Source organism: Ruditapes philippinarum, unplaced genomic scaffold (genome assembly GCF_026571515.1).
Source record: "Ruditapes philippinarum isolate M1 unplaced genomic scaffold, ASM2657151v2 ctg2155_1_1_1_1, whole genome shotgun sequence".
Lineage (NCBI taxonomy): Eukaryota > Metazoa > Mollusca > Bivalvia > Venerida > Veneridae > Ruditapes > Ruditapes philippinarum.
In genome coordinates this window covers 1-57,103 of record NW_026861489.1, presented here as the reverse complement: position 1 = coordinate 57,103, position 57,103 = coordinate 1, and the positions used below count along the sequence as shown (strand labels likewise).

Sequence of the window (57,103 nt, the reverse complement as noted above, 5' to 3'; positions counted from 1 at the left end):
TTTATTATTAAGATCGGTTCGATTAGGACAACCTGAGTGCAAATTGCTGACTTTATTATGCATGTAAAGAAGCAAGTTAATAGTGAAAATGTTATGTATATTTAACACAAATATGCATATATTATTGTTACCATTTAATACATACTCTTTGAGATAGTGCTTACGGAGAGAGTTTCTAAAAATAAATCAAGCTTCCTTATCAATCCGTGCAATTTAATATTTGTCAATTATCATGTTATGAAATGTTTATAAATAAAATGATAAATAAAATATTGTTATAACTAAAGAATTTGAGTAAATACATTGGAAGAGTAAGGAATCGAAGCCGAGACTTCTAGACTGAAACGGCGGACTTGGAAATTCTGGCATCGCTTGTCGAGGCGCCATGTTTCCTTGAGCAAGAATCTTTAATTGTCGTGGTTAAAGTTATTTATAAGTTTTATAATAGTCTATCAATAACTGGAACTAACAGGAGAAATACAAGCATGACGACACAAATATGTAATGAATACAGTACGAGTTTTACTTCAAAATTTTCTTCTTACAGACATAAGAAGACAATTTTGAAGAAAATACGAGTAACTGTATCTGACTTACGTTTAATTGTAAAGAACCGATCAATTAATAAACACATTTAATTATAAATAGATCTATGTATGTTCACGTTGAAAATATAAAACTATAGAAAATATTTGCAAGGCCTTTAAGCTTTGGGCAGTGAAAGGTGTATGTAAATTGTATTCGCACGGAACTCTCGTGCACTTAGTCAATAATTAGACATAATTCACTTTCATTTATGATAAACAATGTTTAAATGGCTGTCATCAATTAACATAATCAGGGGTGTGGAAATATGAAATTTTGCCACTTGCCCACGGACAAGTTTTCCAGAAATTTTTACTTGTCCGCAGCTTAATGTACTTGCCCATATAAAACTACAAAACATTGGCCATGTGTTAAAACAAAAGTTAATTGGCGGTAACAGTGTCCTTTCATATAGTAAGGTGTGAACGGATTTGCTGAGTATAGACCAGACATCATTTCTGTAGTTTGAGGAATAATCTACAACTTTTATAAATGATGTCCAAACAATTATCCTTTTGAAAATTTTTTAACCAAAACAACTTTACAATTTTTACCAAATGTGCATTTTTAAATTTACTTTACATAGTGGTTGCCTCCATATGGCCTGCATGTATCAAGGAGCCTGCTTTCCTACAAGAGTTCTTCCATGGGTTGGAATGATTGATATAGAAAAGTGTATTTCCTCATAGTTAACCAAGAATCATTACTTTACTTACTACAATAAATGTTCCCCATTGATAAGCGACAAAAATACAGTATTTTGTTTTTCCTACTGGCTCAGATTTTCACTTGTCCACGGACAAGTTCTACGGAAAAATCTACTTGTCCGCAGGCATAAAGTCCCGAGTCGGACAAGTCGGGCATGGGAATTCCACACCCCTGATAATGTCAAATTTACTAAAATCGATTGTCAGTCAACATTGAAATCGTCTCAATCTTATTTATGATCAATGGTGTATGGATTACGTTTTGTAAGTTCCTTATTCACATGCTTACCTTAACGCAATGTTCAGCCGTTTATGGCAGTTGATTTTTTGTGTGTGGGCCGACAGGTATAGTAAATGTCACGTTAATGTTGTTTTTTATAGAATGTCAGACGATATACAAAAAAACTAAGTGTTGTACCATCTTCCAACGAACAACTGTTAGTTTTGTCAATGCTAAAATCAACAGTTACTGTGATTGGTCCTGGAAATGGCCATCCAATTTCTAGATAATGAGATGCGCACTACTTTCCATCGGTTTCTACAGTGTTCTGTTTGAGGCAGCTAAATATCGCTAGTTAAGATTGACTAAATCTCTTGTTCGACATATTCAATGTTGAATGGCGCGAAAAGTATTTTGTGAGAATATAAAATCTTGCTACTTTATCTATAGAAATACAGAAACGCGGACAAAACTTTACGAAAAAATCTAGCAAGTCAATAGCAGTCCCTCAATTGTCCCTAGATATATTTCAACTGCACTAAATCCATGTGGAAAATATTTAAAAGTGTCTTCTTACTATTGTGGCTGATTTGGAACACTTTTTTGCGTCGTGTTGGCGCTAGCCAAACGGCGCTTGTCAGATTTTCATCTTGTCCTGTCGTTAACAATGTACGCCAAACGGCGCGTTGTCGTGCGGCGTGTTGTCGCGATGTCATATTGTCGCTCGGTTCAAATCGAAGTACATGTATTGGCTTAATATAAGCCAAGGGACAGGGTGACATCGCGACAACACGCCGCATGACACGCTGCATGACAACGCGCCGTGTGGCTTGCATCGTTAGCGACAGGACAAGACGAAAATCCGACAACGCGCCGTTTGGCTAACGCTTCGCTAGAGACAGGACGCAAGACAAGAGCGCGACAACGCGCCATTTGGGGCTTTGTAGTGTTGTTGCTAGCAACAAGACGAAAAGGTGCTATCGTCAACGCAACGGGTAATGTACCAAATCAGCCACCATATCTTACAGACGTAAGAATACACTTTTTGAATAGCTCAGCTGGTGGGGGGATTATAGTCGTATAATTATAAAGGGAGAATAAATCCAGCACTTTATGGTGACTGATTTGGTACACTTTTGCGCTCTTGTTGGCGCTAGCGACAACACGGCAAAGCGCCAGCCAAACGGCGCGTTGTCCTACTTTTGTCTTGTCGTCCTGTCGCTAGCGACAACACTACAAAAAGCCAAACGGCGCGCTGTCGTCTTGTGGTCCTGTCTCTAGCACGGCAAGCCAAACTGTGCGTTGTCGTGCGGCGCGATGTCGCCCTGTCGCTGGCTTATAAGCCAATCCTTCAATTTGAACCGAGCGACAATGTGATATTGCGACAATACGCCGCACGACAACGCGCCGTTTGGCGTACCGCCCTAGAGACAAGACAACAAGACGACAGCGCGACAACGCACGTTTGGTGCTTTGTCGTATTGTCGCTAGCGACAAGACCAAAAGGTGATAACGATATAGGTTGCATCGTCGCTATCGACAACGCAACGCGCCATGTACCAAATCAGCCACTATACATAGTTGCCACCTTAACATGCATAAGTTACGTGCCCAGTCACATTATAAAAAGAAATACAATTTTAGAAATATGAGCTTTGACTTGCTTGTGTGTTGTATTCACAAATTCGAGAGTAAATTTCAATTACCAAAAACCTCAAATATTATGCAATTTCCTAGTCCAAGAAAAGTTCAACTTCACAACAGACATAAAATGCAACTGCTACGAAAGCATAGATTTTTAACAAGAAATTATTGTCTTTAAAAAAAACTATAGCAGTCCAGATTGCTTCAAGGCCCAGGTAATCCACTGCTCCGCTTACCCTAACCGGTAACCAACATTTACCTTTTCTTGTAAATCCTACATTAAAAAATAACAACAGTACCCCACCCACCCAAAAAACAAAACAAAACAAAAACGGTTAAACACATTTTAAAGTACATGTATGCAGTATTACCGCACAAAAAGAAGCGGTGCCATGGTTCTTCATGATGCGGTACCATGTTTATCAAAGTTTTCTTGATTTTACAACATTATTTTGCATTATTTGTATAAAGTTGGTATGTTATCAGCTCGGGTCAGTGCTTTTTGTGAGCATTTGACATATGATACTTCTTCCGACAGCTTTACTTTCGGAAAAGGATGAAAAATGTTCGCATAAAGAACACAATTGTTTCACATGTATAAAAGTGTTTTCATTAGTTTCAGGTTATAATAAACAAATATTGTTGCAAAATGTTTTGAACACATAGATGAATCATTTAAAACTTCCGTGATGTATGCAAACTCTCTAAATAAAATCAATGTTAGTAAGAAATTTTGGCATTTTTGAATTGACCTCTTGCACTTTTCAGAAGATTACGTAAGAATGATACGGTGTTGCGCGCAGGATGATAAATTATCGGCGGTACGCGGAAAAATGATGCGTATACCCTTGACACCGTGTGTCAGTGCTAGCCATTCTCTCCTTGTTCATACATATTGCGTAGTGTGTTTGGTTCCAGGAAAAGATTTTACTAGAATGTGTTTATAAGCTTACAACAATAAAGTCTGAATAACTTAATAATGTAAGTTAGATCTACTTATACTTCAGATGTGATAGATTAAGAAAACAAAACAAATACTGATAGCACTTCAAGTTTTGTGGAGATCTGCTTTATATCATTAGATTTTAATTTTATTGGCATTTCAGTGTTAAAGAATTGTTGTTTGGAAATAATAATATTGATGAATGGTATATTAATGGTTCTTTTTTGAAGGGACCCCATTGTAGTTTTTCACATTTGAAATGAAAATATTAATAAATATTTGAACGTTTGAAATGAATTGAATGTATATAATTTCAGATAAAAAAAATTTAGGTTATGTAAAATAATAATCATAAACTGAACAGAAGATTAGTGCTTGTTATGTCTACTGCTAGATTACAGCCTCAAGTGATGAGTCTGTGCCTGTTGGTGGTATTAATAGAAGTGATACTAAGTGAAACAGGCTCCACTGTTACTATGACATTTTCTATGCTGCTCAGTGACAGCTTTACACTGTTTTGCTAACCCATATCATGCTTAATATTTTAAATAAACTTAGCCATTGTTCAATCTTACAGACAGTGTATGTATAGTTACTGTCGAAGGTAGTCAGTGCATACCATGATATTGGTGTGGACTGGTCGCATGGGCTATACCCATTTGATGTGAGGAGCTTCAGGCCAAGGTGTAATCAATTCAATTATTTAAAAAGTGACTTTTGTTTAGGTTCTCAAATTGCTGACCTAACTTCAAATCAGGTTTTGATTATAAATTAGGTAGTTGTTGACTTGTATGCCTTAGTTTCACTTTGTTATTGCATTATGCAAGATATTAACAAATAAAATATATTCATAAAATAAGTAAAAACAATTAAGTCATTGAACATATCTCTGGTTGTTTATGTTTGAAAACCAGTGCAGGTATTGGAATAATGAATTTGATTTATTATAGCACCAATAACCTATTTAGTTACTTATTTTGGTGAAAATGTGAGGAGTATTTTGCCATTTTTCAAAGTTTTTCAAGTAGAAAAATTATAATTCAATGCAAGCATTTTCTGAAGAAGAATATCATTATCAATATGTAATTACTACTATATCTTTGAAAATTATTTATTTCGTACATGTAGCTCAATAATGAAAAGTTGTACCAGAAAATAATGAATCATAAATGAACTAGAGAAGCACAAGGCTTCATGCACCTGGTTCATTATGAACAAGATGAAAAATCAGAGCATTTTTGTTCATTCAGTTCAGGGCTTAACAAATGATAAAATTAATTAGTTCTTTCCAGGGTCCAAATGATAACAAAAAAACAAAACAAGAACAACAGATTGTTCATCTGTTCTAGATTCTCTTATGTTCTGGCTCATCTTTTTCTTTTTAAACTGTCACTTGACCTTTTCTGAAAATATGGAAATCTTTTTTTCTCTAAGTCCCCTCCTCCCTACCTAAATATACCATGAATATTGTACTATGACAATCACATTCACATATTGAAATTTTTCTAAGATTTTTACAAAAACTGTGGTATTATTTATGTAATAAAGTTTGTTGTGAACAATATGCATGTAATACAGAAATCTCTGCAGCAATCTTCTGCGATCATAACAGAACTGGACAACTTTTCACATTGTATGCAATTAAACAACATCTGGTTTGCATGTTGAATATGGGAATTATTTTATGTTCTGTTTTTATATGTTTGTTTAAAACTTGAAGTGTTTAATTTGTTGGGCCAGATTTCTCACTTGTCACACCATTAGATCAACTTTCCGAAGTCAATATCTGCTTGTAATTCACATTTAGACAGGTGGCACTGTCAAGCCCTGCAGTGGCTTCTTGCATCAACTAATCCCAGTTTATGTTAAAGAATTGACTGGGTAACTGGTATCTGTATCATTTTGAATTGACTGAGTATGTATGAAATTATTAACATTTGTTCTTTTTCAAAGGTCAAAAATTGTTTGTTTATTCCTTACCTCCATTGACCCTAACACAGGGGCATATTCACCCTATCACCAGGGGTTAATATAAGTCTATGTTCCCAATTCAAAATAACATTTTTTCCCCATTTTCAAAAAAATATTCCCAACTGCTCGTAAATAAACCAAATTTTTTGAACTTTTGAGAACAATTGAACAGTACAGATATATATTTCTTCAAAGTCATGGCCGGTTATTATGATCATACATACATGTATATGAATGAATATAAAAGCCATGAATAAGATGGTTTTTCAACATTTTTAAATTTCTAAGATTTACCAAAATTCTGCATAATTTTTCCCTATATATATTTCCCCCTAGAGCCTTCCAAAGGCCTCTTTTTTAACACTTGATGGTTACTTCCCCTCAGAGTTAAAAAAAAGTTATCTGGAACTTTTTGTAATGGGCTTCACATGATAAAATCAAACTGTTTGGATCAGCTCAAATTAGTTTAGAAATTAGAGGTTACAGTTACATAATAAAATATATTTGTAAGTTGTTGACAATATTTTAATACTTACTTTGTAACTAGGTAAACATAGTATTTTCATTAGCTGTTTGTGAAAAATGCAGATTTTTGAATAAAAATAATGATGAACTGTTACAGAAAAGTGAACTCCCTATTCCAAATAATGGGGCTTTGATCTTCTTGATACACACTTGAGCCATTTGCTACTCAACTTTGTGGCTTAGATTAAGCTGTACTCGGTTATTCTGCAATATAAATTTAAATTATCCACTTACAGTGGCTCTAAAAGTTTCAAGTCTTTGTGACTGTTGTAAGAGTGGACATGAGTAGTTTGCAAGTGTCATAATATCTTATTAAACTACCCATAAAATGACAGTGTCTGTTTAAATTAACTGTTGTTGTATGTAATGAATGTGATTCTTAATTAAAAATGTTATGATGCATTAGGGCTATAATAATATAGTAAAAAGGATCTTTATTGATGCAATAAAGATGTGGCATATTAATTTTGGGTACTTTGTTGATTATTGAAGTGGTCATTCTTGACCTTCCTGAGTTTTGTTTGAACTGTTGCGTTACATTACAGTGTTCACTATTGGATGATTAGACATTGGAAAGTATATTCTTAAATTGGTAGTGCTACATTTGTTTGCATCACCGCATTAAGTGCAAAATGTTGTGATTTCTATATTTTCGAGGGACTCCTTTTACCTTTAAAGCATTATAAAGCAACTGCCACACAGCATTCTTTACTTTCGTTTTATCCGATCACAGAAATACTGTTTTACCGAAACCTTTTAACTCTTTTATTTTCCAAAACATTGTTATTCTTATCATCACACCATTTTATTACAGGCTTTTTGACTTTCAGTCTGCTTTTTCATATGTGCATCAGACTTGTTCTCAGCACTTATTTATGAAGAAAACCAAATTAAACTTTTAAAATAAACCATCAGGGCTCATCCGGAACAAAGGGGTACGGCTCATTGAATGTTCACAAAATATGTATTTGATGGTAGAAAACATTTATCCTAAGTCAGAAATGAATTCTAAGTCCATTCCCATTATAGACTATATACTAATATATAGTCTATATATTAGTATATAGTATAATGGGAATGGACTTAGAATTCATTTCTGACTTAGGATAAATGTTTTCTACCATCAAATACATATTTTGTGAACATTCAATGAGCCGTACCCCTTTGATCCGGAAGGGCGATTCAGGCGAAAACTTCGCCGTGTATATTCCAATTTCGCTCTTCCGATTGATCAAAGAGAAGTCAACATCGCCGATAAAATCTTAATTCCAAATAGTAATTACTTAGCGATGTAAAGAGCAGAGATTGTATCCGCCCATATGACGACCGCTAATTATCATTATCCAATCAGAGCGTCGCTTTATACTACCCTTCTACCTGTAAGCGAAGAGATAGACCGCCTACTCTAAACAGTAAATAATGAGAGCATCGGCCCGAAACGGTATAATTGTGTGATAGTTTGCGAGTTTAATACGGGATTTGGCGATAATTATACATTGTTTTTTCCCCGATTATCTAAACACGTGCAATCTTCCCTAATTGATATACACGATGCACTTCGATGGTGGGTTTGTTATGCGAAAATATAATATGATTAAGTATTGGAATAAGCTAATAACTCTAGACAATGATAGTATCGTAAAGAAAGTATATAATAATTTGAAACTAGATGATCAAAATAATTTAACATATAAAAACAGAAATTGGGTATCTCAAATAAAACAAATTTTGAATGAACATGGTTTTGGATACGTTTGGCTGTCACAAAAACTTGATAATACAACACTCCAATTGATAAAACAAAGAATATTTGATAACTATTACCAAAAATGGTATTCTGAAATAAACAACTCGAGCAAATTAAAAACATATGCAATTTTTAAACATGAATTCAAAAGAGAAAAATATCTAGATACTATTAAAGAAAATTACTTAAAAACAGCTTTAGCTAAATTCAGAGTCTCAGCACACCAATTAGCCATAGAAACGGGAAGATACACTAACATACCCCAAATTGAGCGTCTTTGTAAGTCTTGTAACATGCAATCTATTGAAACGGAATACCACTTTTTACTAGTTTGTCCAAAATATAGAACCATTAGAAGTAAATTTTTTAAAAGTTATTATTGTCACTGGCCTTCTTTAAACAAATTTGAAAATATCATGTGTTCATCATCAAAAAATACTTTATATAACTTAGCAAAATTCATTTTTTCTGCAAATAAAATTCGCATTGTTTAAGGCATCATATTTTGATAATATTGTATTGAACATCTTCTCTTTGTCTGTTTGTTAAGCTCTTGTTAATTGTTTACCTCATGTCTTATCCATTGAACATGTATATATGTTTATGTTGTTTATATGCTATAAACATTGTATAATGTTTCAGGCAATAAAATTTGAAATTGGAAAATTGGGTTTTTAACCCGAGTAAAGGCGATGTGCAATGGATTTTTCACGGCTATCACAAAACTGTTAGTCAATTAAAACTGGGATGTACTATAACGGTATCGTATGTTCCAGATTAAAAATAATCAATTTCATTAATGATCAGCGACCGGATTAAAAACTTAATTATAGTTTTGAATGATTTGAGTCTGTTAACATCAAATTTTTACTGTAAAATTGTTATGTCGCTCACGTCATGGCTACAGGGCGAAATGCCCAAACCTAGCAGTAAAACTAAAAGAAAGTTACTGATTCTGATACACAAATGCGAAAATTTAAGAAAACCATTTCGCAAAAATCTTGCGATTGGTATGTTGTAGACAGTGGGGGTGTTTGGCATTGTTCTGTTTTTAGAAATGCCAAATTTGACACAGTTTACGCACATGGGCAAGACATCCCCGCTAAACTACATATCGGTCGTATATCATGTAACGTATATAACAACAAAATTTGTCAAGAAGAGGAGTTCTTATTGTTTCAATATACATATTTGTTTTAATGTCGTAAATATAACGCTCAGATTAAGATTTATCAATTTTGTAAATTTTAAAAAGCATTATTTATAAAGATATTACCGAATTTAACATTTCATGAAAATAAAGGGAGGTAATTAGAAATTAATTTTCTACAATTTCTCAGCCAAATTTTTCAATAAGAAATGAATGTATGTAATTTTAGTGATCAAATATAATGTGCACAAATGTTTGCAGTACATATTTTACATATTCTTTGATGTTTGAAAATTGTTTTATAAGCATAATTATATGCATATAAATCTGACATTACAACATTCTGGACGTTCAAAGAAATTTCTGTTACCAGAACAGATTTTATTAAATTAATAAAATAATTAATCAATATCCAAGGTGACTTCATCTTCTAATAAAAGTGAGGAAAGAAAAAATATGAAATTGATTTTATCATCACATCTTTTCTTACACATCATTATCAACAAATGTACATGAAAATATATAAACACATATTTTGAGAAAGCTTTATAAATAGCTGATCAATAGATATCAAAAATAATTTTTTATATTCATATTTGCAGCTCAAAAACATTTAGATGCTATTGCCAGATCTACTACTAATTAATCTACTTTTAATTAATACTACTATTAATTAATCTACTATTAATTAATTAACTGGAGAAATATTATAAGTGATGTCAATTGTGTTTATATTATATTTAAAGGATGTATAGCCATGCATGTTAATGCATACACATTGGGTTGTCTCCCTTCTCCCTAATTTTCGCAAGGAAGTCACTTCTCCCTAAAATTTCCCCCCAGGATGAGCCCTGACCATTACTATTAAATTTGAACCATAGTGCAATATTTATTTTCTTTGAACTGCAATATATATTTGTATTGTCTGGTAAACTGTTGCTGCCTTATGATGCGTCACAAACTCACAGTACTTACTGTAGATAGTCATACACATCCCTTTGATTTTATACATGCACTGTATTTGTATTTTGTCTTTATTAAAAATTTTCAGAACAGGAATAAGGCTTCTTGAATGTTCAAAATAAAGAAATGATGGTTGAGGGTCCCAAAATAATCTGAGATCTGGACTTTGTTACTGTTCATGATCATATTAAAATATTTCTCATTCTTTAAAAATGTTCACAGTTTATAAACTTTAATTTTTCCCCCCGTACCCCACCCCAAAAAATAAATAAAAATGAAATTTAAAGATTATGACATAAGGTGAACTGCTTTTAATCAAAATACTTATCTTGCCATTCTTTAAAAGAAGCAATGAAAAAATCAAGAAAAATTTAAGTGCTATTTAAAAAGCCGTGCCTCACATGGGGGTATACTACATGTGTATGGTCTCCAGTTATCAATACAAATATGCTTTAATTCGAGGAAGTCTTTCATTAAATCTGACGAGTCAAATGCAAATTTTATACATTCCTTACTTGGGCAAGCTTTGAAAGCTATAATCATTTCCAAGATTTGGAGTGATGAGACACTCTTAAGATAGTGTTTCATAATTTTCTTCCATTCCATAAAAGGAATAAAATATCATGTAAAAATCTATTTGCGTTAGATCTGTGCAAGATTGAGATTACGCAAAATAGTCCTACAGAACCCTATAAATTCTTTCACTTCCTTGACAATATCCGTTCCTTAGTTTCAAGTTTTCCATTTTTGGCATTTCCCAATGGTGAATTATAGAGGAAACGCATGATGTTTTATTAGCCGCACTATTCTAATTTCCATAATAATAGAAAGTGAATAACAGAATTACATGGTTTGGAAAATGTCTTCTTGTATTTTTACGAGTTTATTATCGATTGACTCATTGTTTTTGACAGCTCTATTCCAGTGTAGCTAATGAAAGGCAATTACTTTAGTGAATCAAGTTTAATCTAAGATAAAGCAAAAATAATGGTGGAGGAATCTGGTATCAGCATGCTCCCATCAGAAAAGGTAATTGCTTCAAAGAGTAATTTGTTTAAAGAAGAAAGATCTTAAACTCCCAGGAAAAGAAACAAAATATTATATTTGAAGAATTTTATGAAAGACACACAATATTTTCTTCTACTTTTCTGTCTGGTTTAGATGTATTTAGTGTAGACAAAAGTAAAATAAATTGCCATGTCCATGTTCTTTGCCTTTCTGGTAAAAGCTTGTCTAAATAGGTTATATTGTGCCCTCCATATTATGTTGTGAACATTTAACATTTATGATAAATTTCAGTAGTCCTATTACAGGCTGCTTTCCCATAGTAAATTTTTCTTCCATGCCTTTTCGAAGAAAAATTGTTGAGCTATTGCCATTCGGCCTCTTGTTGGAATGGACATCAGCTTTGCTGTTGGTATCTTCATTAGTTAATTTTTCTGTTAAGTTCCATTTTATTTCAGACTCTCAAAGAATTTCATTGATCAAAATGTGACACAGTATGTAAAGGGCAGATAATCCTAAATTTACTTTTTTTCAAATTTATGCCCTTTTTACTTAAATGTTTTTTGTTTTTTTTGCCCTGGTTAACTCCAACTGTCAACGGCATTCAATGCTACTTACCAACTATCATACAGGGATATACATCACTCAACTTTCAGGGGTCCAATGAATGCAGGCTCTAGTAAGAAAAGGGGTCCAAACAGTGGGCCCAATTAATGATTCATGGTGTCCCAACAACTTATTTCAGGAGTCCAACTCCTTATTTCTAAACTTTAAAGAAGTGTTAAGTTGATTTGACTTTAATATATGGATAACAAACATTTGATTACTGGAAAAGTTTTGAACTTCTTATGTTACACAAGATTTATGAAGCCAGTGTTATATTTTATGCATCTATTTGGATACAAGAGCTTGAGAATTGTGCATTCAAGAAGGCTATTGAGGGGTAAATGTATATATTGTTGCAGGATCATGTGCCCAGTAAATCCATTATCATATTTTGAAAGTATAAATTTCAAAGATGAGCGTAAAATTCATTTTGCACAAGTTTTGCCCCTTTTCCCTGGCAACTGTGAATTTCTGGGTTATTCTAAACTTTTTTGAAAATGTTTATTTCGCAAAATGAAGCCTGGTCAAAATGTCCATTCAGTGCTCTATTATCCACAAAATCACTGCCACTAATCTTGAAGATTTTTATTGCTAAACAAAATTATTATTTAATATGGAAGGGAGAATCACATCTTTATATTTCTCATGTAAATAATTTCTCATATAAAAAATTTCTCATATAAATATACAAACCAGGCATGTTCATTCAGTTCTCTGAACAGATGCTAACCGTTCACAATAATAATTTCGTTTATGAAATCCATTGTAATTCAGGTATATAAATAATATGTTCAATAAAAAGATTCACTTAAAAAAAAGTATGTAGTCTACTGACATTGGAGGGAAAACAAAACATTTTGAGATGTACTGTAACATTAATTTGTATATTTGATTTAATTTGATTAATTTGTTTATTTTCTAACTTGCATAAAATATGTCCAACAAAATGTAGGGAAGGGGGGATGGTTGAGATTGGTTCTCCGTGATACATGGTTTTCCGATTTTCTAACTGCTGCAGAAATTACGAATGCCAATTTTCACATTTGTTTTCCTCGCTGTTAGCAAAGTGTGATCCAATTAATGCTTGTACGATATAGGGAAGGTGTCAGATTTCCGCCTATTAGTGTGTGGAACAATACAACGGCACATGTTAACTATATCATGAGATGTAGTAATCTTATAGATTATTACCATTTTGGAGATTGTCTGAAATCCGTCTAATAATATTCGCCCAAAGAGTGTTCTTGTATTTGGAGAAAACATAAATATTTGAAATTATAACCGAAAGATATTTAGGATAGAAAGGTAAATACGACTTTATTTGTATAATTATTATGGTGAAAGGAATAATTTTAATTGGATGTTTACTTTGTACTGTCTGCATAGGATGATCCAATTTCTTACTTGAATAATTGTTGGATTGTAATGTTTTTATAGACACATTCTCCCTTCTGGTTAGTTTAAAGTTATTCTATGCTTATTTAATTTGTCTAGAAATTTTTATGATGCTGATTAATATTAATTCCTATTGTTAATAATAACTTGTAGATAGTACTTGGCATTTTCATATATCCCAGGGAAATTTATATTCCTACAATGCGGTAAATACCTAGATAGGTTGGGAGAGAGGACATATTTAATCATTATATGAAACTGTGATGATGCATGGCCATCCCCAATAAAATTATAAATGAAAACCAGTTTTTTGTTTGCAGGTGTATTACACTTAGTATTGATACTGCATGACAGTTACAATTTTAATACAATGTACAAGTACATTATGTGTGCACTTACAAACGCAATCTCGGCTTCGTAACATTCTGGATCACTTTTGTAAATGGTAGTTGTACATTTGACATGTAAAATGTTTCAAATGTTGCTGTGATAACTCTGACATTTGAATTTCGTTAAAATAATTGAGTCATATTTTTTTGTTAAAGATGACAATTTTTTGCGTGTAAGGGTTATTATATTATTGGTCAGATAATGTGTTGGGAGTCACGATGGCTCAAACTTTGTAAATGCATTATCGGGAGGTTAAAAAAAATTACAGAATTTAATTTAGCATAAAAAAATATTTAACAAACTTCCCAGTACTGGATTATACAAGCTAAAAGGAAAACTTGTTATAAATATAACATTGTAGATGTCAACTTTTTGTCAATTATGGCTGGCTGAACTTTACTAATTGATTATGCAATGACATTAAGTTGAATGATTCTCATATTTTTATTATTAAATTTTTTTTTTATTAATTGCCCAAGTCATTCTATAGGCTGGACGGAAAAGTGAAAATTTTCAGGAATTTACTTAATAAAACTTGACGCGGACAAGTTAAGAAATGCTTCAGATAGAAATGGAATCAGATTTTGCCGGCCCTCTTATTTGTAGATTAAGATTTTATTAGCAAATAATGATAAAAATCCCAATATGGATCCAAAGCACATTTTTACCAGATTAAGGTAACTATTGCCCGTGGGTCAAAGTCATTAGGCAGAAATGCTTTAAGAAGTGACAAAAATAATCGATAAATAAAGATGTTTTCTTATCATTATGAATTAATTATCAATTTTGATCAGAGAGCATCGTGTGAGAAAATACTGGCCTGGTGAAAGCTTGAAGCCTAGAGAGGCCCCAAGGCTGTATAGATAGTGACAAGATAATAGAAGTATTTTGACTGAAATCACTTTAATTATAGTTACTTAATCAGTAATAGTAATACTTCACTGTAAACATAATGTCCTATTAGTGATAGTTTCATGTGGCTGTCACCCAGGGGCTTTCTTCAAAAAGATCAGAAAAGAGTGTTAGGTAATAAGATGTCATCGCATTCACAGCATGTCATCAAACAAGTTTTGTGAAAGTTGAAGATGTTTTTTAGATTTTTTTGCAGAATATGAAGCCTTGTTATTTCTCAATAAAAGATTTACCTGAACTAATGCTCCATATAGCAGTGTCTATTCTAGGATTTGAAAAACGGGGGATTTTTTTTTTTTGAAAAAGTGAGAATTTATTACATTTGTTGATTTTTCCCTTCTTTCTCTTTGTAAAATTTCCCCCCTGACATTGAAAAAATAGCGGGGGGGGGGCGAAATTCTCAAAAATAGGAGTGAATTCCCCCATCCCCCCTCGTAGAATAGACATTGTATAATAATTTTTTAAAAATATATTACTTTGCAGCTAAAATAATAATCCCCTCCTAGAATAGACACTGTATAGTGTATAGTATATTACTTTGCAGCTTATAGGGATATATCTTAATATAATCTAGTATTAAAGGTTACAAACTTCACTGATTATTTTGATATTTGTAGTTATTCTTGTTGTGTTCCTTAATATGACAGGTTGTAAATATTATAAAGTATGATTGTAAATTTGTTGTTTCATTCCTTTGCAGTGTACATGAATACATTTATTTCAAGCACTTGTTGCATAAATAATTATCTGTATAAGAGAAAATTCATCAGATTCTGTAGAACTTTGTTAGAATGCTTTCATAATATTTATTATCCTAGGATAATCTTTAACTCATCACAATGTTCAGAGTCAAAAGTGAAATTTGAATGCTTTCACATATACAAGGGACTAAGTCACTTTCGAGTTTTTGGCCCTAGCTTAGACAGTCATTCTTGCGTTACATTTTCAACGCCCTCTTAAAACTGTTTGTTTTTGTTTCCTTTATTTAACCAGAGTACCACACTGGTAAATTTGCACTTTAACATATTTACTGATAACCATCTACCAATAAAGACAGAGAAAAAAAAACAATAGACTTTATGGGTAAATGATTGTAATATAGCCCTGAGGTTATTTAGTGCTTTATATTATATCAATATTTACCCCTCTCTCTCATTCATCAGTCACTACAATACACCTAATGTAGATATATCAAAATACTGTTTTAGAAATTTTATATTAGGATTGAAACAATTATCAAAATAATTATTTTATGACTGTGCTAGTACAGGATTTAAAGTATTCCTGAATGACTGGATGTTATAAGCCTAACTGCCAATCCCCAAGTGATATTTCATTATGCACTTGTAAATGTATATTTAGTTCGCATTTTACATTTACAATATATATAAATTAACTTTGCAACATTGATGGAAATAGATTTTGGACTTTTAAGATAAAAGTAAGTTGTGTTTCTTTTTTCAGTGATTTAAATACCAGTTTTTAGCAATGGAGTTCGGAATATTTTATTAGAAAATTGTTATATATCTGAATATTATACACCTGGCAAAAGATGAATTTGTGGATATTTATCATATTGATATATAATCATGGATAATTTTTCTCTATTTTTTCTCTTGAGTGGGGTGAAGAAATGATAAATGTTCAGCTGTTTTATGAAAAATCTTAACAAAGTCTGATCAGCTCATATCGGGGTAAAAAATGCTGATAAGCTGCAGATGATAAGGCATGCTTGTTTGTATGCATTGGTGAAATTCAAATTTAAAATTTCATGTACATTTTACTTCATACTTCATTTGTATGTGTTGGATGTTATATAAAATGTAAGGGTCAGATTATTTAATGCTTTACATTTCTTAAAGTTACCATCGCAAACAGTTGTTAGATACATTCTATTTATTAATTTATAATGTTTAAGCTTCAGTCTTGTTATAAAGTTATACAGTTTTAGATATTTTTAATACTTTTTAATTTTTCTTGAATCAGTAATTGATGGCTTCGTTTAGAAAAGTTAATCTACTTTTGCCTTGAGTTTTATAGTAAGTCACATGTTACCTTAAAGTTTCTAACTTTAAAGTGTTTTTGCTTAGTATTGAAGAAATGGTATAAATTTAGTTTTAGTATTCTTCATGGAATTCATTAGCAAAAAAAAAAAATAAATAAATAAAAAAAAAATCGCACTGTGATTTATTTCCTTTTATTTGTAATTAGTTATTAATTAGCTATTTTGTACCAATTTCATAAAGAATTACATATTGTCATTCACAAGTCATTTTCTTCAGGAGGCAGTTTAAAACTTGGTCAAACAGCATGGTAGACTGGCTTTAGTGACCTATGTAGCTCTTTACAGGTGGCTCACAGACTTTATCAGTATTGTTACTAGCATTTAAAATAATTACCTAGTTTTACATTGCAAAAATTTTAATGTACACATGTTTTAAAAGATGGTTATAAAACATCCTAAAAAGATTTCACGAAAAGCTATAAATTCTATTTTGTTTTAATGTACACTATCTTCTTAATCTTGTAAGATAGAAAACGGCAAATAGGCCAGTTTTTAATCTGCTTCACTTCATATAGACATCAAAACGTTTTAATTGCTACTTTTTGCTAGTGACATGCATGTCAAAAGTTATAAATGTTTCACTTCAAACAGAACTGGGTAGACATCCACTGGAGACTTAAGGGTTGTAAAACTCCCTTTGAAATCTGCAAGAAAGGTAGTTTTAAAGGGTAGTTTCAAACATGTAATTAATCATCCAGTTAATTTAGACTGTCGTTCAAAAAATTTATATTTTCTCATCTAAAGTATATGCCGGTATACCTGTCCTATCTAAGAGGAAAATTAGTTGTTTGAACTGAAATGATTGTTTTTTGGTCAGGCAACTACATGTAGGATAATCATGCTAGGTCACCCGCTCACATTATTACTGGTGGCCTTAACATGCTGGAACTGAAAATGATTTTAGACTTTGCCACCAGTATATATTGTTCTGATACTAAGACAAATCCATTTGATACACAAATTCAGGTTGAAGGGTCTACCGTCTACCTTGAATCTGCTGCATTTGACTTGATTTTGGAACAGGCCATTTAAAGTTGAAGGGATTTCAATATCAAAGTACAACAATTGAGATTTCACATATTTTGCAGGCAGTCCTGAGAGGTTCTATTCTGATGGCAAAGGCTAATTTCTCTCCGTTCCAGCTGCTTAAATGTCAGTTAACCTGCTGCAATTGTCTGATTAACCTGTGTTAGGTGTACAAATATTAAATGTGAGAAACTAACTAAATCATACCACTTTTTTTGTGGGTTCCATAGAATTCTCATTATGCCTATTTTCATTGAATTTCATCAAAGTTTTGATTTAATTTTTTTGTTGTAATTTGTTTGAAATTTGTAAATGTACATGCACATAATTATATACAACAATAGTAACACTAAATGTTGGTAAGAATCCAAATGTGCATTAAATGAAGTGTAAATAAAAGAAAGTAATATATTTATGTTGTAGTTTGTGTTATACAATAAGTCGAGACCGAAATAGGTTGCAATCAATATGAGCATCTCTTTGAAAATCCAATGCACAAGTCAGTTTTAACTGCAGCCCACTCATCACAAGAAAAGGGCTTGGCACATGGATTTTTTTACCTTCTGTCTGTCCATGTACTGAAGGGTTATATTTCAAAGCCAAAATAGCAAGATATGTATAACTTACAGAATGGGGGAATTAAGTGCATATTTTACTACCTTGAGGGCCCCATATGGCCGGATTTTTACCTACTGTTTAATAACCCAACAGTCAGAAGTCCCCACTATTCCCTGCAAGATCGGGTAGCGCCAGCGTTATGATTGACTAATGCTTTAATGAATTGAATTATCTTATAACAAGTCTGAACAATGAGTTCCAACTTTATCATATCCATTGACTGTCACAGCAGTGTTTTGTTGCACTTGCAATAACTTTTCTTTTACTTTAAAGCTCCACTCTTCCAGATGAGCCAAAATATTTCAAGAAAATCAATATTGAGAAAAATGTTAGGAAAGGTAAAATTATTCAAAATCCAAGTTATATTTTACATGGTATGTGCGGTTTACGACTGATTTTGCAGTATTTTATCACCATATTTCTACTGTGTAACTAACAGGCTGTTTTTGCATAATTATGTTGACCACTTTTTGGTAATTTTCTTTAATTTTAAGTGCCGATTGCAATATGTAAATAACTTAATTTGTCCACCTCACAATATTTTATGTTAAATACATTTACAAAATTTTCGTGTAAATTAATTAACATGAATCTGGAGGCGTGCTGCTTTAATTCATGCAAAGAATTTTCAAGGGTTGTATCAAATCCAAGAACTATGATTTAATTTAAAGAAAAGTTTGAGCGGTGCATTATAATGTTTGAATTTAGATGTTGTAAAAAATAATGTAAGAAAACTAGCTGGCTATAAAAACAAAGATAAAAGTAACATTAGTTAAAGTAAACTTGAAACATTAGTTTGAAGTTGATAGCAAGATAAATTGTTTGAAATATTAAAACCATGTTTTATCTTATGTAGGTGTAACAAAATATAAAATCTGAAAAGATTTTTTTGGAAGATGTTAAGATGCTGTGTGTTTATTAACACATGTTCCATGTAAGAAAAGTACAATGTTAGGTATTGAATTTCTGCAATTAGCTATCACCTGATATGTACGCAGTCTGAATTTTCGGCAATAAAACACAGATGGCGATAATTTGAAAACTTACAAATTGCTCATAAATACAGACCATGAAATGTTAAATAATTGGTATAAAATAACATTGTCAGATTTTTTTCCTTGGCAGATTTACAATGTAGTAATATACATTTTTTCCATGAAAAACTGGGTACAGATGCATTGTTGAGCTGTTATTGGGTGCATAAATTCTGTATGCTGTTGAGGGTTGTTTTTTTGCCTTTATGGTAATCAAATAGTATGATTAAATTCATAAGCATGAAAATATAATGTATAGCATTTTTAGGTGCAAATTTAATTTATCTGAGCATTTTTGGTAAGGTGCTATTCGTACAGCTATGTATTTATGAATTCATAACTTGTAACTACTGAAATATTTGCATAACAGGCTTAATGCTTACTTTCACTTTGGAATCATGCAGTGTTGATTTTAGAAATGTACTTTTTTGTATTTAAGCAGTTGATATTTGAGCTGCGCCATGACAAAACCAACATAATTCATTTGTGACCAGCATGGATTCAGACCAGCCTGCGTATCCGCGCAGTCTGATCAGGATCCACGCTGTTCGTTATCAGTTTCTCTACATGTAATTTAGGGTTTGTAAGTGAACAGCATGGATCCTGATCAGACTGCACGAATGCGCAGGCTGGTCTGGATCCATGCTGGTCGCAAACCCATTATGTTGGTTTTATCATGGCACAGCTCATTTTATAATAAAGAATAAATTGAAGGTCTGGTCATTGGTCAGATTACGCCATTCTTTTCCTTCGTCATTGGCATACCTGGTATTTATACCATGGTGTCTGCTGCTTTACATTGTAATGGATTCTTTTTCCTACATTTTGTCATAGACATTTGGTAAAGTTAACACAAGGGGATTGCAATGGGCTAATTGGATAAAAATCTTATTTGAGACATTACAGTCAAACCTCATGTGATGATCATCACCATCTGATTAAAATACCATTATACAGAAGACCAGTCCTAAGAGGCCAAGATTTTTAATTTCTGGTTGTAAAATTATCTTTATTCCAAAAAAAAAGAGCACACAATTTGCCAATGAAAGCTAGACCACATATGGCATTGACAGGTCTCTATAGAAAAGTTTAACTAAGTTTGGATTAAATAGTTCTTTGATCGTCAGTCATTCCATTATTCTCTGAAGAAGAAAAAATTAGTTTCCCTTTAACCTTCTGGATGTAACAGCTTTTCTGGAAAGCACAAATAAAAAATGTGTGATTGTTAAGAGACTGAATGTCTGTAAGCATGTGACAAGTTGATAAAATAGATTCTGGAACTTGTAAAAAATAATCATTGTGAAGTTTCAGATAACATAATAAACTGGTACTCAGTCTTGTAAAATTCAGCTGGTTTTGGTGTGAGAATAATGAAATGTTGTAAACCCTTCTGAAATGTGTTTTAATAGTTAATGATAAAAAAGAAAACTTTTATTGTTTCTTTCACACTGTCTTTGTGTAAATTTGGTAATATTGATAGTCTTATGACTTAAAATTATGTAATTTTCCACAAGTATTATCTGTTCTCGCACGTATGTTATGATATGTGAGAGCTTTCATTAATTCTAGAATCAGTTACAGAGTAAATATAGAAATTAATCTTCTAGTAGAACTGATCAGAGAAAAGTCTATTATTTTGTAGCTGGTTTCTTTTGTCGATATGGCCAGTTATGTGTTGACGTGCCATAAAAATCCAAACAAACAAACAATTATGTAACATATTTAAAGGATTACAAACCCAAATGAATTGGTTAAGACCAAGATTGGAATGATGGCACATCAACTCTGCGTTATCATGGCTATGCACTGTTTGCTATTCTATCGGTGCATATTTTAAAACTTGCTTCAAAAAATGACAAATGGTTTTGTCCAGATTGAAAAGAATCTTAAGATGGATAAGTCTATTTAAGATAATTCTCAAGTCTTATGGTAAGGGCTAATAATAAAGAACCCTTGTAACAATGGAAAGACTATATACATGTATGAGATTCCTATGACCATATTGTAAGTTTGTAACAAACTGCTGTATGGCTCAACAGATAACATGCGTTGCCCACTTCACATAAGTGCCGCTTCTCAAAATACTTACATAATTATTCACACGCATACAATAAATCGGTACGTATACAAGGAAAGTAGTTAGGAATAATGATTGTTAATACACGTTGCAATACAAACACTTCATCTGTCAGAGAAAATGTTTGTGGCCAGATGTTTACTGAATAACGACACCTGCATTTTTAGTTTTTTTTCTGCATATTTATATGAACAGCTACTGGTTAATGCATGATAATATAGTTACCAAAATTCATATATGATAGATACAGGATATAATAATATGTGTATGCATGTTGCAGCAAGAGAGATAGATATTTGCTAAAATGCCGGAAGAATAAAGATTTATCAAGATTCAGGAACACTAATCTGATTTGAATATAAGAATACGTATTTTATATCAAAAATTTGTTCATGATGGATTTTAATCAATTTTTTTTACCAGCAGAACATATGTATAATGAAGATTAGATATTTAAATCAGTTCATGTGTGTTTTTTTATTAAATGATAAAATTTATATATGATACTTTGTGTTGGTTTGGAATATGTCAATTTTTGTCAACAAAAAATGAACTTCTATTTCAGTAGCATAGTTCATGTCTATAAAGTAAAGATTTTTGTTCGACTTGAAAAATTGTGAGACGTAAAACTAGATACATTAAATGTGACTGTTTTACCCGTCTTTTGTGCAAGGGGACGCAACCCTTCTTTATTGATTAGTACATTGTAAAGGTACCTTGCCTGGTTATCTACTTTCTGGAAGTATTTGAAGTTAATGATTGTCCACAGTCAGTTTTATCAAGGAAAAGAAACTAGATTTTAATAGTTTTTCTCACAGTGCCTTCATGTTATGACCTATTTCATTTTTATGCCACCGCAGCATCTGCGATGCTGTGGCATATAGCGATTCACCTGTGTTTGTGTGTGTGTGTGTATGTTTGTGTGTGTGTTCTATAGATTATATAGTGAACTTAACTTTTGTGGGTTCAAATCCAGTCAGGAGCAAGCCATTGTTTCTGTGAGCAAGGAACTTTACAATCATTGCTTAGTACTGGTTGGTTCCAGGAAAAGATTCAAGAATGTTTTGATAAGCTTTTAGCTTCCAACACAATCAAACTTAAATAAATTAGTATAAACTTAAAGGTATTTTTATAACTACAACAATGTTAGCAACTCTGTGTAGAATTGCGTTGTTAATATTTGTGCCGAAATACAGTGACTTCAATGTGGATAGTGGACTTGGTCTGATTTGAATTTGCTTTTGTCAGTTGTATATAAAAAGGATTTTACTATTTAACAACCAAGCAACCAATTGTATAAAGTTTTTTAAGACTATACCTGTACATAGGTTTGTCTGTTTCTATGTTGTTAAAATAAATATGCAAGTCATTGTTCAGTAAGTTAAAATGATTGTTAACCTTGAAATAATATTTTTGCATGAGATGGGAGATTTTTTAAGTCCTGGATTGGATTACAGAAAATGACACATGACTGTATGAAGTGTCATGATTGTGTCAGGGTTCATGTGATGAAAATACATATCATCTTGACATTCAGCATGCAAGTTATTTATGGTATGAAGTGCACAGTTTGAAACTTCAAATATATAATTGAAGTCAATGGATATTTAGCTTGATTTGACATGTATTTATTCAGATTTACTTCCTAGTGCAGTACAATGTAGTTTTATTAAAGCAATGTTTGAGTTTTAACTTAATAATTACAATTTAGCTTGTTCTACTGAGAATTATAAAGTAACATATTAGTGTATATTCTTCAAATGACCCTTTATATGCTTCTTTCATCATAGACAGACCATGGTTGCCATACTTGCCATATTGATTTTAGCCACATATTATTACTAGAACTCGATTTACTAAAATGTTGTTTTATATTTTTCCAGATAGAGGGATGTCCTCCACTATATCAAGTTTAAACAGCCTGTTCTCCTTCACAAGTCCTGCTGTTAAACGTCTTCTAGGATGGAAACAGGGTGACGAGGAGGAAAAATGGGCAGAGAAGGCTGTTGACTCACTTGTGAAAAAACTTAAAAAGAAGAAAGGGGCTTTAGAAGATCTCGAGAAAGCTTTAAGCTGTCCGGGACAGCAAAGCAAATGTGTAACAATTCCTAGGTCTCTGGATGGTAGGTTGCAGGTATCTCATAGGAAAGGTTTGCCTCATGTAATCTACTGTCGTGTGTGGCGTTGGCCAGATTTACAAAGTCACCATGAACTTAAAGCCCTTGATTGTTGCGAGTTTCCATTTAATGCAAAACACAAAGAAGTGTGTATAAATCCGTATCACTACAAAAGAGTTGAAAGTCCAGGTAAGATATTCTTTACGTATATATTTATTTTTAGCTTGATGTTTGAAACTGAATAAAATTGAATTTTTCCCAAATTTTCAAGACTTACCTTACCAATATTTAGTCAATATTTTTTCGTTATTGTACACAACCTATCAATACTTAAAAATTATTTCATTATTGTGGCTTATTCTTTCATGAAGTGAACTACAACTTAAAGCACTTAAATGATTGTAGCTTTCACAAGAAATATAGTGCTATTGTAGTAGCAGGACTTCTGTATGCTATTAAATATAAAGATTTTCTAATTGGTAATATGATCAGGATTTGATAGTTTTGCCAGTATGCAAAGGTTATATAGCAGACAACTGTTAAAAAATGCAGAGCCATATTATCCTGTCAAAAGTATTTCTAACAATAAAAAACATTTCTTTCTTTAATATGAATGAAAGTAATTCTAGAATTAGCAGCAGCCATAAATATAGATTATCTAATGAAAATAAATGCAGTATCAACACAGCTTTTGTCTATATATGTATGTTTCTTGAACAAAAAAATAAGGAAAATACTTGGTATTATTTCAGTACTGCCCCCAGTTCTAGTCCCACGATACAGCGAGTTTCCAGCAGGTCACAACCCATCGATGCCCCCATTTCAGGCAGTACCAGAACCATCAATGCCACACAATGTCACATACCCAAACAACTTCCATACTGGCCCAACATCCCCGGCCAGTTCTGGACCTGGCAGCCCATATGGAGGTGTACCGGGTAAGTTAATTATATCCAAGATTACTATTTACAAAATGTATTAACAAAATTGAGGACTGTTGAAAGTAACTTTGCATGAATTAAATGTTACTCAGAAGTGTCTTTTATGATGAATATATAGAAAAATATCAAATTTAAATTGACTTTGATAAGTCATTTTTAAAAACATCTGATGTTTTACATTTACAAATGTTTATAGTTCATATTTAATCTCTTAGTTATGTTTATCATTGATTGAAAATTTTGTATCGATATATCAAGCTAAATATCAACAATATATCAATTTCAATAGCCTGTAGGCTGTACAGTGGAAACTATTCAAATATGTGTAATAAATTTTCCTTACAAACACAACGTACTGAAAGAAAGAACCCTTTTCTGGTTTGTATTTTACAGACCTCTGAAAATTTAATCCTGTGTTCAGACTAGGGAAGAAAAGTGACATTTTCCCTGTACACATGTTTCAGTAAACATGAAGAAATGGTTTTTAAATTGTTTAAATATTCTAAATTGTGAATCAATATTGTATCGATTGTTGAATATTGATGATGTATCGATATTGCCATATTCAATGACAGCCCTACTTTTAGTATTTAATTAGCATGTTTGGATTTTCTAATTAGGGAATATGCTGGTCTGAAAAGTTGGTCTGAAGTGCTAGTAAAAATACCCTTGAAATAGAAAGGGTATGTAGAAACAGTTCCTCTGTTGCCAGATGGTTAAAGTTGCTGGTTTAGAACTACTTGCTACTCACTGCTGGTGGTCAAAATCCAGGGGTCGGGTCTTCGAATTCTGTCATATCAGGCGGCTGTTGAACTAGCATAAAGAAGGATAAAGAGTTTATCCTGGAAAATCCCCACCCTGAGTTTATCACCATATGATCTGTACAAAGTTGAGATAAAAATCCAACCAAAGCAAAGAAGAGGGGATGTCTCTCTCAATAAAGAGACCAGAATGAGTCAAAATATAATGCAATATTGAGTGCATTATTGCCCTGTTCAAAAAAATGATCGAAATGGAATAATGTAAAAAAACATGATCTTGTTCTTGAAATCCCAATGGGCCTTTTCATGACATCTGCTTTAAGTATGATTGAATAGAATAATATGAAAAGACATGTTTGTATAATGTGTATCGCCTGAACAAAAAGTTATATGAATTATTGATGAGAGATCCCTGTTTTAAATGAATCCTCTTACATATGTTGATGAGACTTTTGAACAACTTACCACATAATTCAGATAAAGAAATTTAATCCTTTGGTAAAAGCATATTTAAATGAGCATTGAATGGTTTTGTTTATTTCAGTTGATAGAAAGTTAATTGAATATTTAAAATAATTTGTTTTTGTTTGATTTTGCAGCGGATACACCGCCTCCGGCTTACCAAGTTCACGATGACAACAGCCCACCAAGCAGCCAGAGCCGGGGTCAACAGCCCATGGATACAAGCATGCCCCCTCCACCAGTTCCCCCACCTACAGTCAATATACCAATGAGTGATAAATATCCAGCTCGTAAGTTCATTCTCTTAAGCTACAGAAACAATTTGGGGCATTTCTTACAGTTTTCTGTAATTATCGATGCTTGTGTGCTAGTCAGAATGGCAGCAACCTCTGGAAAAGAGGCATATTGAACAAAATTAAAACAACAACACAGGGAACACTTGGAATATTTTATCCTTTTTTTTTTATAAGCTTTCTTTCAACAGAGCATCTCAGTTTAAAAAAAAAAGTTAGCAATAGAGTTATTGTTCTTATAAAGGTATTCATTACATTTATCCAATAAGTTTGTTAAATGTATAATGACTCGCCATTTCCGGCCTCCAGTAGGAATGATAGCTCCTATATTTGTGTTGTCATGTTTAAGTAGTGTAACTATGCCATCATAATTCCTAGAAAAGTTTATATTTGCATACAGTTGGTCCTGGTCTGCACGAATCTTGGTGAAATTTTCAGATTTCAGTTCTATTCAAAACTTTTATTGTAAATTTACTACACTTAACGTTTTTCCTTTTTCACCATATGTGGTGTTTGTATGTTACAAAGTTTGTATGTTACAAACATATTTAAATGTTTGCCTTAAGAGTTATCAAATTAGCTTGAATGCTTTCCACTTCAATAAAGTGCATTTAGTTAATACAAATTGAAAGATTTCATGACAGAATTATTCTCCTATGCAAATTTGATGTTTCTCAATTTTCGGAGTGATAAATGAAAGGCGAATTGCATTACAATGAAATTGGTAGACAATAATCCATGATCGTTGTAGCGATGAATGCTTGAATGTTTTATCTTAGCTGTAAATGTTAAAAGCATTAAGATACATTTACCAATAAAACTAAAAGGGAACATCTCTTGAGACTGCCTTATTTCAAATGTAAATTAACTTCACATTACTCAGAAATGGGAAAAAATGCTAATATTTGTCAATATGTGGTTTTAGAATAAATGATGAGATTTGACATTTCCTGCTGTCAAAGCAGCACCAGTAGCAGATGGATTCAAACAAATCTTGTTTTAATTTCAACTTTCTGTTAGTTTGTTTATGCGGGGTTGTTTTTGTGCAACAAGTGGCAGTTACGATAGAGTGAAGGGAATGCATATTCAAATGAAATTGATTTTTCTTCAGGACCCACACCACTCACATGTTTCCAAGCACTATGTACTATGATTAAAATGTTGTAGTTTTCATTATCATGTCAGTTTCAACCACACAACATATACATGTAATATGCAATTGTAGGTCCGAAATTAAATAGCCAATATTATAAGGCATATTCAAACTACTTGGCCTTGTTCTATAATGAAGGCAATACAAATTATTCTTTAATGGAGGAAAAGGCAGTACAAAAAGGTTTTATGATTAGGGAGGCATGGGCATTGCATTATGTTCAATTATAGAGAAATTAAAATCAAACACAATGTCATTATTATTTCGTATAAACTATGTAATCTTCAAAATATATCTGTTTTTCACAGATATGCAACCAGTGACCTATCAAGAGCCACAATACTGGTGTTCTATTGTATACTACGAATTAAACAACAGGGTAGGAGAGGCTTTCCATGCCTCACAAACGAGTATAGTTGTTGATGGTTTCACAGACCCCTCCAATAATGCAGACAGGTTCTGTCTTGGTCTATTGTCCAATGTAAACAGAAACTCTACTATAGAAAACACAAGAAGACATATAAGCAAAGGTATGAAATTATCTATTAAAATTTTAAAACTTTTGTAACATTTTCTTTGACAAGTTTAAATAAATTTTATATTACATGACAACAAATATAAAGCTTTTTAGTTATTTTATAACTAAACACTACATTGAAATTGATGAGAATAAACTTATTCTAAACACTGATATTTTAAATCTTGTCCTGTATGAAATGTATAGGCGAAAATGATTATTCAACATGTTATAGGGGCGTCCGTGGCTGAGTGGTTAAGGTCGTTGACTTCAAACCACTTGCCCCTCACCGCTGTGGGTTCGAATCCCGACAGGGACTTTGGATTCTTTCATGTGAGGAAGCTATCCAGCTAGCTTACGGAACGTCGGTGGTTCTACTCGGGTGCCCGTTCGTGGCTGAAATAATGCACAGAAGGGCACATGAGGTCTTCCTCCACCAGTAAAGCTGGAACGTCGCGATATGACCTATACTGTGTCGATGTGACGTAAAACCAAAAAAAAAACAAAAAAACAACATGTTATATTACATATTTGTAATACAAAGGAATATTTCAATGTTATATAAAATGGAAAACAAGCAACATAATATGATTACGTTACATATGATCAGTGAATGAGTGACATTCCAAACAGTAAGACTCCTTACTTATGGAACCGAACAAAAGATAGGTGGCTATTTAAATATTATGCAAAGTAATTTGAGTTAGTTTTTGTCAAAAGTGTTGCTATATTATAATAATTAATTATATTGTAGGTGTTCATCTATATTATGTTGGTGGTGAAGTGTTTGCCGAATGTCTCAGTGACAGCTCTATATTTGTACAGAGCAGGAACTGTAATTATCACCATGGTTTTCATCCCACCACAGTGTGTAAGATTCCACCAGGCTGCAGTCTGAAGATCTTTAATAATCAGGAATTCGCGGCACTTCTCAGTCAAAGCGTGAATCATGGATTTGAGGCTGTGTACGAACTTACAAAGATGTGCACTATTCGTATGAGTTTCGTTAAAGGCTGGGGAGCAGAATATCATCGCCAGGATGTAACCAGCACACCATGTTGGATAGAGATACATCTGAATGGTCCGTTACAGTGGTTAGATAAAGTTCTCACTCAGATGGGCTCACCCCATAATGCAATATCATCTGTATCATGATTCTTTCTATTCACATAAGTTAAACATTCAGATCAAACTATGACATACAATCAAAACCAGGATATAGCTGCTATATGTATGCTAAAAAAAAGAGAAATAATTCTGGATGTACAGATAAAATGTTTTTATCTTTTCTCCTTGAAAATGAGTATATGAACATTTTATATGTTGAACCTTTCATTCAAGAGTTATTTTAGAAATCTGAATGCAAAAAGATCTGTTTTAATTCATTTTCATCAGATATATATATACAAGTGTCATTAATTTTAAGAGAAAATATGCCACCCAAAACAAAATATAGTGAAACAGGGTTTGGTTTTGATGTATACAAAGAAAATTCTTTGTGTATTTTCAAACCAGTGTTTGATCTATGACAAAGCTTCTTTTTTTTTAAAAATGTTGTAATGTTTACCTGTGAGGAATGGGTGCTTTATGTATTACCAATTCAATATTCATATTGTTGAAAAAAATCCATGATATCATTGTCTACATTGTATGTCCTACATGGTTTTGTATGTGTATAGTCTGAAAAAAAACTGTCATTTTATGCTTGCATTAGGTTCCTGCAACATTAAAGCTGGGAAGATGGGTTGAATTTTTGTTTGTTCACAAATAATTAGCTTTAATTGTATTTAAAGAAGACATTTAGTAATTTTGAAACTAACGCATGAGTTGTCTCTTTAAATTAGACAGGTTTAATTTTTAATCTGCTGAAATTGCTGTACAGGATAAGCCCTGCTTTGAATTTGGAACAGTCAATTCATAGTTTGAGGTTTTTGAATTTCAAAATACAAAAAGCAAGCTAGCAACTGTATAGAGCCTAGACAGACTGCAAGGAAATTTTGCTTAACTGAGCTTATATGATTTCAAAAGCTTGCTATTTCATTTTCTAAAAGATTGAAATTACATCAATTTTCAGCCAGATTCTTATTCATCTTGACAAAAGCACTTTACTGAAAAGAGTGAAAAAATCACCTTTTTTTTTAAGTGCTATTGCTTTCTTTAAAACTCTTTGTAATTAATTCATAATGCTGTTTTACAATACTCTTGTAGATCTAGATTTTTATGAAACTTATACAAGTTCATAGGATATCTAATTAATCAGTTTTAAGTTTAATAGCCAGATAGGTCAACTCAAAAAAGATATATTTTGTAAAGTAGCAATACAACATATTTTCTGAAGAGCTTTTAAATCCAACTTATAGTTTTATCTTATATTTGAACTGGACTTGGGTGGGGCATAAACCTATCTTCTGGAACCTTCAGGTTGCTTGTCAGGAAGAAGGGACTACAGATGAGAAATGCATGATTTATTGAAAAAAAGAGTAACCTGTAACCTGCTGAAGTTTTGTAATGGGTTTGCCCTGCTTTGAATTTGGAACAGTCCATTTACACTTCAAGGGATTTTAGTATCAAAATTCATAAAATGGAGCTACCATCAGTATGGCACCTGTTCAGACTGCACGGAGATACCACTTGCCCGGCTCGAATACTTGTGGCAAAGGCTGTATCACTCACTTCCAGTAGGTTGGGATGAAGTTTTCAGCGTTGTTCGTGAATATGATAAGAATGAATGAATGGATTATGTTATTTTTGCGCATACATTTAATGATTTTTCTATAGTAATATTTTTATTATTATTTTCTCAAAAGTTTATTGAAAATACTGTTACTTCTGTTAATCTAATTACTAGTTGCAGGCTTTGAAACAAGTATATTTATTCTAATAGTTCTTGAAAGATAATACAGTTTACAATGCTGTGGCATAGCCCGTTTTTACAAACATTATTTGATAAGTTGTAGATTAGTTTATGTGAAAGAGGTAAAAAAGATTAGTTTATGTGAAAGAGGTAAAAAATGCTGAAAAATATTTGCATTTACTTAAAATACTGCTTAAGACTCTGATTTATTTTTGCCTGTGTGTCCTGCTAGCTTACGGAATAATGTTGTTTTTACTGATCTATAATTGAAGTAATGTAAAGCGGCACTTAGGGTCGTTCTTTGCCACAAAGGCTAGAAGGTCTATATGACCTGAACAGTGAAAATGTTACTTGAAACTCATCCAGAAATAAACAGATAAAATCTCATGTTTTCCTATATAATTAAAATGATAAATAGTATTGATCTAGAATGACAGGATCTTTAATTTGTTAATATTGAGATTTAATGAGGAAATAAGCCCATCAAATGAAGGAAATTTAAGTAGATAATTTCTGTTTTTTATCTTATGCCTAGACATTTAGCATAAAAATTGAAATTTTAAGCTTTTCTCAATGCATTCTTAGACTTTTTGAATACTGTTAGTGTATAACTGTCATTTAATTATTCTGGTACATTTATTTGTTCCAGACATAAAAGATTGAGACTGCTGTAACAAATGGGCAATTTTTAGAAGATCAGACATGAAATTGCTCCTTTACATATTTAGGTTAAGTCATATAGCTTGCATATATATATTTCTGAAGGAAGCTTAGTGCCTATATTGACTGTTTTGCCTATCTAACAAAACAAGAAATGTATAAAATTTGAATGGTAACATCAGATCTTAGGGGATACATCAGTTCCTTAAGTTTAATGTCAGTTATGTTTACACATAGCATAGGTCATATCATTGTGTGGACACGGGTCACATGTAGACATAGGTCGCATGTGTAGACACAGGCCCCATGTAGACACAGGCCACATGAAAAGTCTTGTCACATTTTTGGACACAGGCCACATGTAGACATCAGAAGTGAACACACAGGGTGCATATGTATACACAGGTGAAATGTGTAGACATTGAGTCATTTTCTTCATGGGTGCAATCAATACATTCAAGTTACTATTTTTGTCTAATTTGGTTCACCTACAGTTTGACTTTGCTTGTTTCTTCATATTTGATAGCAGTTGGACTGCTTTTAACATGTTGCTACACACACACATATTTATATAAAAGCTTTACTTTTGTGAAACTTTGTTTATAGGGGTGAATTTTTTAGAATAAATTTACATTGTTTCATGTGATGTTTTCTTTTCAAACTGTATGACTGTTGTTAAAGTGCTAAGGTGATATGTAGTAGTGTGAATAAAGTTTTAGTGTTAATGAGTATAGTATAAAGTCTATGTCTAGTTTTTTGTTATTACACACACAATATATATATAAGAGATGATATAAGCAAATTTTTTAAGATTTTCATTGTTTTTTTTTTTTGTTTTTCTTATTTTTCTGTACTGAAAGAAATTTAAAAAAAAAGGAAAGATTTTTATCTAGCACAACAAAAAAGGTGAATATGTTGATGTTTTTATGTTTGATAATTGTGAATAAGATGATGAGCATTTATAGGGCTAAAGTATATAAATATAAATACTGTATGTCCATTGTTATTTGTATGAAACTTTATTTCAGATTTTAAGTTAATGTTTTGAGATTCCTGTTTTATGCACATTTATGTGGCACTAAGATTATTTTTTAAGTGAAGAAATATATACACTTTATGTGTTGCCCCTCTGTGTAAAATAAAGGTTGTTTGCATTTTATTTTGATGTTGTTACGAGAAACCCATTGTTGGGAACATTTAGTTTTTCAATACTAAAGGTAGGCAACTCTTCATGATGGTAGGAAGATGTAGGTTTTCAGAAATCAAAGTGACTTGGAAAAGTAGTGCTAAATATTTTGTATATACAATAAGATACATCTCTATAATTACTCCATGTCTTTTACTCCTGCTGTAATTTGTTGTGGATTTATCTTACATTGAATTTAGTAGTCTATTATGAGATTGAGGGATTTCAACAACTAATTAATGAAATCAAGCAGCCAACAGTAGCTCAGGTTGCATATTTTATGCTAGCCTGGCTCTATATACATCAAGTTAGTTTGAGTACCAATGATCAAAGTGTATTTTATGAACAAACTTTTATATCTGCATATATTTTACTTTCTCTTTTCAAAGGTGAAGATAAGAAAAAGGTTTTCTTTCATTTACTTACCCACCAATTTTGTAGGAAACTAAATTTATTTTTGTATTAAATCTGAAATGTCTTCTTTTTTTTGTCATTCATATACAGAACTCTTTAATTTAGTGTTTTTTTCTAACTTTAAAAACATCTATGTAAATTTAAAAATCATTTTGGTAAAGTGTGATTTTGTTATATGCTTTGATATTTCAAAGTTTCTATGTTTGTTTGTTATAAGTATACATGTTTGTGATCTCAGGTGGAAGGGTATTTCAGTGTGATACAGAAAGGAAAGCATGGTATTATTTGTGTATTCTTTAATAAAATGCCTGGGATTGTTAGCGGGCACATTTTCCAAAAGATTTTTAACAGGTTGTTGGTTAGTAAATAATGGGGATTATCAGATTTATATTAAGTTTTATAGTCAAAAGAAATTGATTTTAATTGATTATCTGCAAGTTTGTTTTTCAAACTTGCAGAACTCTTTAAATTTTGTTTTGAGCTACTTTGGTTGTATAGTAAGGTTGTCAGTGAAAGAAATGGCTGGGCATTCACAAGAATACATTTTGCTATCTTGTTTATATTGAAGAAAGAATTTTAGAAATGATGACAAGATTTGGTTTAAATTGAAGTGTTACCTTTAATTGTTTTCTTAGGCAATAAAGCGCAAGTGTGGTTTCTTGTAACTAACTTAACATTTTGTTTTTTGTATAACCTGTGCTGACTAGAAGATTCTAAATTCTTGTTATCTATCTTGCATGTGTAAAGTTATTTGTGCAAATATATAAAGGTTACATTGTTTTGTTACTGTCCTGTTTTGCTACAGCTGTGAGCGTTTCTTTGTTTATATTTTTATAGTCATTTTTGTAATGTAATATTTTTAAGAATTCATTATTATTATTTGTTTGCATTTATGTACAAGCCAATGTTTTTTTGTAAATATTTGTAAATAGCAATATAGTATATAAAATTTCTACATGTTCTGTAACTTTTTTGAAACAAGATTTATTCTAAACAATAAATGAATAGAATTTTTCAAATTTTACCCTTCTTTATGATTAACTAAAGGAAAAAATGAGCGAAAAACATTTATTCATAGATACTTGTGAAGATTTAATGTATGTGTTCCTTGATGTTTAAACATAGAAGATTCCTACATTTGTCTGTTATGCTACATCAAACATTATTTTGTGTCGTACATTTACATTAAAAGGTTTTTAGCTCCCCACCAAGTAACATGTTTCAAATTGACTGCTTTAAGAATATTAGCAATAAAATTAAGAATTGTTTTCATAATGTTTGAGGCTTCAATAGCTTGTACAGAAATATGTTTTGATGTGTTGAAATTTATTTTTGGCAGTAGTATTTCATTTATTTGAATATAACATATGATTACAAAAGACATAAGGTATTTTGTATTGTTACTTTTATAGGATAAAACATTTTATCTTTCAAAAATATTTACATCCTTTCTTTTTGTTAATCAAACTGTCTTCCATTAATAAAACAAAAACACACAAATGTATCAGATATATTTGAAAATTTAGTTATCTAAATTAATATTAATAAATCTTAAGGTATTCATCTTTGATTTGTAAAAGTAATAATTCGTTGGATTACACATTTCTTGACATTTTTGACTTCTTGTTAATTTAAGTTTGTTGAGTCTTGTTCAAGCTAGAGAATAGTGGTCATTTTGATGGTCTTGTTTGGAAGTTGTTTGCATTTAGACATGACTTTTTTACACAAAATAAATGTTACCTTTGTCATTGACTATTAGCATAGTAACTTATGTTAACATTGTGCATCTTTATATTGGTACATTTCATATGAATACTGTGAAATAAATATTATGCTGCAGGAACTTATTTGGTCATTTATTCAGGTAATTTATACTACGAATCCCACTCTTTCATGTGAGGAAGACATCCAGCTAGCTTACAGAACGTCTGTGGTTCTACTCGGGTGCCTGTTCGTGCCTGAGGTCTTCCTCCACTAGTAAAGCTGGAACGTGGCCATATGACCTATACTGTGTTGGTGTGACGTAAAACCCAATCAAACAAACAAACACTTCCAGCTGGTGATGTATAAAACACTTGTCTTGCCTTAGATTTTCACAAATCTACTATTTTCACAATTTTAGGTGATTGCCATCTGAGCAAATACAAGCCCGATATTAATCAGATTTATAGCAAACTAGGAATAATTATTGGAGATTGTGTTAGGGTGTCCCTAGCTTGGTCTCATGCTGATAACCTGTGGTTGCTTTGTGCATCTAGTCCATTTAGTGTTCAGGAATACAGAATGTCAAGAATACAGAATAGAAATTTTAGAGGATATCGTGTTCCTTATGTCATATTTCCTGCTTTTAACCAGTAAACCTCACTCCATCCTAAAAATTTACTCCATATAAGATACAGAGTAATTTTTAGGGTTGAGTACTGTAAGGACAAAAACAGAAAAGGGGACATTACCAGTTATCCCATTTCTCTAGCTCCTTGGGATGCTTACCCACATACCAAGTCAATGACTTCCAAAAACCAATTTCTGAAACACACTACAAGGAAGAGGCAGGGGCCAAGGTTAGGTTAGACCCATATGCACCTTCAGAAAGGATAAGAAGTTTACTAGACAGGCTACCTTATACAGCAACCGTTTTGGGTTATTTTAAAGGAATGCTGTGATTCATTTGACCACTTGGGGACTACCACTGGCATCACTTATGACAAATTGCTGCAGTGATGATAGAGACCTAAAACTTTGACTCGTTTCTACCGTATCTCCAGTAAGGCTCTTTCAATTTTATATTTAAAGGACCCTGCTCTAGTCAATGGACAGTAAGTTTATAGCTATGAAAAAGATTTATAACCTACCCCTGGTTATTAGACAGTACTTGAGTTTGTTTTTTTATCTCTGTTGTCACTGGTCACCAAATGTCTATGATCTAGGACCAGTACAGTTGTGACTGAGTGTTAAGATGTTTGTCAAGGAGTATTTTTTAAGTGAAATAAAGAACACAATTTGAACTGAGTAAAACCTCATAACCAATCTCTCTAAGTTGCACACAAGTTGTGTGTTGAAAGACGAACGACAACTCAGCTTGAAGATTGCCTACAACAAAGAAGGAAAAAGTATAGTGGCCGTAAACCTTAAAGGTTAAAATCTAGTTCGTATCGAAAATTGTCCACTGCACAAAAAAGATTACACTTTCAAAAAACAGGTAATTGACAGTTTGATTTTTTCTTTATTCTATATAAATCTATGTTTACCACTTCGTTCTGCAAGTAAAATTGAATGACACGGTTCAATAATATACATGTGTATAGTTTCTTCCCGATTGTCACATATTTACGCGACTAACTAAACATTTCTACATCTACATGATACTGCTTAACAATCAATTCTGATTAGCAGGCTTGTTGTCAGGCCCAGAGAAATTGTTAATAAAAGACATTATATGCAAATTTAGGAAAATATAAGAATAAAAGATGGTTTTACATGCAGTAGGTTTAAAAGTCATTCATGCATATATATATTATCTAGGATATATTTCCACCAGCAAAGCCGAAAAGTTGTTATAACACGTGACTTATATGTACATTTTAGTGAAACAAAACAGGCTGTCATTCAGGAAGATGAATAAAGAAGCATTTGGCAAATATTTTACTGGCATATACCAGGATGGAATGATAATGTTGTCAATTGGTTTAGGGCATGATCTTGGACTATTTAAAGTTCTTTGTGAAGCTACAAAGCCCATAAGTCTTGAAGAAGTAGCAAAGACATTGGATCTGAAAGAAAGGTACAAAAAAGAATTATCAATTATGGATTTTTCTTACTTTTTTAAGTATGTTTAGCTGGTCAGTTTTACAGGAAAAAAAAACATCAAGCTGTTATGATCACTGCATCATAGTTGTCGCTGTCATCATTGCCATGGTTGTAGTTGTCATACAAAAACTTTAATGTAACCCATTATTCAAACATCAGCATCAAACTTGGAATATTTGCTTTATCAAGGCAAGGTGCAGTTTTTGGACCAGGGGCAAAATTCTGAAAGCTATATTTTTGGAGTTGGGCCCATTTTTAACTAAGAATTATCATAAAAATTGGTGATTGAAAGTCGTTCCCATTAATAGACGAGTGGTTACACTATATGCAGTGCTCTAGTTTAAGCTTTATTATTATAGTTATACTATGAGCATTAAGTTAATATTTCGAATGTGTATACTGGATAACGTAGTTCTTGTAAATCAAAAATTGTTGCTTACTATTAATTCATTGGTTTTTCTTTTTATTTATATTCATAAGTTATTGTAAAAACTTGAAAAATCTTGTCTTCTAATGCAGTGAGATACTTGGGATCACAAATTGTCTAGTTGACCTGTACCAAGTTTGTTTGAATTGTAGCCCATGGGTCAAATTTTGCCTAGCCACAGGATTCTTGGGTTTTCCTTTTATGCATATTTTAGCAATTTAAAATATTTTGTGTTCTGGAACATCAAAAGTGGGGACTTTGATATTTTGCATTAAAGATTGTAAAGTGGACGGCCTTAACCATTGACATTCTTGAGAACCAGGGACATCCAAACCAACCATTGACTTTCCACAGCAACCAGTGACTTTCATAGTAACCATTGACCAGTGATTTCCATAGCAACCACTAACTTTTCTTAGCAACCTGTGACTTTTATAGCAACCATTGAATTTTGCCATTGAATGACTTTTTATTATACATGTATGTTTTTCATTTTAAAAATGCAGGTTTGAACTTTGGTATCATTTGACCTAGATTTTGAATAAATACCTACTTTTCTTTGATAGTTATTAGTATTACTTGTTCCTTGTCATATATTGTCAAGTGAGGGCTATAAGAACCATAATGGCCCGCTAGTTTACCAATATTAATGGCATATAGAAGTAGTTAATAAATATTTTATCCTTTTTCAGATACACACAGGAATGGTTATCCACCATGGTTGCAGCTGGAATTATACTACAGGACAGAGATTCAAACCTGTACACAGTTCCTGAAGATTATAAGCAGACCATTATGTCAAATATGGGCTTTGCACCAATTTTGTTTACATTAGGGAAAAGGTCGGATAAAGTGAAAGAATGCTTCAAAAAGGATGGTCCTTATGGTAACAATAGAACTTCGGTTCTTTTTATTGATGTTTTATTAACAATTTAATATAAATTGTAGTTGTAATTATACAGGAGATTGATTGGTTATTTGAAACTACCCGCCTATATGACTGAAATACTGTTGGAAAAGGCGTAAAATGAAAACAAACAAACAAAAACTGGTATAAGTTACACCTGTAGTGCATTTAATGTATTTCTTCATTGGATTTGCAAAAAGGGTAATATGAATAATGAAATTTTTGTTATATTTGCATAGTTATATCAAAGTGTTTGTTAATTACATTGCAATTAGGACTGTTTCAGGGATAAGTTACCAGGACGAAGAAGCTACTGGCTGGTTTGACTGGTTTGATGGATACCGGTCATTGATGGTTGAAGGTGCAATAGACAAGGAAGTTTTACCATTACTAACACAGCAAGGGGTTGTTCCTAATCTTGGTATGATTTTACATGAACTATAAGATAAAATACTCTGTAAGTTATTAGTTTCATATTGGTTCACCAGGATTGGAAGTTTGTCTGTGGATTTGCACTCCATTAGTCTGTCATTCTGTCCTCAGAAACTCAAAGTCTATGATAATTCAAAGGTACATGAAATGTATGTATAAAACATGACACTGGTATCAGTGGCAATATGGAGATTATGCACAACATTTTGTTATTTACCGTTGTGATTTCGAAACACCCGATAACTAATGGACATTTACTTGTACATGTATATAGGTTATGCTGCCAGTGGAGTCTGGTATCAAGCCTGGCAGCAAACCTGTGACAATTACTCCGCCATGTATATATACAGTAATGCAGAAATGTGAAAATAAAGCACAAATTATACAAAAAGTAATGCCATATTTGTGCAAATTAATGGGGAAATGAGTAGCACGGTAAATAAACACATCAAATTGATTTTGAGAAAAATTAATATACAGTATTGTATATAGCTGCTATAAGAGATTGTTTATTATCCAGCATATTTCAAGGAAATCTTTACATTTTAAAAGCATACACGAGAATGACTTTCTCACGACCCCCTTTAAAAATATACTATAAGTTAAGAGTAACTTATAGTATATTTTTAAAGGGGGTCATTATTTACATTTTTTTTTTGGTTTTTTGACACTTTTAAGATGAACAACGTTTTTTTTATCAATCTGGTCATATTTTTTTCTTCCCAGGTCCGATACTCGTGCCTGTGGGTTAAGTTGGAATATGGGTCACCATAGGTCAAAAACTAGGTCATAAGGCCTAGATATGGAGAAACCTTGTTAACACTCTATATAGTGGTCACATTTTTAGCTCGACTATTCAATAAGAATAAGTAGAGCTATTGTAGTCACCCGAGCGTCGGCATCCGCGTCAGCGTAACCACTTATGTTAAAGTTTTTGTAATACCTGAAAAATTTCAAAGTCCAATGACATATGGCTTTGAAACTTTGCACACTTGTTCACCATCATGACCCCAATCTGTAGACAGGAGGAGGTAACTGTATCAAGCATTTTGGTAGAATTATGCCCCTTTTTGACTTAGAATGGACGTTAAAGTTTTTGTAATACGTCAAATATTTTCATTGACATATAGCTTTGAAACTTTGCACACTTGTTCACCTGCATGACCCCAACCTGTAGACAGGAGAAGGTAACTGTATCAAGCATTTAGACAGAATTATGTCCCTTTTTTGACTTAGAATTTATGTACAAGTTTGCATACCACCTCAGATATTTTCATATTCTATTGACATCTGGCTTTAAAACAAGTTGAAATATTATACTCTTCTTTGAGAGCATTATAGGACTCTCTCCAAGGCCTATAACTGTAACATGGATTTAAAGAAAAAATTTGCCCTTTTGTAAACTTAGAAAATTTTACATTATCAAGGCTCTTTTACTATCAAGCGTTGCTGTCCTACCGACAGCTCTTGTTCACTCAATTGTCATCAATGTTTGTCAGGATGCTTGTCTAGATAATTGCTCGGATGAGTTTGAACATGGGTTATCTGGATGAAAAACTAGGTCACAGGAGATAAAAATTGAAAAAATCTTGTTAACACTCTAGTGGCTATTGTATTGATACAAGTATCCTTGAAATTGGTCTGAAAGTTTGTTTTGATGATTTCTAGGTCAAGTTCGAATATCGGTTACCTTGGGTCAAAAACTAGGTCACACTGCCCAAATATGGATAAACCTTTTTAACACTCTAGAGGTCACATTTTTGTCTCAATTATCATCAAACTTGGACAGAATGCTTGTCTAAGTAATTGCTCGGATGAGTTTGATGGGTCAGGTGAGAGATCTAGGGCCATCTTGACCCTCTTGTTATGACATAGATCGGAGTTGCTCTGTGCATCTTTCACAAACACAGCGTTATGTCATAAGAATGGCTTAGTCACATTTTATCTGGCTTATTTCAGTATTGTATATCACAAGTAGTTTGACAAATGTCTCCGTTAAACCGAATATCAGAAGCAATTACATAAAAATGCGTTATTATGTTGATAATTAACAACAAAAGACAAATATTGTCTTCAAATCAACAGCTAGGTTGTCATTGTCGCAAATGATTTTAAGCCTAATAATATATTTTATGAGTTTTAAAATGTAATGTCTTATGTGCTCTTTCAATTTGATATGCTATGAAACAATTGTATCAGTCAATTTAATCACTTTTGCGTTGTTTTGGTCATAGTTTTGCACAATTCAACATTACTTTAATGTAACAGAATATTTGCGTTATATATTCATATTTCTGCATTATATTCACATTTTTACGTTGCTGGATATACATAGTGTATTCGTTTTTATACCAAAAAAGAAATAAATAGAATAAACGACTGTGAAAACTGGTAAAGTCAAACTTTGTGTTACAATCTTGCAGTAAGATCAGTTACATTAAAAATGTGTTGGGAGGGAAGGGCCTCACGTGTATATCTATTCACGACCCATTACTTCCCATTTCACATATGCATAGTAGCTAGTGTTAATCGGAAAACGGGAATCTTCATTTAAAACTTCTTGAAAGAAGAATTTAATTTACTCCAAATTTATGGAAATCCATCTTAAACAATTATATCATAAACATATCTGTGTTTTTATTCGTATAAATTTATACATTTTATAAATATAAAATGATTTCAGAATCTGGCATCAAAGTGCTTGACGTTGGTTGTGGCTCTGGTAACTTTACAAATCTTCTAGCCGAAAGATTTCCAAAATCAACATTTACTGGGTTGGATTATTCGGAAGTTGCAATAGAAAAGGCCAATAAAATTAAAGCTAAGAAGGGATTAACTAATATTACATTCACTACAGGTGATGCACACAATTTAACAGAAGACTGGACTGAAAGTTTTGACTTTGTGTTTGTTTACGATGTATTGCACGACTTACCAGATCCTCATAAAGCTTTGACACAAATTTACAAAGTGTTGAAGAAAGGTGCCCGTTTTAGTCTCATAGAGATTGGTTTCCATAGCAACCCACTCGACAATGCCGGTGATAAAAGTGCAGCTATGTACTATTCAGCTAGTTCTTTCATTTGCCTACAGTCTAGTATGTCAGCTCCTCCACATATTGGGTATGGGGCATGTTGGGGAAGGGAAAAGATTGAAAAGGCTTTAATAGATGCTCAATTTCAAATTGAAGGCTCATCGCCAATTATTGTGATGGGTACAAAGACATTTTTCCTTTGTACAAAATAGGCATGTATGGCAAACAAACTGTCTTGAATTATAAAGCATAATCATTAAAATTGGAAAGGGTTTTTTTATTATAAAATACTTTGTACAGTTATAATAATTATCAAATTGTTTTTAGCGACATGTACAATGAATAATCAAGTATGTAAACATATGAAAAATTGTTATCAGTAGTGAATTCAGGCTTAGACTTCAGAGCTGTAGCCCTCAGCTTGGTCAGAGGATAAATTTTCAAGCTGGGCTTGAGTATTTTCATGCCAGTTTAAAGCATCCTCCCCGTTTTCAGAACATTTTATTGCTGCCATCCAGTTGTTAATCTACCTGAGGGCTTTGCAAAGATTTTCATCGATCATCATTCTTGAATTACTTAAACTGACGTCACATACTAACATTTGGATACTTGGGTGGCTACTGTATTGTTTATTGTTCTACCTACTCCCCTGTTCTTTTTTAGCCACATAAGAGAAAACACAGCCAGGGAAGAGCTTACAGAATGAATGACAAAAAGAAAAAATACATTTCCTTTTTTTGTATTCGCCTCAAGTATCCAAAGTAGCACGTCAAAACGGCTTACTAGTATTTGAGATTGGTTGTTTACTATCAAATCTTTAAATGAAAATAACAGTTAAAATAATGACACATAAGTGTATTAAGTACACTAAATTTTACTGCAGTAAACTGATAATCTATTTTCTCCGCTTTAGCCCTAAAAAGAAATTATTTATTCCCCCCCCGCCAAAGGTGAAGGGATATTAGAAATGGTCTCCGTGCGTGCTTGCTTGCTTGCGTCCATTTGTCCTTGCGGACACCAGTAACATGAGATCCATGTAATTCATTCTATACAGCCTTGTACTTTTGCTTATGAACTGAAAATAGGTTGCTTATAGGGTTTTAGAGATTGAAGAAGATGAAAGAAATAACCTTATAACGTCCATCCAAATTTTGTCTGTGCCCGATTTTGTCTGAGGAAATACTCCATAGGAACATGACAGATTTTTTTCAAACTTCATACAATGACAGAGCACATTGGTAGAAAATGCAATGTGCAAGAACAATAACTCTGCCTTGCCTACATTTAGAGTTTTTATCCTTAAGTCAGATTCACTATCAGGAGCATAACTCCAAAAGAACTCGAGGGATTCACTTCAAATTTAATACACTGACATATAGCACATTGTTACTGCAGTTGTTTTAAAAACTTAATCTATTGTTGCTTGATAAGAATTGTTAAGTCTTCAATATTTTGATTTTGTTTGTTTTCAAATATTATTTTTTGAATAAACGGTGATTAAAGTTTAACTATATCTTTATTGATTCTCTGAAGCATGTTTTAATTCAGATGAGTTCAAACAGATTTATTTATAGTCATCGCGTTGTCCGCCCATTGGCCCCTCTATCCGCTCTTGTGCGGAAAATAAGTTGATAAGTATTGAAGGAGTTTAATTAAATCTTAACACAGCGATAGACACCGTAGAGAGAAAGTGTAGTGTATAAGAATAATAACTACCTGGCTTTTTTAGCTCATCAGAACGAAAGGTTCAGGGTGAGCTATTAGTATCAAAGGGGGATGCTCCGCCATCCATCAGTCCGTCGTCATGCGTCAACAATCGTCTTCTTCTCTGAAACTGCTGGACAGATTTACTTCAAATTTGGTTTGTAGCATCCTTGTGACAGTCACACTTAAATTTGCTCATGTCATTTCAATTGGCCCCTTTAAGGGGTCAACAGAGCTTAAAATAGACAAAACCTTTAAACATCTTCTACTACAGAACTAATTTATGGATGATCACCAAACTTTGTCTGTAGCATTCTTAGGTATTCTTTTATCAAGTTTATTCATAATAATTTGATTTGCCCCTTTGAGGGGTCTGTAGGGCTAAAAATAGAAATACATTTAAACATCTCCTTTTACAGAACTAATTGATGGATGATCACCAAATTTATTCTGTAGCATTCTTGGATAGTCTTTTATCAATTTGCTCATATTAATTTGATCGGCCCTTCTAGGGGCCACTTAAGCTAAAAATAGAAAAAAAACTTTGAATATCATTTTCTACTGAAATAATTGATAGATGATCACAAAAAAAAACCTTTAAACATCTTCTACTACAGAACTAATTTATGGATGATCACCAAACTTTGTCTGTGGCATTCTTGGGTAGTCTTTTATCAAGTTTGCTCATATTAATTTGATTGGCCCCTTTTAGGTGCAGCGAAAGCTAAAAATAGAAATACCTTTAAACGTCTGCTTCTACAGAACTTTTTGATGATCACCAAACTTTGTCTGTAGCATTCTTAGGTAGTCTTTTATCAAGTGTGCTCATATTAATTTAATTGGCCCCTTTTAAGGGCAGCTAAAGCTAAAAATAGAACTACATTTTAACATCTCCTTTTACAGAATTAATGGATGGATGATCACCAAACTTTGTGGCATTTTTGGGTAGTCTTTTATCAAGTTTGCCAATATTAATTTGATTGCCCCTTCTAGGGGCCACTAAAGCTAAAAATAGAAAAACCCTTGAACATCATTTCCCACTGAAATAAATGATAGATGGTCACCAAACTTTGTCTGTAGCATTCTTAGGTAGTCTTTTATCAAGTTTGCTCATATTAATTTGATTGGCACCTTTTAGGGGCTGTTATAGCTAAAAAAAGAAATACCTTTAAACATCTTCTACATAACTAAAGGATGTATGATCACCAAATTTTGTTGGTAGCATTCTTAGGTAGACTTTTATCAAGTTTGCTCATATCAATTTGATTGTGCCCTTTTAGATGCCACTAAAGCTAAAAATATAAAAACCTTTGAACATCAACTCCTACTGAAATAATTGATGGCTGATCACCAAACTTTGTCTGTAGCATTCTTACTAATCTTAGAGTTTGCTCATGTTAATTTGATTGGCCCCTTTTAAGCTAAAGCTTAAATGCTCTAGGTCATGGCATTTCTTCAAATTATTGTTTAAAGATATTCTATGCTCCAATTTACTAGTTGAAAATATTGACAATGGATAATTTCCTATACTGAAAAGCAGTTTTTTTCTTGTGAGCGACTCAGGGCCATCGTGGCCCTCTTGTTTTAAATTCCCTTGATTTGAAAATGCTTGTCCGGAGTATTACTTCTAAACTATCAATAATATCTCGTCTCATTAAAAGTATACACAGTTGTCAGAACCAGAAAGAGGAAGTGATAGAACGTATCTAAGAACCATAACTATACATTGCTTAGTTATATAATTATCTCCCTTTTTAATACTTGTAAGGAAATGTGCAATGCCAAAAGAACCGTTATTCTACCTTGCTTATTTTAATCGTCTCCCTTTATGATACTTACAAAATAGATGTCAAATTATGCTTATCTCGATGGAGTATAATTTGTAAACTATCAATGATATCTCAATGACACTTCACAAAGTTGTAGCGAGTAGTGACAAGAAGAGCAGTGGCAAAAAATCATAACTCTACATCATTTTTTATTATCTCCCTTTATAATATGTCCAGAAAATAATTGAGAAATATTAAAGTAATTTGATTTAAACTTCACACAGTAATAGAGTTTATTAAGAAGAAATGCAGTTTTCAAAAGCAATAATTCTACCTTGCTTAAAGTTTGTAATTATCATTATCTCCCTTTATGTATCAAAGATAATAATGCTTGTCTGGTTATCAATTATATCTTCTTGAAACTTCACAAAGTGGAGCATAATATTGTTATATTCAACAAATTCAATAAATTTAGTATTGAATCTAACCGAATATAATATTCTATTGATCATACATTGTATATTACGAACGATAAATTCTTAAAGGGTTATTTTTCACAATTACAACTTTCAAAAAAGGATCGATTGTCATTTTTCATTGACGCGCCTAAATACTGTAGTGTAATGCTAACATTAGCTAACATTATCCCGCTTTTATTTGAATTAAAAAGCAAATGACGACGGGGAAATGAAAATAACGATTAATATATTGCCTCTATATGGTCAGCAAAGTTGCTAACCAGTTAGAAATACAAATGTACAAGAGAAACTGCTGAACAGTGAAATGCTATGCTAACCTTAGACTATGAAGTAGATAGGGTTACTCATGATAAAATTTCATTTTTTCCTGACTTGAGTACAATTTGTCAGTCGTCAGTCAGTGCGTCCGTTCTTCAGTGAGTCCGTCGTCAACCTTTTTGAAAAGAACTTCTCCTCAGAAACTAAAGTGTCAAATTTTATGAAATTTTCTTGGGATTTTCCTAGCATGAAGCTCAACAAGAATTGTTTAAATTGTTCTGCTCCATTGGGCCAAAAGGGCTAAACATATATTAAAAACGAAATCTTTAAAAATCATTTTCTCTTTAAGTGCAAGGGCAAGAGCTTAGATGTTTTGTGTGTAACATCATCTAATGAACTTATTCAAATTATAGCCCTTGGATCAAAATTTTCCCCGCCCCAATGGGTAATGGGTTTTCCTTTTATAGTAAATACTGAAAACTGCAAGAGCAACATCTTAGATATTTACCATGAACTATTATCTAGTTGTCCTCTTCAAAAATTGTTCATAATATTATTATAGCCGCGGGGTCAAAAGTGAACCGATCCCGGGATTATAGTTATTCTAATATGTATATATAGTTAAAACTTAAAAAATATCCTTCTCTAAAATCATGAAGACCAAAGCTACTTGAAATGAAACATGGTCTAGAGGACTGTGTTCTAATTATAGCCACGGAGTTAATATTGACCCCGCCTCAGGGTCATATGGATTTTCCTTTAATGTATATCTTATTATTACAAAAATACCATTATAAAAAATACTTTTATTAAGAATATTTCAGCTGTATTTTTTTAACTATGGATTTCAATACTTCAAGGACAATTATTTTACAATTTCTTTGACCAAAAAACAACAACAACAACAGAAACTTCTTTGACTTGAACAGAAAATGGACAATGCTTACTGTACATCCATTGTTATTATAAGAACCAACTTAAAATATGTATACACAAAACATGTTCTGTAAGTTTCTGATGTGTAAAATTAGTAAAATGGCATGCGCTGTTATAATGTGCTTTATTCTTTTTACATATTTATGTTTACTGTTGTTCCAACCTTCCCACCAAGATTTCATATAAAAAAAACTGCAAGGAATTTTAGGTAGATTTGAAAAGAATTACTGAAACCAAACCTCGCAAAAGGTTGAAACAATATTTTTTGCAACGGTACTGTATATAGAAACAACTTTCTTTTCATGCTTTCTACCATACATTTACAGATTGAGAAATATTGAGTTAACAGTTATTTTTTTATAGAGAACAAATGGTCTATACAATATTACTTGGTCCTTGTCATTAAGAGTATTTATAATTAGGTGAGCGATATAAGGATCATGGCCTTCTTGTTTTGTGTTTGTATGGCTCTGCAAGTTATCTATACATACCTATAAGCACTAATGTTCTATTGAAGGTACAAAGTATTACTTGAGATAGACCGTAGGATACTTATTTATTCAATCGCGGTGACATTGCCATTTGAAAAAAGGAGGAAAAAAATCAGCACTGTACATTAAAAAAAATCATAATGAAGTAAAAGTAATATGTGGTTGTCCTTTCGCCTTAAATATGAATCTAACAACAGTTTGTCACTTCTTTGTTTATTTGTTAGTAGTATGCTAGCAGTTTTACATAATCCTTCATCGTCGGTTATCCTTCAGCAAATTAGGTCAGATAACTGTATGTAACTGCAAAAAGTGCCGTAAGATTCAATGAGACGCCAGGTGATTGGATGAAAATGTGATGTTCACAAGTATGAAAATTATTTATGAAACTTACACAGCATTGCTTACTTAAGAAAATAAACTGTTTCATAACTATCTAAAATAGTTTTTCATTTGGATATTTTTGGCATTTAAAAAAAGTATTTTTCAGTTCTGTGATCAGCAGAAAATTTAAGTAAAAGGGGGGTAATCATCTTTTGGGACATTTTTGCAAAAAATTGAAAGGTCAACCCTATATAACAAGATCATTTTAATGTGTCAGGCATGTCATTCTCCTAGAAAAATCACAACATTAGCATGAATTCTCCATTTTAAACTAGATTTATGTGTAATTTCTGATAATGTAAGGCTACGAGAAACATATTAATTCAGTAGTCTGACTATTAGAGCGATACCAATCAAGGATATACCAGGCGATCAATCGGAACACGTACTCGACTACTATTCAACTCCGAAGACTGGCGGAAAGGTCCGAAAAGCTGCAAGGCCATGTGAAGAAATCCCCAGCTAGCCAGCTAAGTCAGGTCAGTATATAGTTTAAATAAGGAGAATTTTGATGTATATCAGACATTTAATCAGCTAATTTTTTGCATATACACGTGATTAGTTTATCTTTGCATATTTTTTTTGTAACTCACGTATACAAATGTACATTTACATTGCAAGCACGCTTCGCTACTTACCTGGTATTTTCCAATTAATCTATCCAGATAGCTTACATGTTATATATAAGACTCAGAGCTTCACATACTTTTTTCATACAATAAGTTCTCAACTTCTTTATTTTTTTCAGCAATTAGTTTTTCACTATCATATTTCAAATTTTATTAGTTTTTTTTTAATCTTTAATTAGTTTTTGATAGTTTTTTTCTCGGAAGGTCATATTTACTGCTACATGTATTTTATAAAGCATCAGATGAGCACATACACCATCGGCAATGAGATGTTAAGTTTTCCGTGACTGCAATAATTTTCCTGTAATTTTAAGTCCACTACGTTTCATACTAGAAACGATGCCATTGCTATTAACTTCAGCGCGATTTCCTCATTCGATTTCTCCGTTCTTTTTACAAAATTTAGCATAAAAAAGAAATGTGCTGTCTGTTTTTGTTGTTTTTGTTTTTTCATTTTCACATTTATTTTCGAAAGGGAAGTCACTCTAGCACATGACAAAACTGTGTGTAATTTAATCTTTTAGTTAGTATGCTATTGGTGCATAAATAAAAGCATCTAAACATTCAATTAGCCAATTAGATTTCGCGCACTGTGTGACGGCAATTTGTTTATCAGATGTAACAGGAATTTAATTAAATAAAAGTGTCATGATTTTTCGGATGTGACAGCTTCACGATTTTGTTAAAAGGTATTTCTGTTTAACCTTTTTCATGATAAGCTCAAAGTTATTGATTTATACGCTGACTTACGTGTTTATACCCCGGTCACATATTCACGGAATACGCCCACGGAAGAGTCACGGATTAATTCCGGCATCGTCCGTAGCTACCCGTACTGGTCAGTAGCTCTCCAGTAGTCCTTGTATATCCGTAGCGATCCTTGACAATTTTTGAACATGCACAAAAATTTGCGACGGAAAATTCAACCGTAGCGTATCCCTGCTAGTCCGTATTAAACCGAACTGATACGTACTGGTCCGTACAAAAACCGTACTAGTCCGTACTGATTCGTAGTCCACCAACTTGTCACGGATTTCCACGGTTTGGTACGGAGAACTACGTATTTGTACGGTTACCCTACGTATAAGCTACGGTTTTAATACGGATTAATACGGCATTGTCACGGATAGCCACGATCGTAATACGTTGTACTACGGAGAGACAGGGATTAGCACGGTCTTATACGGTTTATTGCGTTGCAACACGGAAAGGCACGGAATGGCACGGTCCACCACTGTTTAGTACGGATGAATTAAGTATAATGTACTTTTTCAAGGGTATAAGTTAAAAACAGACATATTTGCGAGAACATTCAATAAATGATAATTGCAATTTACTGGCTGCAACTTTATTTTGAAATGGTTCAGAATGCGGAGGCAGTGGTTGAGCTGCTTGATGACATGCATAGTGGTCAAAATATATTAATATCGTTCTAGAATTCATAAGTAATAGAATATCATTTAATGTTACATATTTTACAAACATTGGATCGTGAAATTGGAGTAAATATGCACATAAAACGAAGTGTCTCATAAGCCTCGGACGCTGGCCCTTAAGTGATAATAAGATTAATTAACAAGCCTTTTACATATTTTAAAACATCAACATTCACGATAATTAATGTAATTGTAAAATGAACATCAAACGTTAAAATTAAAAGAGAAGCAGTATTGATCAACATTTTTCATAATCGATTACTAGTCTATATCTAATCACGTAAGAGAAGACAGACGAGATGGTGGACTAGAGATGGGATTTTACGAAAACCGCTTCATGGTTAGTATGAGGCTCTCATGTCCGAACTTGTTATTCAAGAAATTCACTTTTATCGGACCTGATGTGTCTCGGGGGTCGGACGCGATTAGGCCGAATCCTCTACGCCAAAATCATTGAAAATCGTTTCTATGTGTTCTTTTCTTGTGAGGCATTTTGAAAATGAGCATGCAAGAGGTTGTGGACGGATGAATTAGGTCCGTATAGATCAGTGGCAATTCGTTCTTCTCCGTATCAATTCGTTCTTCTCCGTATCAGACCGTACTTATTCGTACTAACCCGTGCTTATACCGTAGCAGACCGTAGTGTATCCGTAGTGCGCCCGTCCTGACTCGTGTCGCTCCGTATCAAACCGTGTCGGTCCGTAACAATCCGTGTCTCTCCGAGGGCTTTTGGTGGTAAATCCGTCGGAGTCCGTACTCATACCGTTGTGTGTCCGTACTGGAACCGTAGCGGACTACGGAATTTCACATTTCCGTAGTAATCCGTGAACGATTAGACCGTAGCTCTTCCGTGGCATTATCCGTGAATATGTGACCGGGGCATTAACGAGTTGATTAGCATTTTCGATATGACGTTGCTTTCAATTTGCCAAGAAGTAAACATATCTCAAGCAACGTCATATTTATAGAACACTAGCTGTGATAGGTTTTTAATTTTAGTCAAATTCCCACTCAAGCATAAAAAACTTCCACTAGCAAAGCATAGTTGCCAAAAAGTGTGACCTTTACACACACACAACTCACACAGACAAAATATTACGTAACATTCTTCACTTTTTTCAGTGAATAAAAACAGGCCTATATAAGAAGAATCAGGAAGATGAATAAAGAAGAATTTGGCAAATATCTTTCAAGGATGTATCAAGATGGTATGCTTATGTTGTCTGTTGGACTAGGGCATGACCTTGGATTATTTAAAGTCATTTGTGAAGCGTTAAAACCAATAAGTGTTGAAGAAGTAGCAAAGACATTAAATCTAAAAGAAAGGTTCGAAATAAAGAATACTTTTACTTATTATTTAACTTCATCGGAGTACTATGTAGAATACTTTATATAAAATTAAAAAAAAAAAAAAAAAAAAAAAAAAAAAAAAAAAAAAAAAAAAAAAAAAAAAAAAAAAAAAACAAACAAAAAACACTGATATGTTGGTATGTGCTTCCGCCTGTTTTGTGAATGATGGATTTATTTATGCATAGTGCTAGACTTTACAAGATCAGGTTGCATTTATTGTTACTTTCCATAAAGTATTAACATCTGAATCAAGGTTAGAATAGATATTAAATTCAAAACAATAACTTGATATTCAAATATGTTACATTTGTTTAATGGATTTGCATTTTTATCTTCTTTGTTTTTAATGTATTGGATTTAAGATCCCCCATACAGACGAAACATAAAACAGTAAATAGTACAATATATTATAAATACTAGTGGAACGTACGACGTATTTATCAAATCAATTAATAGTTGCATCTTTTCAGGTACACACAGGAATGGTTATCCACCATGGTTGCAGCTGGTATTATACTACAGGACAGAGATTCAAACCTGTACACAGTTCCTGAAGATTATAAGCAGACCATTATGTCAAAAATGGCTTTTGCACCAATTTTGTTTACACTTGGGAAAAGGTCCGATAAAGTGAAAGAATGCTTCAAAAAGGATGGTCCTTATGGTACATGTAACAATAGATCTGGGTTATATCTTTGATCTTTGATTTTATTTCTGAAAGTTATGTATATAGAAATATGCAAGTCCGATCTACAAATACGGGATTTATAAATGCATTGTTCAAAAACAATCTTGCTAAATCTCTTTTTTTTTGCTTTTTAAATACATGTACATGTATGTATACAAATTGAAAACAAATAATTAGAAATATATTTAAAAAGGAAATATCCATTTTACTCTTACATATATCTACGAGTGTATAACAAGGGTTAAGCTATTTGACCTACGTTTTTTTTTAATGTTTTAATTCATATTTCATAATAATGTTGTTAAGGGATATAGATTGCTTCCTAGGTTTTTAACTTTCCCTATCAAATGTCACATATTTGTTATTTTTGTTATTAAATGTAACTTGAAGATATTTGTTTCAGATGGTCGGACTTTATGACCCTCATAGAAAGTGGGACTTACGATTATTTGGTTGGTTCTTTCGTCTGTAATTTGCACGTCACTTTTCACTTGTTTGATCTAGAATTTGAAGTCATTGCCCATTGTTGGTAAATGACCAAATGACCAATATTGATGGTGAGGACATCAGGTCAAATGTTTGTTACCCTGGCCTTACTACTAAAAACATGTCCGACCAATAAATCTATAGAGCTGCTTTTGCCAACAGTTCTAAGGTTTGGACGGAGTTTATATCATCCCTTTTGTCTTTGGTATCACTTGGTCGTAGTTCAAGTTAAAAAAGGCCTTCACCACTAAAAGCTTATTTGAATCATTTATAAAGAACACTTTGGCCTATAATTCTAAACTTAGGTGCGGAAGTTTGTCTTGAAAAGTAAATGACCGCTGTTGATTTTAAGGTCTCTGTTTGAGATCACTTAAAGTTTGTTCGAGCTGTAATTACATAAAGCTTTGGCCTACAATCCTTAAGGTTGGCCAGGAGGATTGAAAATTCTTGTCTTACCAACTTTGCCTAAAATTAGACAATCCTATGCTCTTGCTCTTGAGTCTATAGATTTTATTGTCATTAGGTCAAACGCTAAGGTCACTATAACAATGTTCTTAATATCCTGAGAAGGAATAAATCTAACTTTATTAGATTTGTTCCAGATACTATGTGTCAAGTTGATTTTTTTATCATTATCTCGAAGGTCAAGGTTACAGTGACACACGTGTGAAATTCGTATCCGGTCAAGAACTTTTTCTGGTTGATTTCTTATTTTCCGTTTAGTTTTTTTCCCATTGCGTCCATCCACATTTCCATATCAGCTCTTACTTTACCACAAATTATTTGTTAACAAAGAACAATTTTAGCTCAACGTATGATTTGTTAATACAGGAACAATTTCACCTTGTGCAATGTATTTGTTAAGAAGAAACGATTTCAACTCAATGTACTTGTTCACAAATAACAGTTTCAACACTATGTATTTGTTATTAAAACACATGTTAATATTTGTGGTTGCATCTATCATGATTGAAATATGATACATGTATCAGAGTATGGATCTATCAATTAGTTCCAACATAAAATGAAATTAAATTTAACTTAACTTTTCAACTGATAGCAAGATCTGTTTTTTTCAGTATGCAGTATGAAACTTGATACAGCTGCATTGACAGTTTTTTTCGTATACAATGTTATAATGTTGGTATCAGTTTCGGCTGACGTGTATTGGATGCTCAACGAACAATATGCATATTTATATTGTATCATAGTTTGGGGACCTTTCTGTTGAAAATGGGTCAGAGTTAAATCGTATACATATACATGCACAGTGCGTAAACCGGAGTGCAAGCACAAATGTATTAGTAACTCGCACTCCAGAGCATGTCCATTAAGTGGCTCATTTTCTTTGCTGGAGTTTACTTTATGTGACGGCAGAGAAAGAGAAAGCGATAGAAATATTATATTCAGATGCTCATTCATTGGTTACTTTTTTGTGGGATTTCATATTGTGACAACAGGGAACGTGTTTTTATGTTTGCCTATGATACAAAAGAGAAAGAGCATCAAAACACTCGACAATCTAATCAATACCCGGTGGCAACGCCCCCTCATACAAATCAGATAGCCTCGTGGTTCGATGCTCTTTCTATTACTTGTACTTTTCTGTTGAAAATGTGCCCGAGTTAAATCGTATACTTACACATGCACATTACGTTAACTGGAGTGCAGTATTAGTTACCCGCACTCCAGAGCATGCCCATTAATTGGCTCATTTTTCTGGGGTTTACTTATTGTGACGACAGAGAAAGGGGTAGCAATAAAAATATCACATTCAGATGTTCGTTCATTGGTTACTTTTTTCTAAGGTTTCATATTGTGACAACAGGGAACGTGTTTTTATTTTTATACATGTATATGATACAAAAGAGAAAGAACACTAAAACACTCGGCAATCTTATTTATGCTCGTACAAATCAGATAGGCTTTCGATGCTCTTTCTATTACGTAAATAGTAGTTTTTTTTTGCCATGATAAAATGAATATAAATGGCTCCCGTGCTTGGACTGATAAATGGATTTTCACGAATCCTTATTTGTATATATTGAGAGTGACCTACTTCTAATGTATACAAAATATGCCAATGTAAGTCGATAATAGAAAAAATGATAGAAATAATGTGAAAACAGCTCTTGATGTATCTTCATTCAGCATGCAGGACCGCATCACCTAGAATTGCTACAACCTTTTGAAACAATATTATGTTGAGAAAAATGATAATCATTTGAAGGGAGATTCAGGCTATTATAATCCACTTGTGTTGTTTTGTGTAATTATAGTTTGTTTATATGTTTGCAGGTTTATGATTAGATTTTAATGTAAATTAACAATTTTTTCTCAGGAATAAGTTTCCGAGATGAGGAGGCTGCTGACTGTTTTGACTGGTTTGACGGATACAGGTCATTGGTGTGTGAAGGTGCAATAGACAAGGAAATTATACCATTGCTTACACAGCAAGGAGTTGTTCATAAACTTGGTATGACAAATATATAAATGATAGATACCTTATTTACTCATAAACTATCTGCTATTTATTATGGCATTGCGTATAAAGGCTATGTAAGCGTTTATAAATGATCAGCTATTGTAACTTCTGAAATGATGCACGAGTATTTTATTCATTTTGTTTCTGCATGTTATTAGGGAAGGCAATTATTTACAAAAATAATTATCATTGTATGCAGGTGATTAACTTAGTCAAAACATTTTTTTCTTAAAAATTATCTTTTTTTAAAGGCACATTATGATACAGTAATCCATATTATTTTAATTGTTTAAAAATGTTAAACATATGTTAAATAATGTTTTAAATAAATAATGTATTTATAGCATGTAAGACGTTTTACAACTGAAGAAAGTAGCGCTGAACAGAAAGTAACGTACCATTAAGGTAGCAAAATGCAAGCAAAGTACCGGTGGTGATTTGTCTTCCATGCAAAATACTAATTCACTATAATCATGCCAACTGCCAACAGAGCAAAACGAGCAAAAGATAGTTCATATGTGTGACAAATGTGTATTTGTTTGAAACTGTAACAAGATACCAATATTTTTGTTTAGAAATAAAAATGAGAGCTTTTCTCAGGCATAATAGGTCTTTAAGAATTGTTCTATGTTTTTACAGTGGTGTTAATAATACATTATATAAATATATGCTTTCAGAATCCGGCATCAAAGTGCTTGACGTTGGTTGTGGCTCTGGTAACTTTATAAATCTTCTAGCCGAAAGATTTCCAAAATCATCATTTACTGGGTTGGATTATTCGGAATTTGGAATAGAAAAGGCCAATAAAGTTAGAGTGGAGAAAGAATTATCTAATATATCATTCACAACAGGTGACGCACACAATCTACCAGATGAGTGGACTGAAAGTTTTGACTTTGTGTTTGTTTACGATGTCTTGCATGACTTGTCAGATCCCCATAAAGCTTTAGATCAAATTTACAAAGTATTGAAGAAAGATGGGTGTTTAAGTCTCAAAGACTTTGGTTTCCATAGCAACCCAGTCGACAATGCCGGTAACAAATGTGCAGCAATGCACTATACAGTCAGTTGTTTTATTTGTTTGCAGTCCAGTTTGTCAGCTCCTCCTCATATTGGTTATGGAACTTGTTGGGGAAGGGAAAATCTTGAAAAGGCTTTAATAGATGCCCAATTTAATATTAAAGAGAAATTATCAACTACTGTGTCGGGTTCAAAGGCCTGTTACCTTTGTACAAAATAGACCTACTTGGTAAACAATTTGTTAAATATATGTTGAATTTGTACAATAAACTTGATATAATTTCTTTGTGTGTATAAACATATGTATGTATGTATGTATACTGTGTATACTAGTTAATGGGTATATTGCACACATGTATTTTGTAATAAAATCTAAAATCTAAATGTATAGTTTTGTATTTCTTTTTATAGAATATTTATACCTATGTTACTATATATAGTAACGAAATTTGGGGTATTTCAATGCCTTTATGGTAAGATCTAGGTCATGCAATTTTGTCCGCCTTGCTACTCGACATTATTTTCTCATAATCTGCGAGTAAATGAGCGCACGTGCAAAATGACGTAATCAATTCTCATTGACTTTTAAGATGACTGCTGTCGTTGAATGAATTGAAGTCACTTGTACACAAAATTATAAGTTTTGCTGACATAATCAATCGCAATCAACAAAGCCTAACATTGAATATTTATAAACACAAGAAAAAAACCCAATAACTTAGTCAAGCCATAATGTGACCCCCAGAAATTCCTGAACTTACTTCATATTGACGGTCGATCCACTGCGAAGACATGAAGACAACATAATTTTTTAAACAATAGTAGTGGTAAAGAATTAAATATAGTTATGTATATGATATAAATTAAGATCAAGGGCAACATCTCCAGATAGATCTTGAGAAACTATTAGACTCTTTGTAACAAAGAAAGAACTAGAACCATGAACAAAACAGGAAAAAGATCAAAAATATTAAGAGCTAGATTTGTGACTTGACAAATTCAGAACCATTATTGAAAGCACATGTTCGCTAAAAGAACTGGACTTGTGTTATTCTCACAAATAGAAATAAGGAGCATTTATCAATATAAACAACAATAGAACCACATTTTCTTGACTTTATTTTGTGTTATCATATTTTCTAAGTTTAAACGGAAGGTTTTCTTGCCAGCTGGTTAAACTGAAAGACCGATATTTGTTTACATTGACAACTGAAAGGCGACGACGATGTCTTAACGCCGTGTTTCCGGTGGCTGCTGCCCGCCATTTGTCGATAACGGCCCTCGAATGAAGCCTGCAGCACTAAGGCCATTATGTACATTTTTGGGCCATTATCCTATAATGGTGAGCAGCAACCAAGAATTAACCTGTAAAAAAATTGGAAAATAACACTGTTATATAATATCAGGGCAGTAATGGTTATTACTTTTTTTAATTTTAGAATA

The 57,103-nt window shown here is 32.6% G+C and overlaps 3 protein-coding genes across 8 annotated transcripts; all 3 read left to right on the top strand.

Moving 5' to 3' along the window:
• The first annotated feature begins 13,219 nt into the window (after positions 1-13,219).
• Positions 13,220-34,784, top strand: LOC132715806 (mothers against decapentaplegic homolog 1-like). 5 transcript variants are annotated; one of them, XM_060698874.1, is made up of 6 exons: positions 13,220-13,371; positions 23,467-23,889; positions 24,453-24,638; positions 26,002-26,154; positions 27,619-27,840; positions 28,582-34,784. In XM_060698874.1, the coding sequence occupies exons 2-6, from the start codon at positions 23,475-23,477 to the stop codon at positions 28,980-28,982; spliced, it is 1,377 nt and encodes a 458-aa protein (XP_060554857.1). In that variant the 5' UTR covers positions 13,220-13,371; positions 23,467-23,474; the 3' UTR covers positions 28,983-34,784. The 5 variants fall into 5 exon arrangements, with proteins under 5 accessions (XP_060554857.1, XP_060554859.1, XP_060554856.1 ...); XM_060698876.1 differs by lacking the exon at positions 13,220-13,371 and adding an exon at positions 16,053-16,204; XM_060698873.1 differs by lacking the exon at positions 13,220-13,371 and adding an exon at positions 16,520-16,586.
• A 1,277-nt stretch (positions 34,785-36,061) lies between these two features.
• On the top strand, positions 36,062-41,997 carry LOC132715803 (S-adenosylmethionine-dependent methyltransferase Rv2258c-like). The gene is made up of 5 exons (XM_060698869.1): positions 36,062-36,140; positions 36,527-36,722; positions 37,868-38,061; positions 38,369-38,503; positions 41,198-41,997. Exons 2-5 carry the CDS (start codon positions 36,556-36,558, stop codon positions 41,758-41,760), a joined length of 1,059 nt encoding a protein of 352 aa, XP_060554852.1. The 5' UTR covers positions 36,062-36,140; positions 36,527-36,555; the 3' UTR covers positions 41,761-41,997.
• Positions 41,998-47,715: 5,718 nt separating this feature from the next.
• LOC132715804 (S-adenosylmethionine-dependent methyltransferase Rv2258c-like) lies at positions 47,716-56,029 on the top strand. 2 transcript variants are annotated; one of them, XM_060698871.1, is made up of 5 exons: positions 47,716-48,045; positions 50,754-50,957; positions 51,452-51,645; positions 54,497-54,631; positions 55,318-56,029. In XM_060698871.1, exons 2-5 carry the CDS (start codon positions 50,791-50,793, stop codon positions 55,878-55,880), a joined length of 1,059 nt encoding a protein of 352 aa, XP_060554854.1. In that variant the 5' UTR covers positions 47,716-48,045; positions 50,754-50,790; the 3' UTR covers positions 55,881-56,029. The 2 variants fall into 2 exon arrangements, with proteins under 2 accessions (XP_060554854.1, XP_060554853.1); XM_060698870.1 differs by lacking the exon at positions 47,716-48,045 and adding an exon at positions 48,686-48,884.
• Positions 56,030-57,103: the final 1,074 nt, after the last annotated feature.

Excerpts from the sequence above, each read along its gene's own strand:
- LOC132715806 (XM_060698873.1), top strand. The coding sequence starts at position 16,535 with ATGTACATTTTACTTCATACTTCATTTGTATGTGTTGGATGTTATATA. Across the intron at positions 23,890-24,452 it reads CAAAAGAGTTGAAAGTCCAG|TACTGCCCCCAGTTCTAGTC; the intron begins GTAAGATATTCT and ends GTATTATTTCAG. Across the intron at positions 24,639-26,001 it reads CCCATATGGAGGTGTACCGG|CGGATACACCGCCTCCGGCT; the intron begins GTAAGTTAATTA and ends TTGATTTTGCAG.
- LOC132715803 (XM_060698869.1), top strand. The coding sequence starts at position 36,556 with ATGAATAAAGAAGCATTTGGCAAATATTTTACTGGCATATACCAGGAT. Across the intron at positions 36,723-37,867 it reads ACATTGGATCTGAAAGAAAG|ATACACACAGGAATGGTTAT; the intron begins GTACAAAAAAGA and ends ATCCTTTTTCAG. Across the intron at positions 38,504-41,197 it reads AGGGGTTGTTCCTAATCTTG|AATCTGGCATCAAAGTGCTT; the intron begins GTATGATTTTAC and ends AAATGATTTCAG.
- LOC132715804 (XM_060698871.1), top strand. The coding sequence starts at position 50,791 with ATGAATAAAGAAGAATTTGGCAAATATCTTTCAAGGATGTATCAAGAT. Across the intron at positions 50,958-51,451 it reads ACATTAAATCTAAAAGAAAG|GTACACACAGGAATGGTTAT; the intron begins GTTCGAAATAAA and ends GCATCTTTTCAG. Across the intron at positions 54,632-55,317 it reads AGGAGTTGTTCATAAACTTG|AATCCGGCATCAAAGTGCTT; the intron begins GTATGACAAATA and ends ATATGCTTTCAG.